At 49.4% G+C, this 52,500-nt stretch overlaps 3 protein-coding genes across 3 annotated transcripts in view; 1 reads left to right on the top strand and 2 right to left on the bottom strand.

Moving 5' to 3' along the window:
* Positions 1-1,695: 1,695 nt before the first annotated feature.
* LOC311118727 (uncharacterized protein) lies at positions 1,696-20,637 on the bottom strand. Its single transcript, XM_084193509.1, has 12 exons — positions 20,450-20,637; positions 18,872-19,490; positions 18,110-18,271; positions 16,571-17,917; positions 16,315-16,454; positions 15,696-15,804; positions 14,627-14,806; positions 11,930-12,089; positions 11,646-11,799; positions 11,312-11,477; positions 2,423-2,480; positions 1,696-1,865 (listed from the first exon to the last, which is right to left on the bottom strand). The coding sequence occupies exons 1-12, from the start codon at positions 20,603-20,605 to the stop codon at positions 1,790-1,792; spliced, it is 3,327 nt and encodes a 1,108-aa protein (XP_084049635.1). The 5' UTR covers positions 20,606-20,637; the 3' UTR covers positions 1,696-1,789.
* Positions 20,638-20,685: 48 nt separating this feature from the next.
* LOC311118726 (uncharacterized protein) lies at positions 20,686-41,269 on the bottom strand (the record flags this gene model as incomplete). Its single annotated transcript, XM_084193508.1, has 14 exons — positions 20,686-20,700; positions 20,801-21,349; positions 26,612-26,727; positions 28,858-29,642; positions 29,865-31,038; positions 32,061-32,226; positions 32,379-34,184; positions 34,367-34,528; positions 36,708-36,849; positions 37,096-37,204; positions 37,520-37,580; positions 40,326-40,465; positions 40,710-40,812; positions 41,261-41,269. The coding sequence occupies 14 exons, from the start codon at positions 41,267-41,269 to the stop codon at positions 20,686-20,688; spliced, it is 5,337 nt and encodes a 1,778-aa protein (XP_084049634.1).
* A 6,753-nt stretch (positions 41,270-48,022) lies between these two features.
* The window catches only part of mrps26 (mitochondrial ribosomal protein S26), an 8,323-nt gene continuing 3,845 nt past the window's right edge, over positions 48,023-52,500 (top strand). Inside the window, exon 1 of the mRNA XM_084193507.1 lies at positions 48,023-48,762. Coding sequence (XP_084049633.1) covers positions 48,545-48,762 — 218 coding nt within the window. The 5' untranslated portion in view covers positions 48,023-48,544. The remainder of the gene's footprint in view (positions 48,763-52,500) is intronic.

Below are 52,500 nucleotides of genomic sequence, written 5' to 3'. Positions count from 1 at the left end.
CACATAGACTCCCGTAAATTGTATTGTGTCAGGCACGTTCTCAATAAACCAGATATACCCGAGGACTACCGTTGATATGTTTGGAGGAGCACGTCTTTGGTAACCGGACAAGAGGCGCTCTTTGGAAATTGGGAGGGATACAAGCTGAATGGAGTATGCACTGCAGGTAGGGATACAAGCTGAATGGAGTATGCACTGCAGGTAGGATACAAGCAGAATGGAGTATGCACTGCAGGTAGGATACAAGCAGAATGGAGTATGCACTGCAGGTAGGAATACAAGCAGAATGGAGTATGCAGGTAGGCCTATGTGAATTGTGAATAATGAAAAAGCATGTCAAAAGCCTCAGGAGTAGACCATTTAGAAACCTTCTATGGATCGGCTCCTGGTTAATGCATGGCAGGGTAATCGGCTCCTGGTTAATGCATGGCAGGGTAATCGGCTCCTGGCTAATGCATGGCAGGGTAATCGGCTCCTGGTTAATGCATGGCAGGGTAATCGGCTCCTGGCTAACGCATGGCAGGGTAATCGGCTCCTGGCTAATGCATGGCAGGGTAATCGGCTCCTGGCTAATGCATGGCAGGGTAATCGGCTCCTGGCTAATGCATGGCAGGGTAATCGGCTCCTGGCTAATGCATGGCAGGGTAATCGGCTCCTGGCTAATGCATGGCAGGGTAATCGGCTCCTGGCTAATGCATGGCAGGGTAATCGGCTCCTGGCTAATGCATGGCAGGGTAATCGGCTCCTGGCTAATGCATGGCAGGGTAATCGGCTCCTGGCTAATGCATGGCAGGGTAATCGGCTCCTGGCTAATGCATGGCAGGGTAATCGGCTCCTGGCTAATGCATGGCAGGGTAATCGGCTCCTGGCTAATGCATGGCAGGGTAATCGGCTCCTGGCTAATGCATGGCAGGGTAATCGGCTCCTGGCTAATGCATGGCAGGGTAATCGGCTCCTGGCTAATGCATGGCAGGGTAATCGGCTCCTGGCTAATGCATGGCAGGGTAATCGGCTCCTGGCTAATGCATGGCAGGGTAATCGGCTCCTGGCTAATGCATGGCAGGGTAATCGGCTCCTGGCTAATGCATGGCAGGGTAATCGGCTCCTGGCTAACGCATGGCAGGGTAATCGGCTCCTGGCTAATGCATGGCAGGGTAATCGGCTCCTGGCTAATGCATGGCAGGGTAATCGGCTCCTGGCTAACGCATGGCAGGGTAATCGGCTCCTGGCTAACGCATGGCAGGGTAATCGGCTCCTGGCTAATGCATGGCAGGGTAATCGGCTCCTGGCTAATGCATGGCAGGGTAATCGGCTCCTGGCTAATGCATGGCAGGGTAATCGGCTCCTGGCTAATGCATGGCAGGGTAATCGGCTCCTGGCTAATGCATGGCAGGGTAATCGGCTCCTGGCTAATGCATGGCAGGGTAATCGGCTCCTGGCTAATGCATGGCAGGGTAAGACAGACTCATTACAGCAGGGCAGCCTACTGAGGGCATGATGTTTCCTGGTCCCAGATCAGTTTGTGCCGACTTAATGACAGCCGAAAATAGAGCCCCTTATCGGTAGCCTGCTCCCAGATCAGTTTGTGCTCTTACCAACTTAATTGCTGTCATTGATAAGCCAAACATGACAATTCCATAAGGAGTTGGCAAGAGAGCAGAAACAGATCTGGGCCCAGGCACCCTTACCTGATATAGAGATCTCTATCTATGCTGTGGGACCTGTGGTCTACGCTGGGTTAAGGTATGATGGGTTAGGGTATGATGGGTTAGGGTATGATGGGTTAGGGTTATCTATGCTGTGGGACCAACCTCCTCCTCCTGGCCCTCCTGTTAGAGTCTACTTCCTGTTCCTGACCTGACCGTCTGATAGAACAGAGGAGAGGGGAGGGGTTATGGGGAGAGGGGAGGAGTTATGAGAGGGGCACAGAGGAGAGGGGAGGAGTTATGAGGCACAGAGGAGAGGGGAGGAGTTATGAGGCACAGTGAGAGGGGAGGAGTTATGAGGCACAGAGGAGAGGGGAGGAGTTATGAGGCACAGAGGAGAGGGGAGGAGTTATGAGGCACAGAGGAGAGGGGAGGAGTTATGAGAGGGGAACAGAGGAGAGGGGAGGAGTTATGAGGCACAGAGGAGAGGGGAGGAGTTATGAGAGGGGAACAGAGGAGAGGGGAGGAGTTATGAGGCACAGAGGAGAGGGGAGGAGTTATGAGGCACAGAGGAGAGGGGAGGAGTTATGAGCGGGGCACAGAGGAGAGGGGAGGGGTTATGGGGGGGAACAAACACAATGTGATACGTTTATGGAAAATTATTTCCACTTGATAATAATTAAAATTAGAGACATCCTCATTGAAAATGAAAAGCACAATGTTTAATGCATGCTAAAAAGCCGAGCTGATTAAAGGCAACATAAATCCAGGTTTACTGTCTAGACCGCTGCTCCATCTCCTTGGTTGGAACGGCTCGTTGGAACACCGCTGTGCCTTGGGAGAGAAGACGGTACAAATCAGCCATGTTTAACAAACCTATTGGGTTGTTGAGTCTTCAGCGTTGGTGGATACAAGAGCCTGACGGTTTGGGAGATCCTGAGAGGGCTGGGGACTGAGGCTTGGTACCTGTAGGTTTGGGGACTGAGGCTTGGTACCTGTAGGTTTGGGGACTGAGGGAGGAGGCTTGGTACCTGTAGGTTTGGGGACTGGGGGAGGCTTGGTACCTGTAGGTTTGGGGACTGAGGCTTGGTACCTGTTGGTTTGGGGACTGGGGGAGGGTTGGTACCTGTAGGTTTGGGGACTGAGGCTTGGTACCTGTTGGTTTGGGGACTGGGGGGGCTTGGTACCTGTAGGTTTGGGGACTGGGGGAGGGTTGGTACCTGTTGGTTTGGGGACTGGGGGGAGGGTTGGTACCTGTTGGTTTGGGGACTGGGGGGAGGGTTGGTACCTGTAGGTTTGGGGACTGGGGGGAGGGTTGGTACCTGTTGGTTTGGGGACTGGGGGAGGCTTGGTACCTGTTGGTTTGGGGACTGGGGGAGGGTTGGTACCTGTTGGTTTGGGGACTGGGGGAGGGTTGGTACCTGTTGGTTTGGGGACTGGGGGAGGCTTGGTACCTGTTGGTTTGGGGACTGGGGAGGCTTGGTACCTGTTGGTTTGGGGACTGGGGAGGCTTGGTACCTGTTGGTTTGGGGACTGAGGCTTGGTACCTGTTGGTTTGGGGACTGAGGCTTGGTACCTGTAGGTTTGGGGACTGGGGGGGAGGGTTGGTACCTGTAGGTTTGGGGACTGGGGGAGGGTTGGTACCTGTTGGTTTGGAGACTGGGGGGAGGGTTGGTACCTGTTGGTTTGGGGACTGGGGAGGGTTGGTACCTGTAGGTTTGGGGACTGGGGGAGGGTTGGTACCTGTTGGTTTGGGGACTGGGGGAGGGTTGGTACCTGTTGGTTTGGGGACTGAGGCTTGGTACCTGTAGGTTTGGGGACTGGGGGGGAGGGTTGGTACCTGTTGGTTTGAGGACTGAGGGTTGGTACCTGTTGGTTTGAGGACTGAGGGTTGGTACCTGTTGGTTTGGGGACTGGGGGGGAGGGTTGGTACCTGTAGGTTTGGGGACTGGGGGAGGCTTGGTACCTGTAGGTTTGGGGACTGGGGGAGGGTTGGTACCTGTAGGTTTGGGGACTGAGGCTTGGTACCTGCAGGTTTGGGGACTGGGGGAGGGTTGGTACCTGTTGGTTTGGGGACTGGGGGAGGGTTGGTACCTGTAGGTTTGGGGACTGGGGGTTGGGTTGGTACCTGTTGGTTTGGGGACTGGGGGAGGGTTGGTACCTGTAGGTTTGGGGACTGGGGGGAGGGTTGGTACCTGTTGGTTTGGGGACTGGGGGTTGGGTTGGTACCTGTAGGTTTGGGGACTGGGGGAGGGTTGGTACCTGTTGGTTTGGGGACTGGGGGAGGGTTGGTACCTGTAGGTTTGGGGACTGAGGGGGGAGGCTTGGTACCTGTAGGTTTGGGGACTGGGGGGAGGGTTGGTACCTGTAGGTTTGGGGACTGGGGGAGGGTTGGTACCTGTTGGTTTGGGGACTGGGGGGAGGCTTGGTACCTGTTGGTTTGGGGACTGGGGGAGGGTTGGTACCTGTAGGTTTGGGGACTGGGGGTTGGGTTGGTACCTGTTGGTTTGGGGACTGGGGAGGGTTGGTACCTGTTAGTTTGGGGACTGGGGGAGGGTTGGTACCTGTTGGTTTGGGGACTGGGGGGGAGGGTTGGTACCTGTTGGTTTGGGGACTGGGGGGAGGGTTGGTACCTGTTGGTTTGGGGACTGGGGGAGGCTTGGTACCTGTTGGTTTGGGGACTGGGGAGGCTTGGTACCTGTTGGTTTGGGGACTGAGGCTTGGTACCTGTTGGTTTGGGGACTGAGGCTTGGTACCTGTAGGTTTGGGGACTGGGGGGGAGGGTTGGTACCTGTAGGTTTGGGGACTGGGGGAGGGTTGGTACCTGTAGGTTTGGGGACTGGGGGGAGGGTTGGTACCTGTTGGTTTGGGGACTGGGGAGGGTTGGTACCTGTAGGTTTGGGGACTGGGGGAGGGTTGGTACCTGTAGGTTTGGGGACTGGGGGAGGGTTGGTACCTGTTGGTTTGGGGACTGGGGGAGGGTTGGTACCTGTTGGTTTGGGGACTGAGGCTTGGTACCTGTAGGTTTGGGGACTGGGGGGGAGGGTTGGTACCTGTTGGTTTGAGGACTGAGGGTTGGTACCTGTTGGTTTGAGGACTGAGGGTTGGTACCTGTTGGTTTGGGGACTGGGGGGGAGGGTTGGTACCTGTAGGTTTGGGGACTGGGGGAGGCTTGGTACCTGTAGGTTTGGGGACTGGGGGAGGGTTGGTACCTGTAGGTTTGGGGACTGAGGCTTGGTACCTGCAGGTTTGGGGACTGGGGGAGGGTTGGTACCTGTTGGTTTGGGGACTGGGGGAGGGTTGGTACCTGTAGGTTTGGGGACTGGGGGTTGGGTTGGTACCTGTTGGTTTGGGGACTGGGGGAGGGTTGGTACCTGTAGGTTTGGGGACTGGGGGGAGGGTTGGTACCTGTTGGTTTGGGGACTGGGGGTTGGGTTGGTACCTGTAGGTTTGGGGACTGGGGGAGGGTTGGTACCTGTTGGTTTGGGGACTGGGGGAGGGTTGGTACCTGTAGGTTTGGGGACTGGGGGAGGGTTGGTACCTGTAGGTTTGGGGACTGAGGGGGGAGGCTTGGTACCTGTAGGTTTGGGGACTGGGGGGAGGGTTGGTACCTGTAGGTTTGGGGACTGGGGGAGGGTTGGTACCTGTTGGTTTGGGGACTGGGGGGAGGCTTGGTACCTGTTGGTTTGGGGACTAGGGGGAGGGTTGGTACCTGTTGGTTTGGGGACTGGGGGAGGGTTGGTACCTGTAGGTTTGGGGACTGGGGGAGGGTTGGTACCTGTAGGTTTGGGGACTGGGGGAGGGTTGGTACCTGTTGGTTTGGGGACTGAGGCTTGGTACCTGTAGGTTTGGGGACTGGGGGGGAGGGTTGGTACCTGTTGGTTTGAGGACTGAGGGTTGGTACCTGTTGGTTTGAGGACTGAGGGTTGGTACCTGTTGGTTTGGGGACTGGGGGGGAGGGTTGGTACCTGTAGGTTTGGGGACTGGGGGAGGCTTGGTACCTGTAGGTTTGGGGACTGGGGGAGGGTTGGTACCTGTAGGTTTGGGGACTGAGGCTTGGTACCTGCAGGTTTGGGGACTGGGGGAGGGTTGGTACCTGTTGGTTTGGGGACTGGGGGAGGGTTGGTACCTGTAGGTTTGGGGACTGGGGGTTGGGTTGGTACCTGTTGGTTTGGGGACTGGGGGAGGGTTGGTACCTGTAGGTTTGGGGACTGGGGGGAGGGTTGGTACCTGTTGGTTTGGGGACTGGGGGTTGGGTTGGTACCTGTAGGTTTGGGGACTGGGGGAGGGTTGGTACCTGTTGGTTTGGGGACTGGGGGAGGGTTGGTACCTGTAGGTTTGGGGACTGAGGGGGGAGGCTTGGTACCTGTAGGTTTGGGGACTGGGGGGAGGGTTGGTACCTGTAGGTTTGGGGACTGGGGGGAGGGTTGGTACCTGTAGGTTTGGGGACTGGGGGAGGGTTGGTACCTGTTGGTTTGGGGACTGGGGGGAGGCTTGGTACCTGTTGGTTTGGGGACTGGGGGAGGGTTGGTACCTGTAGGTTTGGGGACTGGGGGTTGGGTTGGTACCTGTTGGTTTGGGGACTGGGGGAGGCTTGGTACCTGTTGGTTTGGGGACTGGGGGAGGGTTGGTACCTGTTGGTTTGGGGACTGGGGGAGGGTTGGTACCTGTTGGTTTGGGGACTGGGGGAGGGTTGGTACCTGTTGGTTTGGGGACTGGGGGGAGGGTTGGTACCTGTTGGTTTGGGGACTGGGGAGGGTTGGTACCTGTTAGTTTGGGGACTGGGGGAGGGTTGGTACCTGTTGGTTTGGGGACTGGGGGGGAGGGTTGGTACCTGTTGGTTTGGGGACTGGGGGGAGGGTTGGTACCTGTTGGTTTGGGGACTGGGGGAGGCTTGGTACCTGTTGGTTTGGGGACTGGGGAGGCTTGGTACCTGTTGGTTTGGGGACTGAGGCTTGGTACCTGTTGGTTTGGGGACTGAGGCTTGGTACCTGTAGGTTTGGGGACTGGGGGGGAGGGTTGGTACCTGTAGGTTTGGGGACTGGGGGAGGGTTGGTACCTGTAGGTTTGGGGACTGGGGGGAGGGTTGGTACCTGTTGGTTTGGGGACTGGGGAGGGTTGGTACCTGTAGGTTTGGGGACTGGGGGAGGGTTGGTACCTGTAGGTTTGGGGACTGGGGGAGGGTTGGTACCTGTTGGTTTGGGGACTGGGGGAGGGTTGGTACCTGTTGGTTTGGGGACTGAGGCTTGGTACCTGTAGGTTTGGGGACTGGGGGGGAGGGTTGGTACCTGTTGGTTTGAGGACTGAGGGTTGGTACCTGTTGGTTTGAGGACTGAGGGTTGGTACCTGTTGGTTTGGGGACTGGGGGGGAGGGTTGGTACCTGTAGGTTTGGGGACTGGGGGAGGCTTGGTACCTGTAGGTTTGGGGACTGGGGGAGGGTTGGTACCTGTAGGTTTGGGGACTGAGGCTTGGTACCTGCAGGTTTGGGGACTGGGGGAGGGTTGGTACCTGTTGGTTTGGGGACTGGGGGAGGGTTGGTACCTGTAGGTTTGGGGACTGGGGGTTGGGTTGGTACCTGTTGGTTTGGGGACTGGGGGAGGGTTGGTACCTGTAGGTTTGGGGACTGGGGGGAGGGTTGGTACCTGTTGGTTTGGGGACTGGGGGTTGGGTTGGTACCTGTAGGTTTGGGGACTGGGGGAGGGTTGGTACCTGTTGGTTTGGGGACTGGGGGAGGGTTGGTACCTGTAGGTTTGGGGACTGAGGGGGGAGGCTTGGTACCTGTAGGTTTGGGGACTGGGGGGAGGGTTGGTACCTGTAGGTTTGGGGACTGGGGGAGGGTTGGTACCTGTTGGTTTGGGGACTGGGGGGAGGCTTGGTACCTGTTGGTTTGGGGACTGGGGGAGGGTTGGTACCTGTTGGTTTGGGGACTAGGGGGAGGGTTGGTACCTGTTGGTTTGGGGACTGGGGGAGGGTTGGTACCTGTAGGTTTGGGGACTGGGGGTTGGGTTGGTACCTGTTGGTTTGGGGACTGGGGGAGGGTTGGTACCTGTAGGTTTGGGGACTGGGGGAGGGTTGGTACCTGTAGGTTTGGGGACTGGGGGAGGGTTGGTACCTATAGGTTTGGGGACTGGGGGGAGGGTTGGTACCTGTTGGTTTGGGGACTGGGGGGAGGGTTGGTACCTGTTGGTTTGGGGACTGGGGGGAGGGTTGGTACCTGTTGGTTTGGGGACTGGGGGGAGGGTTGGTACCTGTTAGTTTGGAGACTGGGGGGAGGGTTGGTACCTGTTGGTTTGGGGACTGGGGGAGGGTTGGTACCTGTTGGTTTGGGGACTGGGAGTTGGGTTGCTACCTGTAGGTTTGGGGACTGGGGGGGCTTGGTACCTGTAGGTTTGGGGACTGGGGGGGCTTGGTACCTGTAGGTTTGGGGACTGGGGGAGGGTTGGTACCTGTAGGTTTGGGGACTGGGGGAGGCTTGGTATCTGTTGGTTTGGGGACTGGGGGAGGGTTGGTACCTGTTGGTTTGGGGACTGGGGGAGGGTTGGTACCTGTAGGTTTGGGGACTGGGGGAGGGTTGGTACCTGTAGGTTTGGGGACTGGGGGTTGGGTTGGTACCTGTTGGTTTGGGGACTGGGGGAGGGTTGGTACCTGTTGGTTTGGGGACTGGGGGAGGGTTGGTACCTGTTAGTTTGGGGACTGGGGGGGAGGGTTGGTACCTGTTGGTTTGGGGACTGGGGGGAGGGTTGGTACCTGTAGGTTTGGGGACTGGAGGTTGGGTTGGTACCTGTTGGTTTGGGGACTGGGGGAGGGTTGGTACCTTTTGGTTTGGGGACTGGGAGTTGGGTTGCTACCTGCAGGTTTGGGGACTGGGGGGAGGCTTGGTACCTGTTGGTTTGGGGACTGGGGGGAGGGTTGGTACCTGTTGGTTTGGGGACTGGGGGAGGGTTGGTACCTGTAGGTTTGGGGACTGGGGGGAGGGTTGGTACCTGTTGGTTTGGGGACTGGGGGGGAGGGTTGGTACCTGTTGGTTTGGGGACTGGGGGGAGGGTTGGTACCTGTTGGTTTGGGGACTGGGGGAGGCTTGGTACCTGTAGGTTTGGGGACTGGGGGAGGCTTGGTACCTGTTGGTTTGGGGACTGGGGGAGGGTTGGTACCTGTTGGTTTGGGGACTGGGGGGGAGGGTTGGTACCTGTTGGTTTGGGGACTGGGGGGGAGGGTTGGTACCTGTTGGTTTGGGGACTGGGGGGAGGGTTGGTACCTGTTGGTTTGGGGACTGGGGGAGGCTTGGTACCTGTAGGTTTGGGGACTGGGGGGAGGCTTGGTACCTGTAGGTTTGGGGACTGAGGCTTGGTACCTGTTAGTTTGGGGACTGGGGAGGGTTGGTACCTGTTAGTTTGGGGACTGGGGGAGGGTTGGTACCTGTTGGTTTGGGGACTGGGGGGGAGGGTTGGTACCTTTTGGTTTGGGGACTGGGGGGAGGGTTGGTACCTGTTGGTTTGGGGACTGGGGGAGGCTTGGTACCTGTTGGTTTGGGGACTGAGGGGGGAGGCTTGGTTCCTGTTGGTTTGGGGACTGAGGGGGGAGGCTTGGTACCTGTTGGTTTGGGGACTGGGGGAGGCTTGGTACCTGTTGGTTTGGGGACTGGGGGAGGCTTGGTACCTGTAGGTTTGGGGACTGGGGGGAGGGTTGGTACCTGTTAGTTTGGAGACTGGGGGGAGGGTTGGTACCTGTTGGTTTGGGGACTGGGGGAGGGTTGGTACCTGTTGGTTTGGGGACTGGGAGTTGGGTTGCTACCTGTAGGTTTGGGGACTGGGGGGGCTTGGTACCTGTAGGTTTGGGGACTGGGGGGGCTTGGTACCTGTAGGTTTGGGGACTGGGGGAGGGTTGGTACCTGTAGGTTTGGGGACTGGGGGGAGGCTTGGTACCTGTAGGTTTGGGGACTGGGGGAGGGTTGGTACCTGTTGGTTTGGGGACTGGGGGAGGGTTGGTACCTGTTGGTTTGGGGACTGGGGGGAGGGTTGGTACCTGTTGGTTTGGGGACTGGGGGAGGCTTGGTACCTGTTGGTTTGGGGACTGAGGGGGGAGGCTTGGTACCTGTTGGTTTGGGGACTGAGGGGGGAGGGTTGGTACCTGTAGGTTTGGGGACTGGGGGGGCTTGGTACCTGTTGGTTTGGGGACTGGGGGGAGGGTTGGTACCTGTTAGTTTGGAGACTGGGGGAGGGTTGGTACCTGTTGGTTTGGGGACTGGGGGAGGGTTGGTACCTGTTGGTTTGGGGACTGGGAGTTGGGTTGCTACCTGTAGGTTTGGGGACTGGGGGGGCTTGGTACCTGTAGGTTTGGGGACTGGGGGGGCTTGGTACCTGTAGGTTTGGGGACTGGGGGAGGGTTGGTACCTGTTGGTTTGGGGACTGGGGGAGGGTTGGTACCTGTAGGTTTGGGGACTGGGGGAGGGTTGGTACCTGTAGGTTTGGGGACTGGGGGGAGGGTTGGTACCTGTTGGTTTGGGGACTGGGGGAGGGTTGGTACCTGTTGGTTTGGGGACTGGGGGAGGGTTGGTACCTGTTAGTTTGGGGACTGGGGGGGAGGGTTGGTACCTGTTGGTTTGGGGACTGGGGGGAGGGTTGGTACCTGTAGGTTTGGGGACTGGAGGTTGGGTTGGTACCTGTTGGTTTGGGGACTGGGGGAGGGTTGGTACCTTTTGGTTTGGGGACTGGGAGTTGGGTTGCTACCTGCAGGTTTGGGGACTGGGGGGAGGCTTGGTACCTGTTGGTTTGGGGACTGGGGGGAGGGTTGGTACCTGTTGGTTTGGGGACTGGGGGAGGGTTGGTACCTGTAGGTTTGGGGACTGGGGGGAGGGTTGGTACCTGTTGGTTTGGGGACTGGGGGGGAGGGTTGGTACCTGTTGGTTTGGGGACTGGGGGGAGGGTTGGTACCTGTTGGTTTGGGGACTGGGGGAGGCTTGGTACCTGTAGGTTTGGGGACTGGGGGAGGCTTGGTACCTGTTGGTTTGGGGACTGGGGGAGGGTTGGTACCTGTTGGTTTGGGGACTGGGGGGGAGGGTTGGTACCTGTTGGTTTGGGGACTGGGGGGAGGGTTGGTACCTGTTGGTTTGGGGACTGGGGGAGGCTTGGTACCTGTAGGTTTGGGGACTGGGGGGAGGCTTGGTACCTGTAGGTTTGGGGACTGAGGCTTGGTACCTGTTAGTTTGGGGACTGGGGAGGGTTGGTACCTGTTAGTTTGGGGACTGGGGGAGGGTTGGTACCTGTTGGTTTGGGGACTGGGGGGGGAGGGTTGGTACCTGTTGGTTTGGGGACTGGGGGGAGGGTTGGTACCTGTTGGTTTGGGGACTGGGGGAGGCTTGGTACCTGTTGGTTTGGGGACTGAGGGGGGAGGCTTGGTACCTGTTGGTTTGGGGACTGAGGGGGGAGGCTTGGTACCTGTTGGTTTGGGGACTGGGGGAGGCTTGGTACCTGTAGGTTTGGGGACTGGGGGAGGCTTGGTACCTGTAGGTTTGGGGACTGAGGCTTGGTACCTGTTAGTTTGGGGACTGAGGGGGAGGCTTGGTACCTGTAGGTTTGGGGACTGGGGGAGGGTTGGTACCTGTAGGTTTGGGGACTGGGGGGAGGCTTGGTACCTGTTGGTTTGGGGACTGGGGGAGGGTTGGTACCTGTTGGTTTGGGCAGTCTCCCTGGTCCTCCAGGGCGGTTGAACAGCTGGTGTCTCTCTCTGCTGAAGACGACCTGCAGCTTCCTCTCCTCCACCTGCAGCACCAGACGCTTCACCCTCTCCCGAGACCGAGACACAAACTCTGGCCGACGCAGCTCCAAAGCTTCCTACAGGGGTTGGAGAGGAGCTATATCAGCTTAATAGGGTTGAAGAGGAGCATGTTTGACCTTTGACCAACAACGTAGGTAACAGACACTGTTGGTAACAGACACAACGCAGGTAACAGACCCTGTTGGTAACAGACACAACGCAGGTAACAGAGTAGTGAACCAGACCTGTAGAGAGATGCGGACCAGAGCGGCGGGGGCGTTGCCTGTGGGTTCAGGCCCAGGAGGGGTGATGATGCTGGGCTTGTTGTGCTGCCTGTCACTGGGACTCTCCCAGTCAGCCTCCAGCTGGTTGGTCTGTAGTCTGTCTGTCAGTCGCTCCCTGGCAAATCAAAGCACAGTTCTTACAAAAAAAACACAGTTCGAAGTTCTTCGCAAACATTACAATAGAACAATAAAGTGAGAAAGATAAATAAAATAAAACATTTCTAAACAAAATAGTAGATTAAGACCTGTCCTGTATGTGTCTCTGTCTGAGTGGTTCTCTCCAGGGCCGGGAGGTTCTGCTGTAGGGTTCAAACCAGCCCGGGCCCTGGGGAGGCTGCTGCTCCGGCTGGTTCTCCTTCCTGCTCTCAGCTCTCAGGTCCTCAGCAGGGATGTCCCATGACACGCCTGGAAGTAGGAAACAGACATGATGACACGCCTGGAAGTAGGAAACAGACATGATGACACGCCTGGAAGTAGGAAACAGACATGATGACACGCCTGGAAGTAGGAAACAGACATGATGACACGCCTGGAAGTAGGAAACAGACATGACGACACGCCTGGAAGTAGGAAACAGACATGATGACACGCCTGGAAGTAGGAAACAGACATGATGACACGCCTGGAAGTAGGACACAGACATGATGACACGCCTGGAAGTAGGAAACAGACATGATGACACGCCTGGAAGTAGGAAACAGACATGATGACACGCCTGGAAGTAGGAAACAGACATGATGACACGCCTGGAAGTAGGAAACAGACATGATGACACGCCTGGAAGTAGGAAACAGACATGATGACACGCCTGGAAGTAGGACACAGACATGATGACACGCCTGGAAGTAGGAAACAGACATAATGACACGCCTGGAAGTAGGACACAGACATGATGACACGCCTGGAAGTAGGAAACAGACATGATGACACGCCTGGAAGTAGGAAACCGACATGACGACACGCCTGGAAGTAGGACACAGACATGATGACACGCCTGGAAGTAGGAAACAGACATGATGACACGCCTGGAAGTAGGACACAGACATGATGACACGCCTGGAAGTAGGACACAGACATGATGACACGCCTGGAAGTAGGAAACAGACATGATGACACGCCTGGAAGTAGGAAACAGACATGATGACACGCCTGGAAGTAGGAAACAGACATGATGACACGCCTGGAAGTAGGAAACAGACATGATGACACGCCTGGAAGTAGGAAACAGACATGATGACACGCCTGGAAGTAGGACACAGACATGATGACACGCCTGGAAGTAGGAAACAGACATAATGACACGCCTGGAAGTAGGACACAGACATGATGACACGCCTGGAAGTAGGAAACAGACATGATGACACGCCTGGAAGTAGGAAACCGACATGACGACACGCCTGGAAGTAGGACACAGACATGATGACACGCCTGGAAGTAGGAAACAGACATGATGACACGCCTGGAAGTAGGAAACCGACATGACGACACGCCTGGAAGCAGGAAACAGACATGATGACACGCCTGGAAGTAGGACACAGACATGATGACACGCCTGGAAGTAGGAAACAGACATGATGACACGCCTGGAAGTAGGAAACCGACATGACGACACGCCTGGAAGTAGGAGACACAGACATGATGACACGCCTGGAAGTAGGAAACAGACATGATGACACGCCTGGAAGTAGGAAACAGACATGATGACACGCCTGGAAGTAGGAAACAGACATGATGACACGCCTGGAAGTAGGAAACCGACATGACGACACGCCTGGAAGTAGGAGACACAGACATGATGACACGCCTGGAAGTAGGAAACAGACATGATGACACGCCTGGAAGTAGGAAACCGACATGACGACACGCCTGGAAGTAGGAAACAGACATGATGACACGCCTGGAAGTAGGAAACCGACATGACGACACGCCTGGAAGTAGGAAACAGACATGATGACACGCCTGGAAGTAGGACACAGACATGATGACACACGTAAAGTGGACAGCCTTGTTTGAACCTTGGCTTGTGCGAGCCAGAATGGCTCATAGGAGCAGAAGCTGTTTTTGTAGCATGAGGCAACTTGACGAAACAAAGCCACAACATTTCCTTAATGCTGAGTGCCAAGCAGAGACACATCCGGTCACAATTTACAGTCTTTGGTATGACTCGGCCAGGGATTGAACTCCCAACCTTCCAATCTCAGGGCGGACACCAATAAGGTGGAGATCTACACTGAGTGGACAAAACATTAAGAACACCTGCTCTTTCCATGACATAAACTGACCAGGTGAATCCAGGTGAAAGCTATGATCCCTTATTGATGTCACTTGTTAAAGTCACTTCAAATCAGTGTAGATGAAGGGGAGGAGACAGGTTAAAGAAGGATTTTTAAGCCTTGAGACAATTGAGACATGGATTGTGTATGTGTTCCATTCAGAGGGTGAATGGGCAAGACAAAATATTAAAGTGCCTTTTGAACGGGGTATGGTAGTAGGTGCCAGGCACACCGGTTTGTGTCGAACTGCAACGCTGCTGGGTTTTTCACGCTCAACAGTTTCCCGTGTGTATCAAGAATGGTCCACCACCCAAAGGACATCCAGCCAACTTGACACAACCGTGGGAAACATTGGAGTCAACATGGGGCCAGAATCCCTGTGGAACGCTTTGGACACCTTGTTGAGTCCATGCCATGAAGAATTGAGGCTGTTCTGAAGGCAAAATGGGGGGTTGGGTTGGGGGGGTTGGCAACTCAATATTAGGAAGGTGTTCTTAATGTTTTGTCCACTCCGTGTATAACTACATACAACTCTGCATATAAGACTGCTTCAAATAGTGAGGCCCTGCTGCACATTGCTCATGTCTGTCTTTTAATAATACTGGATTAGTATTGCATTGTGTGTTACTGATTTGGGAGCACTCTAGAGTTTAAATGTAAAATGTTGACCTTGAAGGGCTTGGCTCATATTGCTCTTCCCCTGCTTTAGGAACCTCCAGGCCCCCTCTCTGCCCCCAGAGGATGAGGAGGGGGGTACCCTGGCACCCCTGGCTGAGCCTGGCGAGGGGAACGTTGTGCCAACGTCGCGGGTGTGGCGACGTGTTCCGTTACTCACAATCTCCAGGTCACCTGCGGAGAGGAGAGGGAGAGATGGTTGAGTGTCCATGTTTGAGCCCCTCCCTCCACACCTCCATGTTTATGCACTGAACAAAAATATAAAACGCGAGAATGCCAAGAGTGAATGAAAAGCAGCCAACAAGTGCTCAGCATATGTGGGAACTCCTTCAAGACTGTTGGAAAAGCATTCCAGGTGAAGCTGGTTGAGAGAATGCCAAGAGTGTGCAAAGCTGTCATCAAGGCAAAGGGTGGCTACTTTGAAGAATCTCAAATATAAAATATATTTTGATTTGTTTAACGCTTCTTTGGTTACTACATGATTCCATATGTGTTATTTAATAGTTTTGATGTCTTCACTATTATTCTACAATGTAGAAAATAGTAAAAAATAAATAAAAACCCTTGAATGAGTAGGTGTGTCCAACATTTTGACTGGTACTGTATGTAAATGTATATTTCAGTTTTTTATTTTTAATACATTTGCAAAAAATTCTAAAAACTGTTTTTGCTTTGTCATTATGGGGTATTGTGTGTTGATTGATGGGGGGGGGAAAAACAACTTAATCCATTTTAGAATAAGGCTGTAACGTAACAAAATGTGGAAAAGGTCAAGGGGTCTGAATCCTTTACGAATGCACTGTATGAACTGTAACTCAGTAAAGTCTTTGAAATTGTTGCATGTTGCGTTTATATTTTTGTTCAGTGTACACGTGGTCCTCTGTAGCTCAGCTGGTAGAGCACGGCGCTTGTAACACCAGGGTAGTGGGTTCGATCCCCGGGACCACCCATACACAAAAAAAAATTTTATGCACGCATGACTGTAAGTCGCTTTGGATAAAAGCGTCTGCTAAATGGCATATTATTATTATTACAGATTATTTTCAGAACATAGGTTACTGACCTGCCTGTATACCTTTGCTGACAAGTTTGACTGCCTTCTTGGAGTGGGAGGGGCCACGATGTGAGGGGAGGGTGTAGGTGCTGGTTGATGATTCAGAGTCAGCTGGAATCTGAGGAGCCACAATACACAGGAGCCAATCAATGACTATCAAAACTATAGACCATTCAATATACAGTACAGGGAACCGAGCCTGAGAAAGATGGGGTCTGAAAACAAACAGTTTTATAACAGAGAGAGTAGAGAGAGAGAGAAAGAGGAAAGAGGGAAGAGAGAAGGGTGAGGAGAGAAAGAGAGAGAGGAGAGGAGAGAGAGAAGAGAGAGAGAGAGAGGAGAGGAGAGGAGAGAGAGAAGAGAGGAGAGAGGAGAGAGGAGAGAGGAGAGAGGAGAGAGGAGAGAGAAGAGAGAAGAGAGAGAAAGAGAAAGAGAAAGAGAGGAGAGAGAGGAGAGAAGGGAGAGGAAAGAGAGAGGAGAGGAGAGAGGGGAGAGGAGAGAGAGAAGAGAGGAGAGAGAAGGGAGAGGAAAGAGAGAAGAGAAAGGAGAGAGGAGAGAGAAGAGAGAGAAAGAGAGAGGAGAGGAGAGAGAAAGAGAGAAGGACAAGTCAACAGAGAGGTAGACATACTACAGAGTCATCAGTGCCAGTAGACTCTGAGGGGACTGGGGGGCTATGAGGAGTCTCTCTGGGTCTCCCTCTCCTCTGCTGGTGGATGGTGCTGTACAGTTTACTGAGGCTGTGGTTGGTCCTGTGACTGGAGCTAGTCCCTAGGTGCGTTGAACAAGGAGAATAGTGTGTAAATGTTAGCTCATTCAAATCATTCAACTTGAAGTTGTTCATAAGTAACATGTTAACCTCAAAAGAGAACCGTTGCTGAACTCACCTCCTCCAGTATTCTGCCCTCTGACCCTGTGGGCTCCGAAGGCCCTCACCAATCGGGCTGTGTCTACTGTCGACATGGAGCTGCTGGTCTCCCCCGAGATGCTCCCAAACGTATCTCTCTCCGCTGGACACAAGTATTGGCTGCGGGCCGGGCGGTGGGAGGGACTAGAGCTGTGGGCCGGGCCGCGGGAGGGGCTAGAGTTGTAGGAGGCGGGGCAGTCCTCCCCCTCCCAGGCCTGGCGCGCACCACTAGCCGTAGCCTGGTTAGCTTTAGCATCGGGATTGCTCCGTCTACTGCTGCCCTTCTCTCTCCTGCTCCTCTCTTCTTCCACACCTTCTCTACTCCTCCCTTCCTCCTTCTTCTTACTACTCTCTCTCTCTCTCCTCCTCCGTCCTCCTCCCTCTTGTTCTTTGGTGTCAGTCTGCTGCTGTGGTAGGGTGGAGGTCCCGGTGCTTTGGATGAGGCGGGACAGACGCTCCAGGCGCTCCAGCAGGGGGGCCTCTCTCTCATTGGTGGGCCGGGCCTCCTCCAAGCTCCACCTCTCACTGAACCTGCGCCACAGTTGGTCCAGAGTGCCGCCACTCCACTGGGCTAGGCTGTGGTCCCGCCTGCCCGGCTCTCGCTCCATCCCTGGGTGAGGGAGAGGGTGGGTTGGATGTGTGTTGGGGAAGTGATGGTGATGGTCCATACAACTATAGTCCATCTCTACATGCAGAGGCTGGAACTCCTCCTGCTCTTCCTCCCCCACCCCCAGGCTGCAGCGAAGGGAGGGCTGGACAGGGCGGTCCGTGACTGAGACCCCCTGGGTGTGTGTGGTGGTGGTGGTGATTGAGGTTCCATGGTCTCTCATGGCCACAGATGGACCTCTAGTGGTGGTGGTTGGTATAGCAGGACCTCTAGTGGTGGTGGTTGGTATAGCAGGACCTCTAGTGGTGGTGGTTGGTATAGCAGGACCTCTAGTGGTGGTGGTTGGTATAGCAGGACCTCTAGTGGTGGTGGTTGGTATAGCAGGACCTCTAGTGGTGGTGGTTGGTATAGCAGGACCTCTAGTGGTGGTGGTTGGTATAGCAGGACCTCTAGTGGTGGTGGTTGGTATAGCAGGACCTCTAGTGGTGGTGGTTGGTATAGCAGGACCTCTAGTGGTGGTGGTTGGTATAGCAGGACCTCTAGTGGTGGTGGTTGGTATAGCAGGACCTCTAGTGGTGGTGGTTGGTATAGCAGGACCTCTAGTGGTGGTGGTTGGTATAGGTCCTCTGGTTAACCCTCCTGTTACATGAGAGTAGCACCGTGGCTGTGGAGCATGCTGGTCACTCATTGGTTGGCTTTCATCCACTGGCATGGTGTTACCTGAGAGTGGAAATGGTATCTGGTTAAGAACTCAAGAGAAAAGCACATTCACACATAAAGCAGCGACTCTGTCCATTAAAAATATACGTACTGTATACTATACTGACCCTGTGCTTCCCCCAGTGTGAAACCCTCACAACACTGACCCTGTGCTTCCCCCAGTGTGAAACCCTCACTACACTGAGTGCTCACCTCTCCTCTCCATGCTGTACCCGCCTCCCAGTCTTAGTCTCTTGCTGTAGATACCCTCTGTGTGTTTGATGTTGACCCCCCTGTCCACCCCCTGGTCCACCTGCTGCTCCCGTGACCCCAGGATCTCCGTGTTGAAGCGAGGGGGCACCGCGTCGTCCGAGCCTGTGGAGGAGAGAGAGAGAGAGAGAGAGAGAGAGAGAGAGAGAGAGAGAGAGAGAGAGAGAGAGAGAGGAAGGAACGGGTGAGTGGCTGGGAGAGGAAGCAGGAAGCCCTGTTTCTCTCTGAGGAACATCGCCGTCGGACCTGGGACTCAACACTACCTTTGTCTCTCTCCCACTGGGACATGAATAATTCATTCACTGTTACAAAAGACCAGCTGCTACCCGCATGGGGAGGAGAGGAGGGGAGGAGAGGAGAGGAGGGGGGGGGGGGGGGGGGGGGAGAGGAGGAGAGGAGAGGAGAGGGGAGGAGAGGAGGAGAGAGGAGAGGAGGAGAGAGGAGGGGAGGAGAGAGGAGGGGAGGAGAGGCCAGAGGAGAGAGGAGGGGCCAGAGGAGAAGAGGGGGGGTCAGTGGCTGCACCTATTACATGACGGTCTCAGTTAGCCTATGAGTTCTCTAGACATGTTCATACGAATGGGATAATTCATTATTGAATGCTCTGGAATTCCTTAACACATTCAGAATCTGTCAGTGTCACTATAGATCGTTTAAAAATGGCAAAATAATGTATTTTAACTAGTTAGATAAGAGATGTTGTTGTACCTGGGTGTGAACTCTCCACGGTGGTGTCAGATCGTACAGGGGAAAGCTGTGTGTCAGTATTCGTCTGGGATACGTAGAACATCTCCTCACTACCGTGTGGTTTATATGGCAACAGAACCGGCAGCGCCACCAGCCGAGACGGACCGGTACCAGTCAGCCTCTGGGGAGGTGTGAAGCATTGTGGGAAGGTGGAGGTTGCCGTTCCCGTGGTGACCTGGACTGAGGCGTCGGCCGTCTCCTGCCCCTGTCTCCTGATTGGATCTCTGGTCTCCTGCGACCCCGTCTGATTGGCCGGCGCAGGCTCGGGGGCGTAACCCAGGCTCTCGTCTACATCAACACTGCTGGAGACAGCAGAGGAGTGTCTGAGAGGAGCAAAGGACGGAACTCTCTGGGCCCCTTTAGGACCAGGGGAGAGGGTGAGGTGGAGTTGGGAGACCTGACCCATCCTGGTGGTCGACGCTCCAGAGACCCAGTCTGCTCCAGGACACAGGCTGGACTCGGGGCGCCCTACATCGGGGTGAGAACGGGAGATCTGCCGGTACGTGCTGGGAGTCAGGGGGAGAGGAGCTCCAGAGTTGGGGGGATCAGTAATGTGGTTCTCTCGGACTCTCCCAGGCAGCTGGAGGGGGGAGAGGGAGAGAGGAGGAGGGGAGAGGGAGAGAGGAGGAGGGGAGAGGGAGAGAGGAGGGGAGAGGGAGAGAGGAGGAGGGGAGAGGGAGAGAGGGGGAGGGGAGAGGGAGAGAGGAGGAGGGGAGAGAGGGAGAGAGGAGGAGGGGAGAGGGAGAGAGGGGGAGGAGGAGGGGAGAGGGGGAGAGGAGGAGGGGTGAGAGGGAGAGAGGAGGAGGGGAGAGGGAGAGGGGGAGGAGGAGGGGAGAGGGAGAGAGGGGGAGGGGGGAGAGGGAGAGAGGGGGAGGGGAGAGGGAGAGAGGAGGGGGGGAGAGGGAGAGAGGGGGAGGGGAGAGGGAGAGAGGGGGAGGAGGAGGGGAGAGGGGGAGAGGAGGAGGGGTGAGAGGGAGAGAGGAGGAGGGGAGAGGGAGAGAGGGGGAGGAGGAGGGGAGAGGGAGAGAGGGGGAGGGGGGAGAGGGAGAGAGGAGGAGGGGAGAGGGAGAGAGGAGGAGGGGAAAGGGAGAGAGGGGGAGGGGAAAGGGAGAGAGAATGTGACAGTGTTAGGGTCCAGAGGACATTCCTTTTCTTACACACCAGTCATCTGAACTGTGAGATATGATTTGCATAACATAACAGATCTGAGTGAATAACAGTGTTTATCTAGAACAGATCTGAGTGTGAATAACAGTGTTTATCTAGAACAGATCTGAGTGTGAATAACAGTGTTTATCTAGAACAGATCTGAGTGTGAATAACAGTGTTTATCTAGAACAGATCTGAGTGTGAATAACAGTGTTTATCTAGAACAGATCTGAGTGTGAATAACAGTGTTTATCTAGAACAGATCTGAGTGTGAATAACAGTGTTTATCTAGAACAGATCTGAGTGTGAATAACAGTGTTTATCTAGAACAGATCTGAGTGTGAATAACAGTGTTAGTATTTTAGTCAGTAAGCGGTAAAGACAGACTACCTGCTCCTGGTCCAAGTGTGTCTTTCCGTCTCTGGGGTACAGATTGCTGCTGTTGGCCTGTGATCCAGTCATGGTGGTTGGGTCTGTGGACGTGGAGCAGTGTGTTGAGGTGGTGGTGCCCTCCCTGTCCTGCTGCCGGGGCTGTGATCCAGTCATGGTGGTTGGGTCTGTGGACGTGGAGCAGTGTGTTGAGGTGGTGGTGCCCTCCCTGTCCTGCTGCCGGGCCTGTGATCCAGTCATGGTGGTTGGGTCTGTGGACGTGGAGCAGTGTGTTGAGGTGGTGGTGCCCTCCCTCTCCTGCTGCCGGGGCTGTGTCTGAGGCAGCCACCCCTGCGCCGTGGGCTCGGAGACCCCTTCTAAGATGAACTGAGACACCTGTAGAGGCTTGGGGAGGGGGTGGAGGGGGGAGAAGGGGGAGTGGCGGGAGGTGGCAATGGTGATGGAGGTGAGGGGTGGAGCCTGAGCTGGGTGGGGTCTAGGGAGGACGGATAACCCCTCTCTGAGGGCGATCTGTCTGACCTGCGCCTCTAGGTCCTGCCTTAGAGGGGTACGCAGCTCAACACTGGAGTCAAACGGCTTCCTGCTCAGCTGCTGTAGCTGGTGGGACAGACGGTCCTCTGCTGCCCTCAGGGCCCTGAACCTCTGCTGCTGCTCCACACTGAACTGCTCCTCAGCCTGGGGTAGGGAGGGAGGCTGGGGTTGGGAGGGAGGCTGGGGTTGGGAGGGAGGCTGGGGTAGGGAGGGAGGCTGGGGTAGGGTGGGAGGCTGGGGTAGGGAGGGAGGCTGGGGTTGGGAGGGAGGCTGGGGTTGGGAGGGAGGCTGGGGTAGGGTGGGAGGCTGGCCCCCTGGACCTACAAGGCTGGACGCAGTACTGCTGTCTGTGTCCACGCTCCTCTGGCTCTGAACAAGGAGAAAGAACCAGTTTCAACTGACCAGAAAGAACCAGTTTCAACTGACCAGAAAGAACCAGTTTCAACTGACCAGAAAGAACCAGTTTCAACTGACCAGAAAGAACCAGTTTCAACTGACCAGAAAGAACCAGTTTCAACTGACCAGAAAGAACCCGTTTCAACTGACCAGAAATAACCAGGTTCAACTGACCAGACGTTAACTCTTATTAAACATTTCACCCAAATCCAAGACTGGACCACCTGACTGCTTTTAGGAATTCAACCACGATCAAACTAGAAAGGAAAAGATCTGTAGTAGGCTTGGCTACACACACCCCACCACTCAACAGCATGGGACACATGCCCCAAAACACCACAACCCTCCCAACCCTCCCATCCCTCCCAACCCTCCCAGCCCTCCCAACCCTCCCATCCCTCCCATCCCTCCCATCCCTCCCAGCCCTCCCATCCCTCCCAGCCCTCCCATCCCTCCCATCCCTCCCAACCCTCCCATCCATCCCATCCATCCCTCCCAACCCTCCCATCCATCCCTCCCAACCCTCCCATCCATCCCTCCCAACCCTCCCAACCCTCCCATCACTACCATCTCCATGCTGCCTTCTACTGTAGAGGGGGCATGAGATCAACTTTCAAGTTTAGTTATTGATCACGCGCACAAGTAGTAGTAGCACTAGTACAGTGAAAGGCCTTTCAGCAACGCAGTGATCAATATCAGTGATCCAATATCAGTGATCCAATACCATATTTACAATGTGCAGGGATACTGGAGTGGTAGGTGTAGGGGTAGATTTTATAGGGGTAAGGTGACTAGGCATCAATATATATGATAAACAGAGTAGCAGCAGCAAATATGATGATTGTATGTGTGTGTGTGTGTGTGTGTGTGTGTGTGTGTGTGTGTGTGTGTGAGTGTAGGTGTTAGTGTGAGTGTGAGTGAGAGTGTAAGTGTGTGTGAGTGTGTGTGTGAGTGTGTGCGAGTCAGTATGTGTTGGAGTGTCAGTGTGAGCGAGTGTGTGTGAGTGTGTGAGTCAGTATGTGTTGGAGTGTCAGTGTGAGCGAGTGTGTGTGAGTGTGTGAGTCAGTATGTGTTGGAGTGTCAGTGTGAGCGAGTGTGTGTGAGTGTGTGAGTCAGTATGTGTTGGAGTGTCAGTGTGAGCGAGTGTGTTGAGTGTGTGAGTCAGTATGTGTTGGAGTGTCAGTGTGAGCGAGTGTGTGTGAGTGTGTGAGTGTGTGAGTGTGTGTGAGTGAGTGTGTGTGAGTCAGTATGTGTTGGAGTGTCAGTGTGAGCGAGTGTGTGTGAGTGTGTGAGTGTGTGTGAGTGTGTGTGTGAGTGTGTGTGAGTCAGTATGTGTTGGAGTGTCAGTGTGAGCGAGTGTGTGTGAGTGTGTGAGTCAGTATGTGTTGGAGTGTCAGTGTGAGTGTGTGTGTGAGTGTGTGTGAGTCAGTATGTGTTGGAGTGTCAGTGTGAGTGTGTGTGTGAGTGTGTGTGAGTCAGTATGTGTTGGAGTGTCAGTGTGTGTGAGTGTGTGAGTGTGTGTGAGTGTGTGTAGTGTGCATAGCCAGAGCAAAAATGTAAAGTAGAAGTCAATGCAGGATAAAACAGAAGTTAATGCAGGATAAAACAGAAGTTAATGCAGGATAAAACAGAAGTCAATGCAGGATAAAACAGAAGTCAATGCAGGATAAAACAGAAGTTAATGCAGATAGTCCCTGTAGCCATTTTGTGAACTATTTGGCAGTCTTATGGCTTGGGGATGAAAGCTGTTCAGGAGCCTGGTAGAGCACGTTGAGTCCCTCTGGTAGAGAGGCATCGTTGGGCAGATCACGGCTGGGTCTTCCTCTGTAATCCGTAATGGACTGTAGCACCTGCCACATGCAGCGGGCGTCGGAGCCTGTGTAGTAGGATTCCACCTTGTTCCTATATTGTGCTTTTGGTGTCTAATGGCTCTGCGGAGGTCGTAGTGGGACTTCCTGTAGCTGTTCCTGTCCTCAGCCGAAGCCTCTGGGTTGGCTGCGATAGCCCTGTCATTTAGCTTCGGTGTTAATCCGGGGCTTTTGATTGGAGAAGCAGCAAACCTTCACTGTGGGGACAACATCGGCGAAGCATTCCCTAATGAAGACGGTGAAAGAGGTGGTTAAGCTCGTCGACGCTATCGACGGAGTCCCGGAACATATTCTAGTCAGACCTCGAAAAGCAGTCCTGTGGCATAGCCTCCGATTCGGAGGACCATTTCTCAATGGAGCGCATCACGGGTACTTCCTGTTTGAGCTTCTTCTACTTGTAGACAGGAATCAGGAGTATAGAGTCATGATCTGATTTGCCGAAGGGGGGGGGCGGATATGGGAGTGCCTTTAATGCTTTCGTGTGGGGTAGAGTAACAGGGGTCTTTATCGCCCCTAGTGGCGAAGGAGACGTGTTGATGGAAGGCGAAGGAGACGTGTTGATGGAAGGCGAAGGAGACGTGTTGATGGAAGGCGAAGGAGACGTGTTGATGGAAGGCGAAGGAGACGTGTTGATGGAAGGCGAAGGAGACGTGTTGATGGAAGGCGAAGGAGACGTGTTGATGGAAGTCGGGCGTCATTACTTGTCGGAATTAAAATCACCGGCAACAAGGAAAGCAGCCTCCGGGTGCATGGTTTCCTGCTTGTTCATAGCCTCGTACAGTTGGTTAAGTTCCAGCTTGTTGTGGTTGTCCTGAGGTGGAATGTACACAGCAGTCACGATAACAGATGAAAACTCTCTCGGGAGGTAGAAGGGTCGGCATTTGACCATCAGGTATTCCAAGACGGGTGAACACTGGGTGGAGACTTCCACTGCACTAGAGTCAGCATCCCATTTGCTGTTGATGAAGAGACATACCCCTCCCCCTCTTGATTTCCGTGAATCCAATGTCCTGTCTGCTCGGTGAATGGGGAATCCATCGAGTTGGATAGCCATGAGGGGTTTCTTGTCCGAAGAGAATATTACAGTTACAAGAGTCCCGTTGGTAGCAAATCCGTGGTCGGAGGTCATCCATCTTATTATCAAGTGATTGGCCAATAGAATGGAGGTAAGAGCCTTCAGAGTCGCGCAGCGGTCCAAGGCACTGCAGTGCTTGAGGCGTCACTACAGATCCGGGTTCGATCCCGGGCTGTGTCGCAGCCGGCCGCGACCAGGAGATCCATGAAGCGACGCACAATTTTCCCAGCATCGTCCAGGTTAGGGGAGGGTTTGGCCGGGTTAGGGGAGGGTTTGGCCCAGTGTCGTCCGGGTTAGGGGAGGGTTTGGCCCAGTGTCGTCCGGGTTAGGGGAGGGTTTGGCCCAGCGTCGTCCGGGTTAGGGGAGGGTTTGGCCGGGTTAGGGGAGGGTTTGGCCCAGTGTCGTCCAGGTTAGGGGAGGGTTTGGCCCAGTGTCGTCCAGGTTAGGGGAGGGTTTGGCCCAGCGTCGTCCGGGTTAGGGGAGGGTTTGGCCCAGTGTCGTCCGGGTTAGGGGAGGGTTTGGCCCAGCGTCGTCCGGGTTAGGGGAGGGTTTGGCCCAGCGTCGTCCGGGTTAGGGGAGGGTTTGGCCCAGCGTGGTCCGAGTTAGGGGAGGGTTTGGCCCAGCGTCGTCAGGGTTAGGGGAGGGTTTGGCCCAGCGTGGTCCGAGTTAGGGGAGGGTTTGGCCCAGTGTCGTCCGGGTTAGGGGAGGGTTTGGCCCAGCGTCGTCCGGGTTACGGGAGGGTTTGGTCGGCCCGGGATGTCCTTGTCCCATCGCACTCTAGCAACTCCTGTGGCGGGCCGGGCGCATGCACGCTGACACGGTCGCCAGTTGTACGGTGTTTTCTCCCGACACGTTGGTGCGGCTGGCTCCCGGGTTCAGCGAGCAGTGTGTCAATAAGCAGCTCTTACCCTTTACCTCCATTCCAAAAAGAGAGGAGGTAATTGGTGGCTGCTTTCCCCGTCGTCTTAATCTCGCCAGGGTTCCCCCATTTCCTGCTTCTTTTTAGCCAGCATTTCCTCTTGCGTAGCACGAAAATTGCGTCGGAATTACACAAAGAGCCCAGGGCAGATGAGTCGAAGTCGGAATTGAGGTTAATAACTGCTGATCTGATGTTCAAAAGTCATTGCAGATCATAAGAAATGATAGCCGATACATTTTGTGCAACAAAAAAAAAGTAAAGATACACGTCAAAAGAATCACAAAATAGCAAAGTCGGTTGGAGCTAGCAAGACGGCAGCCAGACAGCACGGCGCCGTCTTCCATCTCATAATGGAGAGAAGCAATAGTAGCAAACTGCTTAGATTAGGGTTGCAAAATTCCGGTATGTTTACCCAAAATCCCTGGTTTTCTAGAAATCCTGGTTGGAATATTCCTGGAATTAGGAGGGAATAAGCAGGAAATCTGGGAATGCTACAACTTGGATTTCTAGAAAACCTGGGAGAAAAAAAATTCAGTTACCAAAAAATGTTCAACCCTAGCAAATACAGTCGGCGTAACAGGTTTGTAGAACAGCATTCTTGGAACACCACCACCCCCAGCCATTCCATGTGTTTGATCTATTCCAGAGCTAGCACACAGGCGAGCTAGTTCAGGACTACAACAACATGGTGAAACGTCTAGTATACAATAGCAGGAAACTGCTTAGATGCTAGGATAGGATAGTTGGTGTAACAGGTTTGTAAACAGATTTCTTGGAACGTCACACCATGCCATGCCTGAGACTGATACACCTCACAGTTAGTTACCTTACCCACCACACCTGGGCAGTCCAAGGAGAGGAGGCTGGCATCCAAATAAGACAACATTCACATGGTTTAAAAAAAACGGAGAGTGAGGAAGTTGAGCCTTGCCTATACGTTTGGTGTTGAGGAGTGATTCTGATAGTACCTTTAGTGGGTGTTTGGTATTGAGTAGGAGTGACTATGATAGTACCTTTAGTGGGTGTTTGGTATTGAGTAGGAGTGACTATGATAGTACCTTTAGTGGGTGTTTGGTATTGAGTAGGAGTGACTATGATAGTACCTTTAGTGGGTGTTTGGTATTGAGTAGGAGTGACTATGATAGTACCTTTAGTGGGTGTTTGGTATTGAGTAGGAGTGACTATGATAGTACCTTTAGTGGGTGTTTGGTATTGAGTAGGAGTGACTATGATAGTACCTTTAGTGGGTGTTTGGTATTGAGTAGGAGTGACTATGATAGTACCTTTAGTGGGTGTTTGGTATTGAGTAGGAGTGACTATGATAGTACCTTTAGTGGGTGTTTGGTATTGAGTAGGAGTGACTATGATAGTACCTTTAGTGGGTGTTTAAAGAGAATCTCTCTCTTGATCTCTTCTATGCGTTGTCTGTCCTCCGCGTTCATCTCCAGAGGTTCACACTGCTGCCCCGACACCTTCAGCCTCAGCCACTCTGGGGTTGACACAATCAGGGCAAGTTGGGAACAAACAGCAAACGTTATGTTATAACCTGGGGGGCTGATCTTTAAATTAGCTTTAAAAAAAATCTACCAAGTTTCGATCCCGGGAATAATTCATATTTATGCAGTGTCCCGGGAAATACAGCGAAAATCGGAAGTGCATTTACATTACATTTTAGTCATTTAGCAGACGCTCTTATCCAGTGCCCATTTTAAAGCGTTTAAAACCCAAGATAAGGTCACTATGCCAGGGTTCTCCTGTTGGTCCCCCCCTTTGCTGCTATAACAGCCTCCACTCTTCTGGGAAGGCTTTCCACTAGATGTTGGAACATTGCTGCGTGGACTTGCTTCCATTAAGCCACATGAGCATTAGTGAGGTCGGGCACTGATGTTGGGCGATTAGGCCTGGCTCGCAGTCGGCGTTCCAATTCAACCCAAAGGTGTTGGATGGGGTTGAGGTCAGGGCTCTGTGCAGGCCAGTCAAGTTCTTCCACACAGATCTCGACAAACCATTTCTGTATGGACCTCACTTTGTGCACAGGGGGCATTGTCATGCTGAAACAGGAAAGGTCCTTCCCCAAACTTCCCCAAACGAAGCATGTGTGTTTAGTGAGTTCGCCAGATCAGAGGCAGTAGGGATGACCAGGGATGTTCTCTTGATAAGTGTATGAATTAGACCATTTTCCTGTCCTGCTAAGCATTCAAAATGTAACAAGTACTTTTGGGTGTCAAGGAAAATGTATGGAGTAAAAAGTACACAATTTTCTTTAGGAATGTAGTGAAGTAAAAGTTGTCAAAAATATAAATAGTAAAAGTACAGATACCCCAAAAAAGTATTTTTACTTAAGTACTTTCCACCACTGCTTAACAGTGGGCAGCAATACGAGACAGCGCAGAGAAGCGGGGGAAATGTTACAGAGGAATTATGACACGCGTAGGCGAGATTTGATCACGCAACCCTATGGATTACAGAATAAAGTCAGGAATCTTCACGCGAGACAGGAGTCAGGATTTGGGGTTTTAGTGGGATTGGGACGATGGGAAAATAGCCTAGGCTCTATATAAAAGGCTCCTACGTGAGTCAATGAGATACATAATACTCTTGATTTAGGCTACATGAGCAAACAAATAAATGATCTTCCACTTCCACTTCCACCAGATATCAATTAACCAAATATATAGACAGAGATTCAGTAAAACAAAATCACATTGATTGATTATCAGACAAGTCACAGGCTTTTTGGTCGGGAGTAGGACAGGCTGAAGAGCAAAATCCACTTTAATAACTGATCAGCATATACCCTATATATATACAAAGGTATGTGGACACCGCTTCAAATTAGTGGATTCTATTTCAGCCACACCCGTTGCTGACAGGTGTATAAAATCGAGCACACAGCCGTGCAATCTCCATAGACAAACATTGGCAGGTAGAATGACCCTTACTGAAGAGCTCAGTGACTTTCAACGTGGCACCATCATAGGATGCCACCTTTCCAACACGTCAGTTCGTCACATTTCTGCCTTGCTAGAGCTGCCCCCGGTCAACTAGCTAACATTTCCCCAGCCTAATCGTTACCAAATATCCAAACGGAGATTCAGTGGAGAGAAGAAAAAAAAATCTGACACTGATTGATTGATTTATCTAGACGAGTCCCCCACGCGATGGTGCTGTCCCAATCAAAACGGTGCTGAAATGCTCATCTAAAGGTAAATTAAAGGTGAGTTTTCCTCTCTGGGCTTTTTCTAGACCCAATGGCTGTTTCCTCATCTCGCCTCATTGCGCCATTTTAGTTTTTTTGCCAACCTGCTACTGCTCATGTTGTGTATTTTGTGGAACTGCATTAGTGTCACATTGGGGAAAACGTTGTAATTTCTCATATCTTGTCAGAAATTTTTTTTGGGGGTGGAAATGTGAAGAGCGTTCCCGGGACAGTCCCGGGATCCCGGTTACCGGTGTTAATCCCTACCCCATACCGGTGGTAAGCAGACCCTAGGTAGGTACTGTCCCAAATGAAACCCTATTCCCTACATAGTGCACTACCTTTGCTCAGAGCCCCAATAGGCCCTGGTGGAAAGTAGTGCACTATAGAATGAAGCCTTGGTAGTGTCTAGTTACTGACCTCTGGCCCTGCTTTCCTCCAGGTCTGCGGTGGCGGTACTGGCTCGGCTGGACAGGGACACCTCTGTGCCTGGGGACTCACTCCGCAGCAGCCTGGCTACCCTGGCTGCTAGAGAACTACCACTGCTGCCACCATCACTCAGCGCATCGCCACCCTGGTCCCCACCCTGATCCCCACGTTGGGCAGGGTCAGACAGACCTCCACACCCCTGCTCAGAGCCCCCGGGACAGGAGGACGAAGAGGAGGAGGAGGAGGAGGAAGAGCTTCTCTCTGCTGGAGACCCCTCCAATGTGTTCCCTCCTCCCATTGTTGTTGTTGGAGCCCGCTGTAGCTTGCCACCGCCAGCATCACCCAATGAGGGACCAGGTTGGCTGACCTGCATGACAGACAGCAGCACAGGCCCAATCACCGTGTCCGAGAGGCCGGCGCTGCAGCCCTCAGGCTCCGCCCTCCGCACGGATTCGGTCAGGAGGAAGGTGGAGCTACCGCCAGAGCTGTCCTGTGATGGTCTCCCATAATGCTCTCTGTCTTCAGAACTGTCCTGTGGTCTCCCATAATGCTCTCTGTCTTCAGAACTGTCCTGTGGTCTCCCATAATGCTCTCTGTCTTCAGAACTGTCCTGTGGTCTCCCATAATGCTCTCTGTCTTCAGAACTGTCCTGTGGTCTCCCATAATGCTCTCTGTCCTGTGGTAGTCTCCCAGACTCCTCTCTGGCGGGTGGGCCGCTCAGGGCCTGTGTGGACTGGTGCTCTGCTTCTCTAGTTAGCCTGACTTGACCTTCCCCGCTGTAGGCAGAGCTCTCCCTCTCCCTCTCCCCCTCCCCCTTCCTCTCCCTCTCCCCCTCCCTCTCCCTCTCCCCCTCCCTCTCCCTCTCCCCCTCCCTCTCCCCCTCCCTCTCCCTCTCCCCCTCCCTCTCCCTCTCCCTCTCCCTCTCCCCCTCCCTCTCCCTCTCCCTCTCCCCCTCCCTCTCCCTCTCCCTCTCCCCGTCTCTCTTCCTATCTGCCAGCAGCATGGAGTCAGAGGAGGAACGGGCCCAAAGCAGGGAGGAGTGACTCCTGGGGGTCCCCACCCCGGCCCCAGCAGAGGAGGAGGAGGTGAAGGAGGAGTCCTGGAATCCCTCCATCTTCCTCCTGAGAGAGAGGAGCAGGATGTCGTCGTCAGAGTGGAGGAGGTGGGAGGAGCCGCCAGAGGAGGAGGACCCACCTGACACAATGTTTTCAGCCCGGCCCAGCAGACGCCTAATGTCCTGCAGCGTCTGGGAGCCTACGAAGGAATCATCAGGATTACTACGATCCATGGTGGTGTTAACCTGGAGACAGGATGCTACCGCTCTGTCTCTGTACTGAGACAAGCTGTCTCTGTCTCTGTCCATGTCGCTGTACTCAGACAAGCCGTCTCTGTCCATGTCTCTGTATTGTGACAAGCTGTCTCTGTCCATGTCTCTGTACTGAGACAAGCCGTCTCTGTCTCTGTCCATGTCTTTGTCCCTGTATAAACTGTCTCTGTCTCCATCTTTGTATTGAGACAAGCTGTCTCTGTCCCTGTCTCTAGATAGTCTGTCCCAGTCTCTGTACTGAGATAAGCTGTCAGCACTGGATTCAATCCTCCCTGTCAGCTCTATAGCAGCCTGGGTAGAGACATTAACTCTGCTGTCTCTCTGATGTTGCTCAGTGGACTGTAGTTCCGGGAGCAAGCCAGGGTACTTTTGCTTATTGAACTCTGGCACAGGGAACTGGTTGCGGTGAAGGTCTTGGGGCTGGGCGGACTGTGGTGCAGCGGAGGAGGGCTGGAGGTAGTGAGGGACCTGCTGGGAGTCCTGGAACTCAGTATCCTCAACTGAGACATCCAGGGGGCAGAGGGCCATCCTCAGACTGGCCCGGCTGGGTGACCCGTCTCTGTCTGGGCCCGGAGACCTGGCCCGGCTGGGTGACCCGTCTCTGTCTGGGCCCGGAGACCTGGTTCGGCTGGGTGACCCGTCTCTGTCTGGGCCCGGAGACCTGGCCCGGCTGGGTGACCCGTCTCTGTCTGGGCCCGGAGAAGGGGACAGGCAGCCCCAGGTCTTCTCTGCCTGGCTCCTTATGGGATGGAGATGGAGGCTGTCCACACTGAGAGGTAGAGACACGCTTGAGGCCACAGACAGCAGGCTGGACCTGGAGAACTCTCCTTTATGAGGGCTGTCGCCTGGGAACACCACGGGAGAGGAGAGGATGTTACTTTATTATACAACGGGTGGGTCTAATCCTGAATGCTGATCGGTTAAAACCGCATTCCAGACGGCTAAATCTATGACGTTAAAATGCCTATTTGCTCTGTTCCGTCTCACTGCGAAATCCACCGTCTCATCAGCCCAGCCAGGCAATTTATAAACTTGATCTCCACTATAAAAAGCATTGATCTCACATTTCTTTTAGACTAACATTTCGTTTTCGACATTTGCAACATTGTTTTAACATTCAAATTCTATCTCCAGATGTCCCATCGTAATGAACGTGTCGGGAGTCGGGAGGAGACACAGGCAGACAGCTTTTCTCAGCCAGACGAAATCATGAATCACCATAATTTGTATGGATATATACAAAGAACTATCAATAGAAAACAGGTAAAATGAAACGAAGTGCAACTAGTTTGAAGTCTTTCCAGCTTCCGTTTGAAGTGATTGTGTTAGCTGTGTTGTTGGCTAGCTCCTCTGAACAACAGTGTCCTGATGAGTCAGCACATTTTCTATGCCAGGTGAAAATGCGCATCATTAGCTCATTGTTATGGATGTATCCAAATAAATGTCACTAGAAAACAGCTTAAACAAATGCCGCTACTTCATTGTTATTCTGGCTGCACTGTTTGACGTGACTGTCAGTTAGCCGTAGTTGGCTAGCCAGAAAGCAAGGGATGAGAACGTTGCCAGCCAAAATGGCAATGGAACATTTAGAACAAACGACTGGGTCGCGTCCATAGATACAGAACAAAAAGACTGAACGACTGGGTCTCGTCCATAGATACAGAACAAAAAGACTGAATGACTGGGTCTCGTCTCTGGCAACCGAAACGACAGAACGAACGACCAGCCGGCTTGGGTAGCAACCCTAGATTTGTTTCACGACTATCTCTTGTGGAAGAATGAAATAGTATGAATAAATTCAGAAGGATGTCCTTTAGGATGGGTTACCTACCTACCTACCTACCTACCTACCTACCTACCTACCTACCTTCAGAAGGCTGTGCGCTCTTGGTTGGAGTGCCAGTGGCTGTGGATCCCTTTATGGTGCACAGATCAGTGGGAGAGAACTCTGGCTCTCTGATTGGCCCTCGAGGTCCAAAGGGAGTGAGGATCGTAGAAGGAGATTGGTCGATCCCAAGGTTGTGGAGGTACATCTGCAGATCAGAATCAAAACAACAGTCATATGCAATGAGTCCATAAGAATATATTATTGTATAGATATGGTGTTATCAACAACAGAGTGATCAACAGAGCAGCCGACGTTGGACACCATCCCTCCTCACATAAGTTGTAAAATGAGTCTTACCGGAATCCTTTCTTCGATGTTGAGCTCCCTCTCCTTGTGTGGTGAGGAGGGTTTGGAGGACCAGTACGGGGCGTAGTTATCTACCTCCAGACTGACCACAGAAGAAGAAGCAGCCCTGACGGACGCCTCAAAGTTCTGCCCACTGTGGCCACTGTCCTGGGAGCTGGAGAGGACATCTCGGTTTGATGACACGTTACTGAAGCGTCCCAGGCTGATGAAGGCAAAGGGCTCGGTTGGAGCACCACCGGGCTGTTCAGGCCCAGCTCTACCTCCCGACTGAACCCTGCCTGACCCTGATCCTCCCTGGCTCCTCTCCAACTCCCCGGGCTGGCCTGGAGCGGTCTCCTCCTCTGTCTGTGCCTGCCGAGCTCTCTGGATAGACGTGACCACTGTGTTGAGGGAGGAGTGGGACTGAGACCTGCCCAGGGGGGATGGCCCTCCTACAGGCCCTGCTGTGTCCTCTCTCTCAGGGGGACCGCTACCTGCTGCCTCCCCTCTGGTAGGGGAGGAGGGTCCAGATACAGACAGGCTGAGGGTCTGGTTGCCCGGCTGTGGAAGAGTCAGCATACGGGTCAGAGAGTCCGAGACTGCATCGCTGGCCTCCTGCTTGGGAGAAACCCAGGAGAAGCCCTGAAGAGACAGGTTGTCATAGAACGACGTCTGGTTGGAGCTCTGGTTGGCCTTCCAGGCATCAACCTTCTGTAGATAGTTGAGACTGGGGAGAGAATGGTGACTTCTTCCTGTCTCTTTGGCAGGCAGAGGGGGGTCTGGGTCAGGGGTGGCTCTATCAGGCTGGGGCTGGGAGGAGGCCCTGGAGCCTGGGGAGCGCTGAGAGGCCTCCATGTTAAAGGTGAGGGCAGACAGTTGTCCTAGATGAGGCTTAGAGCTGGATCTGACTGGAGCGTGGAGGAACACCCCAGGGGTGGACTGGGACACGGGCTGGGGTAGGAGGCCCAGGAACGAGACATCTGGTTCTATCCCTGTCTGGTTCCCTGAGGACCAGAGAGCCCTCTCCCTATGGCCTCGCTCCACACTGAACCCTGCTGAGAACTGGGGCCCGACCCCAGATCCTAACACAGCGGCCAGTAGCCCTCTGGTCACGCTCGACCTCCCTTTGGAGGGCTCAGCGGTTGAAACGTCAGGTGTCTTGGTGACGATGTCAGCTGTATTGACTTCACTGTGGGAGGAGGGTATGGGCCCAGGGCTGAGACTCCTCTCTAGCTCCGAGCAGAGCCGCCTGCGGAGCGCATCGCTACTGTCACCCGGCTGGTTGCTCAGGGAACGGATGGTGATGTTGGAAATCTCAGACATCCTTGAAGACTGTTTACTTTTGAGTTTCTCCTTCTTCTCAGGTGAGATGGAGGCTCCTCCCTGGGGGGCTTCTCTTCTCCCTGTGACTGGTGGCTGCAGCTCAGGTGAGACGTCGGGCTGCAGCTCAGGTGAGACGTCGGGCTGCAGCTCAGGTGAGACGTCGGGCTGCAGCTCAGGTGAGACGTCGGGCTGCAGCTCAGGTGAGACGTCGGGCTGCAGCTCAGGTGAGACGTCAGGCTGCACTCTTTGGCTAATATCCCTCTTTTCTCTCAAGCCACCTGGTTTGGAAACACAGCTGCCGCTCCTGGATTCTCCCCTGTTGAGAGAGATCTCAGAGGCAGAGGAGACAGCACTGCTGGTACCGCTGGGCATGCCAACGTCCTTCTGGAGCAGCTCCAGCAGCTTTCTAGCAGGGATGTCCCCGCTGAGGAACGACGTGTTGTCTTCAGGGAGCACAGCCAGAGGTCTGTCTGGGTCAAGGAGACTGGTACGTGTCTAGTGATCAGAATCAGAATTTATTAGCCAAGGACATTTAAATATACACAGAATTTTACTTGGTGATATGGTAATGCCAGCAATAGAGAAAATATACAGACAGAGGAATTGACACAGTCTATATACAGTATACTATATATAATATAATATAGATTTTCCCCCTCCCTGCCCCCGACCAGTACCCCAGAACGAGGAGTCTTCTGCCCCTCGTCATCCCTGACGGTGGCTGGGTAGCGGTCCTCCTCTGGTTGTCCCAGCCCGTCACCAGGGGACAGGCTGTGTTCGGAGAGGGAACTGACCCCCTCCTCTGACTGAGACAGGGTGGAGGTGTGGCCCAGAGGGTGCTGAAACAGAAAGCATACGCCTTACCAAACACAAAACAAACCAGGTATGGACACAAATTGGGGCAGCAGGTAGCCTCGAGATTAGAGCGTTGGGCCAGTAACTGAAAGGTCGCTGGTTTGAATCCCAGAGCCGACAAGGTGTAACATCTGTCACTTGTGCCCTTCAGCAAGGCACTTAACCTTAATTGTTCCAGGGGGAGTTGGGATATGCAAGAAACACATTTCCAATACACACTTGTACAGGACAAATATAAACAACCCTAAATTATTATTATAATTGACTTGTTGCTACCAGATCCACTCAACAATTTAACACCACCAGATCACAGAGCTAAAGATCACCAGATCACAGAGCTAAAGATCACCAGACAATGTTTATTCTGTTTCCTCTGGTGGTGTTAGCTACATTTAGCTCTGTGATCTGGTGGTGTTAGCTCTGTGATCTGGTGGTGTTAGCTCCATTTAGCTCTGTGATCTGGTGGTGTTAGCTCTGTGATCTGGTGGTGTTAGCTACATTTAGCTCTGTGATCTGGTGGTGTTGCTCTGTGATCTGGTGGTGTTAGCGACATTTAGCTCTGTGATCTGGTGGTGTTAGCGACATTTAGCTCTGTGATCTGGTGGTGTTAGCTCTGTGATCTGGTGGTGTTAGCTCCATTTAGCTCTGTGATCTGGTGGTGTTAGCTCCATTTAGCTCTGTGATCTGGTGGTGTTAGCTCCATTTAGCTCTGTGATATGGTGGTGTTAGCTCCATTTAGCTCTGTGATATGGTGGTGTTAGCTCCATTTAGCTGTGATCTGGTGGTGTTAGCTCCATTTAGCTCTGTGATCTGGTGGTGTTAGCTCCATTTAGCTCTGTGATCTGGTGGTGTTAGCTCCATTTAGCTCTGTGATATGGTGGTGTTAGCTATATTTAGCTCTGTGATATGGTGGTGTTAGCTCCATTTAGCTATGTTATCTGGTGGTGTTAGCTCCATTTAGCTCTGTGATCTGGTGGTGTTAGCTCCATTTAGCTCTGTGATATGGTGGTGTTAGCTATATTTAGCTCTGTGATCTGGTGGTGTTAGCTACATTTAGCTCTGTGATCTGGTGGTGTTAGCTATATTTAGCTCTGTGATCTGGTGGTGTTAGCTCCATTTAGCTCTGTGATCTGGTGGTGTTAGCTATATTTAGCTCTGTGATCTGGTGGTGTTAGCTATATTTAGCTCTGTGATCTGGTGGTGTTAGCTATATTTAGCTCTGTGATCTGGTGGTGTTAGCTACATTTAGCTCTGTGATATGGTGGTGTTAGCTCCATTTAGCTATGTTATCTGGTGGTGTTAGCTCCATTTAGCTCTGTGATCTGGTGGTGTTAGCTCCATTTAGCTCTGTGATATGGTGGTGTTAGCTATATTTAGCTCTGTGATCTGGTGGTGTTAGCTCCATTTAGCTCTGTGATATGGTGGTGTTAGCTCCATTTAGCTCTGTGATCTGGTGGTGTTAGCTATATTTAGCTCTGTGATCTGGTGGTGTTAGCTATATTTAGCTCTGTGATCTGGTGGTGTTAGCTATATTTAGCTCTGTGATCTGGTGGTGTTAGCTACATTTAGCTCTGTGATATGGTGGTGTTAGCTCCATTTAGCTATGTGATATGGTGGTGTTAGCTCCATTTAGCTATGTGATATGGTGGTGTTAGCTCCATTTAGCTCTGTGATCTGGTGGTGTTAGCTATATTTAGCTCTGTGATCTGGTGGTGTTAGCTCCATTTAGCTCTGTGATATGGTGGTGTTAGCTATATTTAGCTCTGTGATCTGGTGGTGTTAGCTCCATTTAGCTCTGTGATATGGTGGTGTTAGCTATATTTAGCTCTGTGATCTGGTGGTGTTAGCGCCATTTAGCTCTGTGATCTGGTGGTGTTAGCTCCATTTAGCTCTGTGATATGGTGGTGTTAGCTATATTTAGCTCTGTGATCTGGTGGTGTTAGCTCCATTTAGCTCTGTGATCTGGTGGTGTTAGCTATATTTAGCTCTGTGATCTGGTGGTGTTAGCTCCATTTAGCTCTGTGATCTGGTGGTGTTAGCTCCATTTAGCTCTGTGATCTGGTGGTGTTAGCTATATTTGGCAGGCTAGCACAGTATGAGGGACAAGAAGTAGCTAGCATCGGTTACTATATGAAGGTTACAGGTAGAGAAAGATCAGCTGACCTCAGACAGGGTGGAGGTGTAGGCCAGAGGATGCTGGGACTGAGAGGCACGGTGAGGGTCAGACGGCTGGACAACACCAATACTACCCTTGGCCTGGGGTGTCAGAAACCTCTCAGAGGCTACCGACACGTCTGGAGACCCCCTGACAAGACAAACAGGAGACATGCATAACACAAGCCTGGGTTACTTTTCAATAATCAGCTAGTCTTCATACAGTTTAGTGATAGATATGCGGCCGCAAGCGCTAACAAATGCTCAGAGAAAGTGTAATATCTATTTCATGCTAATGATATAGTGATGTTTGTTCAAAAACTATTCATACTGGTATAGTGACCTTTATTCATTAGAGTAATTTCTGCATTTACAAATGAACAAAGCGCCTACCTACCTTAAAGGGGCAAACTCTAAGTCTGTTGTTTGTTGGAAGAGCGAGTACTCCGAGAAGTCATACTCTGGCAGCAGAGCAAGGGCAGGTGACAGACGACTGTCCTGAAATTCTAATGAAAAAAGTAAACATATTAAAAATAATGAAATAGCAGATACAGTAAAGCAGTTTTCAATTTATTACAATGTTATCTCTATCACTTCTGGTGATTCATTCATCTGTGAGACCCATGTCACAAAACATAACAGAAAGGTTGTTTTATGACAGACAGACAGACAGACAGACAGACAGACAGACAGACAGCTAGCCTCCAAGAGCAAGATCTGTCACCTAGTTGTTGGAGTTGCCAGTCCCTTGTCATGTTGACAGTGTGTCTGTGTGCTGAGACTGACCCTCCATAGCATAGCAGGGTGGACTGGTGCCTTACCAAGATCCAGGAACTGATTCCTGTCCTCTGCTGTTGGGAGATGGAACCATGACTCAGTCCTCTGAAACATGGAAAAAATAAAACACCAATAAAACCAGGACATCACAGAATAAAACACTAACTCTTCAAACAACAGTTGATAGTCTGGCTATGTCCTGAGCATAGGAGCTTTAGCACATCTGCATAGCTATAGCTAGTTGCTATTAACTGTAGATCATAGACAGGAGCTGGATTATTTCACTTCTACTCTGTGACAGACCAAGCAACCTGTAGCTAGCTAATTAGTTATGGGTTGACAGACCCAGCAACCTGTAGCTAGCTAATTAGTTATGGGTTGACAGACCCAGCAACCTGTAGCTAGCTAATTACTTATGTTGACAGACCCAGTAACTAGCTAATTAGTTATGTTGACAGACCCAGCAACCTGAAGCTAGCTAATTAGTTGTGTTGACAGACCCAGCAACCTGTAGCTAGCTAATTAGTTATGTTGACAGACCCAGCAACCTGTAGCTAGCTAATTAGTTATGTTGACAGACCCAGCAACCTGTTGCTAGCTAATTAGTTATGTTGACAGACACAGCAACCTGTAGCTAGCTAATTAGTTATGTTGACAGACCCAGCAACCTGTAGCTAGCTAATTAGTTATGTTGACAGACACAGCAACCTGTAGCTAGCTAATTAGTTATGTTGACAGACCCAGCAACCTGAAGCTAGCTAATTAGTTATGTTGACAGACACAGCAACCTGAAGCTAGCTAATTAGTTATGTTGACAGACCCAGCAACCTGTAGCTAGCTAATTAGTTATGTTGACAGACACAGCAACCTGTAGCTAGCTAATTAGTTATGTTGACAGACCCAGCAACCTGTAGCTAGCTAATTAGTTATGTTGACTGGCTAGTAAACTAGCCCTTGATCATGACTCTCAGTTCCATTACATTACACATTAGAGTCATTCTGTAGGGGAGTTTTTTATTATTATTTTTAAAGCCCCAACACTCGATTTGAACATTAACATGCATCGCTTGCGGTACTTCTTTGGAAGCACAAGAAGGTCTGTATTTGTATTTATTAAGGATCCACATTAGGAAGCTACTCTTCCTGGGGTTTATTATGGATCCACATTAGTTCTTGCCAAGGCAGCAGCTACTCTTCCTGGGGTTTATTATGGATCCACATTAGTTCCTGCCAAGGCAGCAGCTACTCTTCCTGGGGTTTATTATGGATCCCCATTAGTTCCTGCCAAGGCAGCAGCTACTCTTCCTGGGATTTATTATGGATCCCCATTAGTTCCTGGCAAGGCAGCAACTACTCTTCCTGGGGTTTATTATGGATCCCCATTAGTTCCTGCCAAGGCAGCAGCTACTCTTCCTGGGGTTTATTATGGATTCACATTAGTTCCTGTCAAGGCAGCAGCTACTCTTCCTGGGGTCCAGCTAAATGAAGGCAGTAATATACATTATAATGCCATTTTTTAAGTCCCTCTTTGTGGCAATTTGTATTTGTATTTATTATGGATCCCCATTAGCTGGCTACTCTTCCTGGGGTCCAGCAAAATTAAGCCAGTTCATACAATTTTAAAAACATTACAATACATTCACAGATGTCACAACACACTGTGTGCCCTCAGGCCCCTACTCCACCACTACCACATATTGACAGTACAAAATCCATGTGTACGTGTGTGTATAGTGCGTATGTTATCGTGTGTATGCATGTGTCTGTTCCTATGTTTGTGTTGCTTCACAGTCCCCGCTGTTCCATAAGGTGTATTTTTATCTGTTTTTTAAAACTAATTTTACATTAGTCCAGGTGCGACAAAACTAGGGCCTGTAGGACCTGCCTTGCTGATAGTGCTGTTAAGAAGGCAGAGCAGAGCTTTACTATGGACAGACTTCTCACCATCTTAGCTACTGTTGTATCAATATGTTTTGACCATGACAGTTTACAATTCAGGGTTACTCCAAGCAGTTTAGTCAACTTAACTTGCTCAATTTCTACATTATCTTATCTTTCATATCGGCGAAAATGTGTTAAAAAATTAAATTACAAAACGGGTTACACTGATACACATTTATAGGGTTAGTGTTCCCGCACGGCCATATCTCCATGTTACACCGCATGTTTACGGAAGACAGAGGGACCACCTGATCGAATTAGCCATCTGTCTAGCATGCTCCGAACACTTATGTGTAACAAAAGGCCACCAGAAACGTGTACACTGAAAAATACTCTCGGCTGCAACTTTGATAAAGCCGGTTAACACAGTATACAGGAAGTGTATATTTTGCATTTGTGAATTTATGTTGACGTGATATGAAAGTAAAGGGCTTTATGTTTCTAGAACCTAATCGCAATTGAGAATCGATTCACGTTTAGATGGGAGTATTTGGCTGTCAGAGCCAGTCTACCTCTGAAAATAAGTTAGTTTGCTTGTTACTGTAACTTCACGTTACTAACTACATAGGTTTGAGAGGTTAGGAAAAAAGATTTGGGCAAAGTAGGTAAGACATGTGAAGGTCTTATGGGTCAAATCAATGTACCTAACCTACCCAATGTTTCTGTAGAAAACCCACACCCCACTGTGCTTCTTGTTTTATGTGACTGTACTCACTTATGTAGCTAACGTTAGCTAAGCTAGCCATGTTACTGGTAGCTAGCTATCTGGCTAGCTAACGTTAATCAGTGGTTGTTCCGCTTTTGTCTCGGCTAAACTCCCTGTTATTTTATAACCTCAGTGGCTGCAACTTCGCGCACGCAAAGATTGACGTTTATTGTAGCTAATACAACTAAATGAACATTTCTTACTCTGCTGACATCTGCCTCGTCCGCGGGAGAAGTTGGCTCTCGCAGCTCCATGTTATTGTCATGTAGGAGCCAGAAGCGCTTCGCTTCCTTCACAGTTCGTATCGAAGGACGGTTGCCAGGAAGCCCGGGAAGCCCGGAATCTTGAGCGGGAGATTCGCCAAAAAGAAGAAGAAGAAACACGTTCAAATCTGTCTCACAGCGACATCTAACGCTTTGGAAGAGCACAAACATATGTAGACTGTTGAATTGTGAGTATTTTCGATAAGATTGTATTAATTTAATTAAAACGTTTGAGATAGATCCGTACCATATACTACACAATAAATAGTTACTGTAATAATGCTGAAAGACATTGTAGTTTTGAAGGTTGTGTCATCATCACACACTGGGGGGTGATGATGATGAGGATGGGGCGACGGTTCATGCCTCCCACACAGCTGGAGTTACACATGAAGTTATACAGGATGGTGGTGAACTCTGTGCCCACCTGGAAGAGAAGAGAGCAGCAGGTTAGTGTAATCCCATGATTTAGAGTTTTTTAAATAGCCACTATTAACTTGTGGGGATTTGGCCACAAACATAACAGAACTTTGACTAATTTCCCCCATCACCCCCATAGTTATTTTTTGTTAGCCATCTAGACTATACATTTTGAAAAAGTTAACTATCCCTTTAACGTCCTTCAATTTATTGAATTGAAATTGACCCTGTTATGGTGTATACATTTTTTATGGGATACTGTGACATTTTTAAGATTTAAGTCGTTTTTTCTACTTACCCAGAGTCAGACGAACTCATGAATACATTTTTTAAAGTCTGCGTGCAGTTTGGAGATGATTGAAATTAGCATATCGTTAGCTTAGCACAATTGCTGGAAGTCTGACGGTAGAGAAGCCAGCAGATCACAGCGTTGTATCTGTCTCAATGACGCTCACAGATGCCATAATGAGACAGATTCAACGCTGCGATCTCTCTATGTGACAACGGGACGGAGAATGAGGAAGTTGATAGAATCTTGTTTCTTATGATTATCAGTCAAATATCAATCAATCAATCAAATGTATTTATAAAGCCATTTTTACATCAGCAGATGTCAGAAAGTGCTTATACAGAAACCCAGCCTAAAACCTGCAAGCAATGCAGATGTAGAAGCACAGGGGCTAGGAAAAACTCCCTAGAAAGGCAGGAACCTAGGAAGAAACCTAGAGAGGAACCAGGCTCTGAGGGGTGGCCAGTCCTCTTCTGGCTGTGCCGGGTGGAGATTATAAGAGTACACGGCCATTTAAGGCCAGATTGTTCTTCAAGATGATCAAACATTCATAGATGACCAGCAGGTTCAAATAATAATCACAGTGGTTGTAGAGGGTGCAACAGGTCAGCACCTCAGGAGGAAATGTCAGTTGGCTTTTCATAGCAGCGACCACTATGCTTGAAAATATTGAGTGGTACTAAGTGATATTGTGTTGGATTTGCCCAAAACATAACGCTTCGTATTCAGGACACAAAGTTCATTTCTTTGCCACATTTTTTGCAGTATTACTTTAGTGCCTTATTGCAAACAGGATGCATGTTTTGGAATATTTGTATTCTGTACAGGCTTCCTTCTTTTCACTCTGTCATTTAGGTTAGTATTGTGGAGTAACTACAATGTTGTTGATCCATCCTCAGTTTTCTCCTATCACAGCCATTAAACTCTGTAGCTGTATTGGAGTAATATGATCACATTCTTTGGTTCTAGTCAAGATTCTAGCAGCCGTGTTTAGCACTAACTGAAGTTTATTTAGTGCTTTATCCGGGTAGCCGGAGAGTAGAGCATTGCAGTAGTCTAATCTAGAAGTGACAAAAGCATGGATTTGCTTTTCTGCATCATTTTTGGACATAAAGTTTCAGATTTTTGAAATGTTACAAAGATGGAAAAAAGCTGGCCTTGAAATATTATTGATATGTTCGTCAAAAGAGAGATCAGGGTCCAGAGTAACGCCAAGGTCCTTCACAGTTTTATTTGAGACGACTGTTCAACCATCAACATTAACTGTCAGATCCAACAGCAGATCTCTTTGTTTCTTGGGACCTAGAACTAGCATCTCTGTTTTGTCCGAGTTTAAAAGTAAAACATTTGCCGCCATCCTTCCTTATGTCTGAAACACAGGCTTCCAGGGAAGACAATTTTGGGGCTTCACCATGTTTCATCGAAATGTACAGCTGTGTGTCGTCCGCATAGCACTGAAAGTTGACATTGTGTTTCCGAATGACATCACCAAGAGGTAGAATATATAATGAAAACAATAGTGGTCCTAAAATGGAACCTTGAGGAAGGGGTTGTGAGATTTATATATGTTATTGAAATATATGATCATATATTTTAAAATGTATGTCACGTTCTTTGATATATATGGCCATATATTACTTTTCCGTATGGGTAGTTATGTTTGTATTTGTAGTTGTATTTATTATAGATCCCCATTGGCAGCAGCTACTCTTACTGGGGTCCAGCAAAATTAAGGCAGTTTATACAATCTGAAAAACATTTCAATACATTCACAGATGTCACAACACACTGTGTGCCCTCAGGCCCCTACTCCATCACTACCACATATCTACAGTACAAAATCCATGTGTACGTGTGTGTATAGTGCGTATGTTATCGTGTGTGTGTGCATGTGTCTGTTCCTATGTTTGTGTTGCTTCACAGTCCCCGCTGTTCCATAAGGTGTATTTTTATCAGTTTTTTAAAATCTAATTGTACCGCTTGCATCAGTTACTTGTAGTCATGGCTCTATGTAGTACTGTGTGCCTCCCATAGTCTGTTCTGGACTTGGGGACTGTGAAGAGACCTCTGGTGGCATGTCTTGTGGGGTATGCATGGGTGTCTGAGCTGTGTGCCAGTAGTTCAAACAGACAGCTCGGTGCATTCAACATGTCAATACCTCTCACAAATACAAGTAGTGATGAAGTCAATCTCTCCTCCACTTTGAGCCAGGAGAGATTGACATGCATATTGTTAATGTTAGCTCTCTGTGTACATCCAAGGGCCAGCCGTGCTGCCCTGTTCTGAGCCAATTGCAATTTTCCTAAGTCCCTCTTTGTGGCACCTGACCACACGACTGGACAGTAGTCCAGGTGTGACAAAACTAGGGCCTGTAGGACCTGCCTTGTTGATAGTGCTGTTAAGAAGGTAGAGCAGCGCTTTATTATGGACAGACTTCTCCCCATCTTAGCTACTGTTGTATCTGCCTATTGAAATCACTGGCCACTTTAAGAAATGGAACACTAGTCACTTTAATAATGTTTACATTCACTTTAATAATGTTTACATATCTTGCACTACTCATCTCATATGTATATACTGTATTCTATTCTATAATATTCTACTGTATCTTAGTCCATGCCGCTCTGTCATTGCTTGTCCATATATGTATATTTTCTTAAATTCCATTCCTTACTAGTTTTGTGTGTTGGGTATATGTTGTGAAATTGTTAGATATTATTTGTTAGATATTACTGCACTGTCGGAGCTAGAAGCACAAGCATTTCGCTACACCCGCTATAACAGCTGCTAAACACGTGTATGTGACAAATAACATTTTATTTTATTTGATCAATATGTTTTGACCATGACAGTCTACAATCCAGGTTTACTCCTAGCAGTTTAGTCACCTCAACTTGCTCAATTTCCACATTATTCATTACGAGATGTAGTTGAGGTTTAGGGTTTAGTGAATGATTTGTCCCAAATACAATGCTTTTAGTTTTAGAAATATTTAGGAGTAACTTATTCCTTGCCATCCACTCTGAAACTAACTGCAGCTCTTTGTAAAGTGTTGCAGTCATTTCAGACGCTGTAGTAGCTGACATGTATAGTGTTGAGTCATCCGCATACATAGACACTCTGGCTTTACTCAAAGCCAGTGGCAAGTCATTAGTAAAAATTAAAAAATGTAAGGGGCCTAGACAGCTGCCCTGGGGAATTCCTGATTCTACCTGGATTATGTTTGAGAGGCTTCCATTAAAGAACACCCTCTGTGTTCTATTAGACAGGTAACTCTTTATCCACATTATAACAGGGGGTGTAAAGCCATAACACATTTTTCCAGCAGCAGACTATGATCGATAATGTCAAAAGCCGCACTGAAGTCTAACAAAACAGCCCCCACAATCTTTTTATCATACATTTCTCTCAGCCAATCATCAGTCATTTGTGTAAGTGCTTGTTGAACGTCCTTCCCTATAAGCATGCTAAAAGTTTGTTGTCAATTTGTTTACTGTAAAATAGCATTGTATCTGGTCAAACACAATTTTTCCCAATAGTTTACTAAGGGTTGGTAACAGGCTGATTGGTCGGCTATTTGAGCCAGTAAAGGGGGCTTTACTATCCCTAGGTAGGGGAATTACTTTTGCTTCCCTCCAGGCCTGAGGGCACACACTTTCTAGTAGGCTTAAATTGAAAATATGGCAAATAGGAGTGGCAATATTGTCTGCTATTATCCTCAGTAATTTTCCATCCAAGTTGTCAGACCCCGGTGGCTTGTCAATGTTGATAGACAACAATACTTTCTTCACCTCTTCCACATTCACTTTACGGAATTCAAAATTACAATGCTTGTATTTCATAATTTGGTGTCAGCGTCTGTTGCTGGCATGTCATGCCTAAGTTTGCTAATCTTGCCAATGAAAAAATAATAATTAAAGTAGCAATATCAGTTGGTTTTGTGATGAATGAGCCATCTGATTCAATGAATGATGGAGCTGAGTTTGCCTTTTTTCCCAAAATGTCATTTAAGGTGCTCCAAAGCTTTTTACTATCATTCTTTATGTCATTTATCTTTGTTTCATAGTGTAGTTTCTTCTTCTTTTTATTCAGTTTAGTCACATGATTTCTCAATTTGAAATACATTTGCCAATCGGTTGTGCAGACAGACTTATTTGCCATTCCTTTTGCCTCATCCCTCTCAACCATACAATTGTTAAATTCCTCATCAATCCACTGGGATTGAACCGTTTTTACTGTAATTTTCTTAATGGGTGCATGCTTATTAGTAACTGGAATAAGCAATTTCATAAATGTGTCAAGTGCAGTGTCTGGTTGCTTCTCATTACACACCACGGACCAACATATATTATTTACATCAACAACATAGGAATCACTACAAAACTTGTATGACCTCTTATACACTATATTAGGCCCAGCCTTTGGAAGTTTGGTTTTCCTAGATATGGCTACTATATTGTGATCACTACATCCTGTGGATCTGGATACTGCTTTCAAGCAAATTTCTGCAGCATTAGTAAAGATGTGATCAATACATGTTGATGATTTAATTCCTGTACTGTTTGTAAATACCCTGGTAGGTTGACTGATAACCTGAACCAGGTTGCAGGCACTGGTTACAGTTTGAAGGTTTTTCTTGAGTGGGCAGCTTAATGAAAGCCAGTCAATATTTAAATCACCGAGAAAATATACCTCTCTGTTGATACCACATACATTATCAAGAATTTCACATGTTATCCAGATACTGACTGTTAGCACTTGGTGGGCTATAGCAGCTTCCCACCAGAATGGGCTTTAGGTGAGGCAGATGAACCTGTAGCCATATTACTTCAACAGTATTTTTTATTTATTTTTATTTCACCTTTATTTAACCAGGTAAGCCAGTTGAGAACAAGTTCTCATTTACAACTGCGACCTGGCCAAGATAAAGCAAAGCAGTGCGATAAAAACAACAACACAGAGTTACATATGGGGTAAAAAACATAAAGTCAAAAATACAACAGAAAATATATATACAGTGTGTGCAAATGTAGCAAGTTATGGAGGTAAGGCAATAAATAGGCTATAGTGCAAAATAATTACAATAGTATTAACACTGGAATGCTAGATGTGCAAGAGATTATGTGCAAATAGAGATACTGGGGTGCAAAAGAGCAAAATAAATAACAATATAGGGATGAGGTAGTTGGGTGGGCTAATTTCAGATGGGCTGTGTACAGGTGCAGTGATCGGTAAGGTGCTCTGACAACTGATGCTTAAAGTTAGTGAGGGAGATAAGAGTCTCCAGCTTCAGAGATTTTTGCAATTCGTTCCAGTCATTGGCAGCAGAGAACTGGAAGGAATGGCGGCCAAAGGAGGTGTTGGCTTTGGGAATGACCAGTGAGATATACCTGCTGGAGCGCAGACTACGGGTGGGTGCTGCTATGGTGACCAATGAGCTAAGATAAGGCGGGGATTTGCCTAGCAGTGATTTATAGATGGCCTGGAGCCAGTGGGTTTGACGACGAACATGTAGTGAGGACCAGCCAACAAGAGCGTACAGGTCACAGTGGTGGGTAGCGTATGGGGCTTTGGAGACAAAACGGATGGCACTGTGATAGACTACATCCAATTTGCTGAGTAGAGTGTTGGAGGCTATTTTGTAAATGACATCGCCGAAGTCAAGGATCGGTAAGATAGTCAGTTTTACGAGGGCATGTTTGGCAGCATGAGTGAAGGAGGCTTTGTTGCAAAATAGGAAGCCGATTCTAGATTTAACTTTGGATTGGAGATTCTTTATGTGAGTCTGGAAGGAGAGTTTACAGTCTAACCAGACACCTAGGTATTTGTAGTTGTCCACATACTCTAGGTCAGACCCGTCAAGAGTGGTGATTCTAGTCGGGTGGGCGGGTGCCAGCAGCGTTCGATTGAAAAGCATGCATTTAGTTTTACTAGTGTTTAAGAGCAGTTGGAGGCTACTGAAGGAGTGTTGTATGGCATTGAAGCTCGTTTGGAGGTTTGTTAACACAGTGTCCAATGAAGGGCCAGATGTATACAAAATGGTGTCGTCTGCGTAGAGGTGGATCTGAGAGTCACCAGCAGCAAGAGCGACATCATTGATATACACGGAGAAAAGTGTCGGCCCAAGAATTGAACCCTGTGGCACCCCCATAGAGACTGCCATAGGTCCAGACAACAGGCCCTCCGATTTGACACACTGAACTCTATCTGAGAAGTAGTTGGTGAACCAGGCGAGGCAGTCATTTGAGAAACCAAGGCTATTTAGTCTGCCAATAAGAATGCGGTGGTTGACAGAGTCGAAAGCCTTGGCCAGGTCGATGAAGACGGCTGCACAGTACTGTCTATTATCAATCGCGGTTATAATATCGTTTAGGACCTTGAGTGTGGCTGAAGTGCACCCATGACCAGCTCTTTAACATGAGATCCTCTCTAATCTTTACAGGAATGTGGTTCTGAATATAAACAGCAACACCTCCACCATTGGCATTTCTATATATTCTGTATATGTTATAACCTTGTATTGCTACCACTATATCATCAAAGGTATTATCTAAGTGAGTTTCAGAGATAGTCAGAATATGAATATCATCTGTTCCTAGCAAATGTTGCAGCTCAGTATGCCTACAAAACATGTTTGTGTTTTAAAATCTGATTTTAAACATAACCTTAACCTCACTGCTAACCTTATGCCTAATACTAACCTTAAATGAAGACCAAAAATGTAATTTGTGTTTTCACAAATGTTTACGATATTGACCATTAAGACTTTGTGGCTGTGCTATCTAGTGGAAAAAATTCAACCAAATATTTGTACAACTAAGCCAAGAGAAGACCACAGCCTGTCGTTTCCAATTGGAGCAAATTAATAATCTTGAGCAGAACAAAGAGCCTATTGGCGCGTTCTAGCATGTATTTGCATATTTCCGTTAGGGAACGCCTCCTCTGCGAAGTAACTCAAGTCGCCATTGCGCTCCTTCTAAACAACGCATTTTTTATTTTATTTTACACTTTGGCAAAGGGTAAAGTCTACATAAATGTGTCCACTGTATTCGTAACAGATTCTAGTTTTATAAACAGAAAACTGTATTGAGATTAAATGTTTTATCGATGTCGGCCAAAATCCATGTCGCTCCATCTTCTCCCACTGCAAGCCACTGGGCTTCCTCTCACCGCCATATTTGGTAGTGAGTGGAAACGCCAACCGGATGCTTCACATGTATACATCCGGTGAAATATCTATATCGTTGTTCTATCTGCGCTTCAAACTAGACATTTACCCGGAAGTTATTTTGGTAACCTTGGGAATGCTTCCGGGATTTCTTTCACGAACATGGCTGCTTCGTGAAGCGACTTCTATGTTTCTGTTCACTACATGCACACGTTTTATTTATAGTTGTAGGTAAATATTTGCACGTAAACTATTAGAGTAAGCAGTCGATTGTCAGCCAGTATGTTTCAAGTTATTACCAGAAGTACGCCGGTAATCCGGCTACTCGCCCCCCGTGGAGCCGTGCTTGTGGAGGCTGTCCGGGGTAGGAAGACCCGCACCGACCCCAAGGCCAAATCCAAAGAGGGGCGCATCAAAACGCCACCTCCCGTCGATCCGGTAGAGATGGTGGTCCTCAGAGAGAGATTCACAGAGTATGATCTGATCATGAGAGCGCTGAGGTAAGGCAAGACCGCAATGCACTTCCACGTTTGTTTTAGACGTGCTGTGTTTCAGGCCAAAATCTAAGGTTCAATCTAAGGTTACTGATAGCTAGTACTGTATAAGATTGAAATTGTCTCTGATCAGTTTCGGTACTGATAAAAAAATAAGTAGCTAGCTAGGTTTCAGTTATCCCATTCATAGTCATAAAGATAAATAGTAATGGCGTCTTTTTGTAGGCACTAACTCCGCCATGGTTCGTTGCCTATGAGGAAAATTAATTGCGTTTTTTTTAGGGTTTATGGTTAAACGCCGAAAATAAGGTATGTGGTCAATACAGGCACAGGATATCTGATACGTATTGTTCCATGGGATCATTTTAATCAGCTAATGTCACTTTTTGTGAATTTTGAAGAATGTTTATAATAATAGGCTGGACACATGACATTTTTAACAACGCTTTTTTCATTGTGCCCCCATGGAGCCCAGTTTCATTATATGAATTTATGTCCTAGCGGTTACCGTAGTTTTGAAGTAATCGCGAAAAAACAGGCCTTCTTTTAGGGTGTTTTGTTGCTTGAAATGACGTTAGAAGCAAAATGTGGGTTTCCTCAAAATAATAATTATTGCAAGATATGACATAACATAATAAAGGAATTTGAATATGTGACAAGAGAAAATAAAGTGTGCCAGATCATTTTCCATCAATGGATGTTGATTTAACTCATTTGACTGCTATGATTAAGCAATAAGGCATAAGGGGGTGTGGTATATGGCCAATATACCATGGCTACGGGCTGTTCTTAAGCGTGATGCAACGCGGAGTGCCTGGATACAGCCGTTAGCCGTGGTATATTGGCCATATACCACAAACCCCCGAGGTGCCTTATTGCTATTATACACTGGTTACCAACATAATAAGAACAGTAAAAAGTAATGATTTGTCATACCCGTGGTATATGGTCTGATATACCATGGCTTTCCGCCAATCAGCATTCAAGGCTCGAACCAGGTTTATAATTGTAAATAAATCCCCTTTGCGCATGTGCATAACTATAGATACATCTGACAGGAGAGTTTGAGTGATGAAAGTTGGACAGAGGATCTCAATCTCTGAGCAAGAAACACTTGGACGAACAAAAAATAATAATGTTAGGCTATTTTCTGGCAATTGTGCTGTTATTATGTGCCAGATGTTAAGACTACAAACCGTTATAAACGGCCCGTTTGCGAGATTGACTTGTCATTTCAATAGGCATAGACTACAGACTCAAATCGGGGTTTATGATTGTAATTCAGTTTTGACACGGTTTGCTTAGATAAAGGCAGGTAGCCTATATCCCCTGATAGTCCTACATCTAATTTCAGATAGTCTACAGTAGCCTAGACAAGATGTAGGCAAGATGTAAACTGAACGATTTAGCAGCTTGTTTAGTTGAAATTAACAGACTAATTTATTCAACATGAGTAGCGAGGTGATTTCGAGGTAAGAAGTGTTTCCAAATAGCCAGCTGGAACAGGCTACTGAGGAATTAGATATTAATTATATGAACTGAATATGCTTGTCAACAACCGCCAGTGATGCAGACAATTACATTGATGGAAGTTACAATCTATGCAATATTAAAGCTGATCTACCCCCTAAAGAAAATAAAGAAAAAATAAAATAAATTGGCTGGCGCCTACCATGAAACCTTTTCAGTTGACCGGGGCAGCTCTAGCAGGGCAGAAATTTGACGAACTGACTTGCATCCTATGACGGTGCCACGTTGAAAGTCACTGAGCTCTTCAGTAAGGGTAATTCTACTGCCAATGTTTGTCTATGGAGATTGCATTGCTGTGTGCTCGATTTTATACACCTGTCAGCAACGGGTGCGGCTGAAATAGAATCCACTAATATGAAGGGGTGTCCACATACTGCTGTATATATAGTGTATCTCTATTAGAATCCACTAATATGAAGGGGTGTCCACATACTGCTGTATATATAGTGTATCTCTATTAGAATCCACTAATATGAAGGGGTGTCCACACTGCTGGATATATAGTGTATCTCTATTAGAATCCACTAATATGAAGGGGTGTCCTCATACTGCTGTATATATAGTGTATCTCTATTAGAATCCACTAATATGAAGGGGTGTCCACATACTGCTGTATATATAGTGTATCTCTATTAGAATCCACTAATATGAAGGGGTGTCCACATACTGCTGTATATATAGTGTATCTCTATTAGAATCCACTAATATGAAGGGGTGTCCACATACTGCTGTATATATAGTGTATCTATTAGAATCCACTAATATGAAGGGGTGTCCACATACTGCTGTGTATATATAGTGTATCTCTATTAGAATCCACTAATATGAAGGGGTGTCCACATACTGCTGTATATATAGTCTATCTCTATTAGAATCCACTAATATGAAGGGGTGTCCACATACTGCTGTATATATAGTCTATCTCTATTAGAATCCACTAATATGAAGGGGTGTCCACATACTGCTGTATATATAGTGTATCTCTATTAGAATCCACTAATATGAAGGGGTGTCCACATACTGCTGTATATATAGTGTATCTCTATTAGAATCCACTAATATGAAGGGGTGTCCACATACTGCTGTATATATAGTGTATCTCTATTAGAATCCACTAATATGAAGGGGTGTCCACATACTGCTGTGTATATATAGTGTATCTCTATTAGAATCCACTAATATGAAGGGGTGTCCACATACTGCTGTATATATAGTGTATCTTGTGAATCTATCTAGCATGCTCTGAACACCTGTGAGCTAACTGGGGAGGAAGTGTAGTTCAACTGGAGGCACATAGCTTGTGGATCTGCAATAAACTGTTACAATAAGTGTATATTTTATATATTTGAACGATTCTTTCTCTCTGACATGAAAGACAAGGGCCATATCAGCATATGTTTCTAAAACTGTTTCAAAAGCGATGATTATTGACGTTTCTAAACATTAAAACACAGCGTTGAAATTGTAGTTTACGTGGAGCGAATGTCATGGCTGAAAACCCTACATACAGAGAAGAAGGGTTTCAGTATGCAGAACACAGACATACAGAGAAGAAGGGTTTCAGTATGCAGAACACAGACATACAGAGAAGAAGGGTTTCAGTATGCAGAACACAGACATACAGAGAAGAAGGGTTTCAGTATGCAGAACACAGACATACAGAGAAGAAGGGTTTCAGTATGCAGAACAGACAGAGAAGAAGGGGTTCAGTATGCAGAACAGACAGACAGAGAAGAAGGGTTTCAGTATGCAGAACACAGACATACAGAGAAGAAGGGTTTCAGTATGCAGAACACAGACAGACAGAGAAGAAGGGGTTCAGTATGCAGAACACAGACAGACAGAGAAGAAGGGTTTCAGTATGCAGAACAGACAGACAGAGAAGAAGGGTTTCAGTATGCAGAACACAGACATACAGAGAAGAAGGGGTTCAGTATGCAGAACAGACATACAGAGAAGAAGGGTTTCAGTATGCAGAACACAGACATACAGAGAAGAAGGGTTTCAGTATGCAGAACAGACAGACAGAGAAGAAGGGTTTCAGTATGCAGAACACAGACATACAGAGAAGAAGGGTTTCAGTATGCAGAACACAGACAGACAGAGAAGAAGGGTTTCAGTATGCAGAACACAGACAGACAGAGAAGAAGGGGTTCAGTATGCAGAACAGACAGACAGAGAAGAAGGGTTTCAGTATGCAGAACAGACAGACAG

This window comes from Coregonus lavaretus (assembly GCF_964263955.1).
Source record: "Coregonus lavaretus genome assembly, contig: HAP1_SCAFFOLD_1410, whole genome shotgun sequence".
Lineage (NCBI taxonomy): Eukaryota > Metazoa > Chordata > Actinopteri > Salmoniformes > Salmonidae > Coregonus > Coregonus lavaretus.
The sequence above is the reverse complement of the archived record's forward strand: the minus strand, read 5'-3'. Positions and strand labels throughout refer to the sequence as shown.

Excerpts from the sequence above, each read along its gene's own strand:
- LOC311118727 (XM_084193509.1), bottom strand. The coding sequence starts at position 20,605 with ATGACTGGATCACAGCCCCGGCAGCAGGACAGGGAGGGCACCACCACC. Across the intron at positions 19,491-20,449 it reads CACACTTGGACCAGGAGCAG|CTGCCTGGGAGAGTCCGAGA; the intron begins GTAGTCTGTCTT and ends TCCCCCCTCCAG. Across the intron at positions 14,807-15,695 it reads CAGCAAAGGTATACAGGCAG|GTGACCTGGAGATTGTGAGT; the intron begins GTCAGTAACCTA and ends TCCTCTCCGCAG.